This window comes from Tiliqua scincoides, chromosome 7 (assembly GCF_035046505.1).
Source record: "Tiliqua scincoides isolate rTilSci1 chromosome 7, rTilSci1.hap2, whole genome shotgun sequence".
Taxonomy (NCBI): Eukaryota; Metazoa; Chordata; class Lepidosauria; order Squamata; family Scincidae; genus Tiliqua; species Tiliqua scincoides.
This window is the reverse complement of record NC_089827.1, coordinates 23,665,844-23,737,932: the sequence shown is the minus strand read 5'-3', so window position 1 is coordinate 23,737,932 and position 72,089 is coordinate 23,665,844. Positions and strand designations below refer to the sequence as shown.

The window sequence follows — 72,089 nt, the reverse complement described above, 5'->3', positions numbered from 1 at the left end:
TACAGCTAATAATATTAAATAAATACTGGGGTTCTGCCTTCCATGCATATGAATATGCAGAATCTCTCCTTCTGCTACTTTAAAAAATACTTTGTAATTAAGATAATAATGATTTAGTGTATAAATAAGTGGAAAAAAAATTCAGATGATGCAGTGTATTGTTTGCAGATTTTTATATCTGTGACTCTGTCTTCAAAGCTTTATAGAAAGTTTATTGATCCTTAGGGATCTATGTGAACAGGACAACCATTTTTTTTTGTATCCTTGGACTTTCTTCACTTATATTTGACCTGCTCCTGTGTGGCAGGGTCAGGCAATATTGTGCATATGAGCCATACTTGAAAGAATCAAAGTTGATTTGAGTTAAAGTGGCTCTTAATGCTGCCTACTGTATTGTAAGCAAGTTTGGGACTGCCTCCTGGATGGATCAACTTCTTTCTCATGAACCTGTCAGAGTATTTCATTTGTAATTGGAGGCTCTCCTACAGGCCATCTCTACCATCCAAGGTGAGAGGTTAGGAGAGAAATGTCCTTTTTGGACAGACAGCCTTAGTATGGAAAGCCCTCCCAAGCAGAGATGCTGCCAGTATATTCTACCCAAGCAACACAAAATATTAAGCTCCTCTGCTTGAATATTCGCAACCAGTATCAAGATGAACATGAATATACCCACAACTGTTGAACTTCTGCGAGAGAAGTCATTTTTGGGTCTTGGAGGTTCTGTACCATCTGTTTTGTAGCGCAGAGCTGAGGAGTGTAATTGCAGCAGAAAGGGAGAGGGATCAGATCTGGCCAGGTGCAAGTGCCCCCAATCCCAATCCCAACCCCTCCCTCTCCCATTCTGTCCCCACCTAGAAACTTCTCTTTTCCTTTTGCTCCCTTCTCCGCCCCTCCCATCACCTGCCCCTACCCTCGTCTTACCTGGAGCCGGTGGACAACGCCTTTGCAAACCAGTGAGTGCATGTGGCCACAAGCTACTGCACCGGTGACTTTGTTGTGCTCACCAGTGGTGTCAGCGAGGATGACAATGTCATTGACCAGAATCCAGGCACTTCCTAGTGTTCTGTCAGTGGAGCACTTTTAATAGGATTAGGCTACCCATCAAGGCAAGTTGCAGGAAATGTTCATGTAATCATATTTCACTCTCAACTATCATATCACATTCTGGACTTTTTAAAATCTTAAGTCTATGTAGTCGTGCCCATAAATGTTCACTTGAGGTTACATTACAGAGGCACGTATATAGGTGTGTACACCAGTGTTTGCTTCTGATAAAAAGCTAGGGAAGGCAACAATCTGGCATGGGAAACCCCATACCTATACACTGTCTTTCTGACCCACCACCTGCGTGGCTCTTCTGCCAGCTGATGCCCCATCTTCTTCTTGCTCATTCTCCTTGGGGGAGATGGGGATGGCAATTTATCTTCTCCTGCAATGCCGCTGCAGAGGGTTGCAGTGGCAGAGCTAAAGAAGAAGGTCATGACTGCTTGAATCCTGTTCGCCATCAATCTCCTGTTACACACAGAATGGGTCCTCCCCACCTGGTCTGTTTTGCAGATTTGGTGACAGAGGAGAGGAGACGAAGGGAGAAGGAAGTGGTGACTTCTGCAGTGAGAGGGGCACATGTAGAAAACAGAAGGTGAAAAGGGGGGAAGGTGCCATTTAGATACCATTTCAGCTTGGGCTGAATAAGCATTCCATAAACATCTTAAGGTGTTGCAAACTTTGCATACGGTCCATTTGAAAAGTCTGCCCATGTCCTTAGCACCAGCATTTTGCTGCTCTTTACCATCTGTATTGCCCTAATACTGTCAAACATGACCAATTAAACAACCAGTTAATGAAGCAACTGAAGCAAGAACTACGCCGTTTTGAATAATTTCCCCTAATTCTCATTATATTTTCTTGCTGAAGTGGTTTGCCTGTCTGTGGATTTGTGTGTGTGTGTGTGTGTGTGTGTGTGTGTGTGTGTGTGTACGTTTTCATAGAGCTTCCTACAGACTTTTAACAAAACTGAATATTTTGAGGAGGCAAGAACAACTTTTTCTACTAGCTTGCAGATGCCACTGGGAAGTTCACACGCAGGGCTTGGCAAGACAAAAACCTTCGCCTGCTGTTTGCGCTTAGTAGTGGCATAGTTGCAGCAACTGTTACCCTGCACATGCCTGATCTCGTCTTATCTCGGAAGCTAAGCAGGGTCAGGCCTGGTTAGTACTTGGATGGGAGACCGCCTGGGAATACCAGGTGCTGTAGGCTTATACCATAGTCTTTCGAGACTGAAGGTTGCCAGCCAGTTACAGGAAGAGTGGCACAGTAAATACTGCAGGCACCGCAATGCACCATGTAAGTGGCCCTCCCAAAAGCTGTCAGAGCCATACCAGGCAGGGATGGCAATGCCCAGGCACGCTTGCTCTTTGCTGCTGCTAACTGGAAGGGCTCCAATGGAGAGTGGGAGGGGCAGCTTCCGTGGCGCTTTTCAGTGTCTGCAGTACTTACTGTGTAGTCCGTCCGTCCCCATTGCTACGCCATTGGTTCCTAGTATCTAGGGTTGAAAGGTCCACTGCTCCGTGAAATACAGTAGATACTATCTCGCTGCCTTTCCCCCAGTTGTTCTTAATGGATAAGATAGATAGGCTAGCCATATTGATTTTCAATTAATATATAATGAGTAGGGCAGAGTAGATTTCATAAACATTTTTTTAACAAAAGCATGCTTTTCATGAATTTTTTTCATGATCTTTACAAAAGGGAACAAAAAGTGTTCTGTTCAGAATGCATTGCCCTAACAGGCTTTGCTTGCCTTCAGTGACATCATCTTTTTCTTCATTCCCTGGGATCACCCACAGGATACAAGTCTAGGATACATTGCCCTTACTGTAAATCATCTTCAATTGCTCTCAAGGATGCCATTGCTAAATCTAATTGGCTACATACTGTTATCAGGACACTATGATTGGTGGGATCAATCTACCAAGGACAAAGAATTAAGGGTGGGAGCAGTACAGAGAAGAAAAAGCAGACGAGGGAATTAATGGCAGTGAACAGGTTTGAAAAAAGATGAACTCTGTCACAGCCCAGTCCAGTGCAAATTCCCCCATGCTGATGCAGCTGCGCCGGCATGGCTTGCGCTGCAATCCACAGGGAAATTTAACAGGCAGGAGGTCTCCTCGGGGTAAAAGGATATTTGTCCCTTTGCCCTGGGTTAAGCCCCAGCCACCCTATGGGGCAACTGGGGCCTACACCATCAATATTACTGGTGCAAGTCCATGTTGCCATGTGTCAGTGGATCAGAAAGGGGATAGGATATGGTGCATACTCTTTGCACCGATTCCACCCCTCCTGGGCCTTATCCACCCACCCCTGCCATCACACAGTCTAATCCAGCCTTGTGTTCAGAGAGTTCAGACATGCTCCTTAAACGTTTGGATTCACCCTAAGATGAGGCTGCCATGCTACTCAGCGAGTGTGGAGAAAGCCAAACTCCATATGTAAACAGCACCTCTCTACCATTGTGTATTGTTAAACAGAGCTTCCTGTCACAATCTCATGGAATCATTGGACCTGATTTTTTTTTAACCCTTGCTAATTGGGTAAGAGATACGTTTGCAAGTGGGTGCTCCTCTTTTATTTAGAGGGGGAGAGTAACCAGCCCTCCTCACCCCAGCAGTGTCTTTTCTAGTGGCTGTCTGCTGGTGTTTTGCATCTTTTAGATTGTGAGCCCTTTTGGGACAGGGAGCCACTAGTTATTTGGTTTTTCTCTGTAAACCGCTTTGTGAACTTTTCTTGAAAAGCGGTATATAAATACTGTTAATAATAATAATTTTTAATCACTTAAGGCGTTGGTAATTTCTTGCGTGCTAAAGACAGGCAATAAAAACATCACATTTATGAAGAGACATTCTACCACAGATGACGTTGGGTTTCCAAACTTCTGTGGGTTTTTTAAGGCTTCATTCAGTGTTCTGAAAATACTGATTTAGAGGATTCCCTAAGCAGTTGTACAGCAAAATGTCTCCCCATGGATCACTGTGACAGATCTTCAGGTGTGGTTTCCAGCAGCATCTAAAACTGCTACCAGTGTCTTGCAATTTAATGTCCAGAGATGATTACTAGCAAACACCTGCATCAAGTGACTTCTTGAATAAAACCAGTAAATAAAGATTCCTTTAGTGACAAAAAAAAAAATGTTGAAAGGTGCATCTGCCTAAAAATAAATATCACTGTACAAAACAACATCAGCATTGTATATAAAAAGTCCCCTTTACACAGACTTCTGTTCTCTGGTGTTTTCTTGCAAGTGCCACTGTTGCAAAGAGTACATAACTTGGGAGATTTCCTATTATACTGTTTTTGAAGTGTGCCAGTAATTTTAGAATGATATTAGTAATGGTCTGGTGCAGTGATTTTCAACCTTTTTCGTCTCATGGCACACTGACAAGATACTAAAATTGTCAAGGCACACCATCAGTTTTTTGTCAATCCACAAGGCACACCATGCTGTTGGTGGGGGGCTCATATCCCTCAATGGCCCTATTGATAAATGATCCTGCCCCAACTCCCATGGCACACCTGCAGACCATTTGTGGCACACCAGTGTGCCATGGCACAGTGGTTGAAAATGTCCACTCTAGTGTTTTTCTTTTTAAAGTTTAACAGCCAGAAGATAAGCAGTTAGGGGAAGAGCAGTGAAATTGAGGTGTGACGATCGGTAGAGTAGCTGGGGGGGTGGGAACCCGTGCCAGGTGATGCAATGATGCCCTCCACATCATTGTGTTATCCCTGCGCCTGCGCAGACACCACCTCCCCTGTGCATGTGCAGCCCTGGCTCCATTTGGAGCCATACAGGAGCCAGGGTGGGTGGCAGGGCCCATTTTTCAGCATTTCCATGTGCAGACAGGTAGGCACTGTCACCCCCTCCCCAGCAGAGACAGTGGAAAACCCCCACTCCACTGCAGAGGGGGGCAATGGATTCCCTGGCCCTGGTCTAGCTATGCTACTGGTAATGCTGTCATGCAGTCATTCTTCATATGTGTCACCAGGGAGAGAAGAAGAGGAGACATAGGACTGCTATTTTTGGTGGCAATATTTTCATATTAAAGATATTTTCTGACCCGTTTAGGATGATCCCTTGCTGGTTCAATCCTCTTTGTTTCTGCTGAGATTAGGATGTGCTGGCAAAAAGACCCTTCATAACACTTCAAATCAAATCAAGGGCATGTTCAGATATTTATTCAGATCCAGGTCTGCATGTAGGTCTTGTAGATGTGAAATGTCTCTGTTTATTAGCATAATCTTTGTCCACTTGAACACACAAATTGGTTCCACTCATCAAAATGAATGGAGAAACTGTTTTGTTGATGGAGTTCTGTGCATGCATCAGGCCTCTTCTGGCCCCAAAAGATGGATGAATCAAGATGCTTGGTTACTAAATTGTCACTGAGATAATCTCATGGGCAATGCTATTGGAACATTAGTGGTGATAATATGGCTAATCTTACCAGGATGCTTTAACTTGTCACAGTATCAGTGTAGACAGATTCTAAACCATTGAGATATTTGTGCTTAATCTTGCTGCAGCTCACAATTTTCAGTGACCAATCAGCTTCTTCCTGCACTGTATGCCACATTTTCTATTTTTTGAAACATGTCCCAATCTTCTCCAATTTTCTCCAAAGCTCAGCATTTTTAAAGCTGCGTTTTCATAAAGCCAGTACATTATATATTCTCCCATAGTCTTGGGAGCTGGAGAAAAAAAAAATCTTTATAAAATGTAAAAGGTGAAGACAGAATGCCTCCCCAATTGCTGACTGGACAAGAAAGATGAGACAGGTGATCCTTAGACTGCAGTTCTACGTACACTTTCCTGGGAGTAAGCAAATGAAACAGAATGGAGCTTCTGGGACAACAGGCATATGCTTATGATATTAGAGTGTTAATGTACTGATCTGTGTTACAATGGCATATATTTATATTCAGGATTGCAGTTTTATACTTTTAAAAGCCTCTGATCATACAATAAAGCTTTCCATGCAAAGAACTGCGTGATTTTAGTCTCACCCCAAATAAAAGTCAGTTTCCAATATTCTATTCACACTCCTACAAACAGAACCCATGCATGACAGGGTTGTGCAGATTACGTGGGTTTGGTTCTCAGTGGCACCCAGGTATAGAGGATAAAGTAAATGAGATAAATTTGGGGAAGAGTGGCGTACCTGAGGGGGGTCAGCAGGGACAAGTGCACCCAGGCAGCATGCTTTGGGCAGGGGTAGTGGGGGTGGCACCGCAGTGCATCCACTGCCATCCCCCTGCAGCGCACAGTCAGAGTGGATGATGCTCAGAACGGTAGTGCTCACTTTTGCTTTTTTCTCAAAGTGACAGTGGTGGGCAGAGCTCAGAGCAGCCACTCGCTTCTAAAAAAAAAAAAAAACCCAAAAAGCAGCTGCTCAGAGTGGTGGTATCTATTTTCTTTTGTTGTTTTCCTGAAGCAATAGAGGTGGGTGGCACTCAGAACTACCACCTGCTTCTATCGCTTTAAAAAATGCATAAAAAGCAGGCAGTGCCGCTCTAAGCGGTTCACAACCTCCACCCCCACTTGGAAGTAATTGTGGTGACAACACAATATCTGGACAGCAGAGGTGCCAGGGATGGCAGCGACTGAGATCACCAGGGTCAGGGGGAACGGTCAAGTTGAACTGGAACCCCCTATCAGTCCTTTCCTACTGGTTAAATCTGTTGGGCCTTTAGTTAGCACACACATAACAGACACATTTTTATTTATTTTATATGCCCAGCAAAATGATCCAAGTGACTCACATCAGTTAATCACAAGCCCGACCCTCAGGACTGCAAACCGAAAAGATAAAGCACACAAGGGAGTGGAGGGGAAAAGTAAATGACATTTTGAATGACTCACGTCAGGGATGTCACTAGGCCAGGACAAGGGTGGGCGGGCTGCCCCAAGCGTGGGGCTCAAGTACGCCCATTGCCACACCGCCCAAGCCTCCCTTATGCAATCTTCAGACTGCTTCGGGTCCGGCTGCTGCGCACTCTCGCCATGGATTGTGTTTTTACCACTTACCAGTGAGAGTACACAGCGGCTGGCCTGAAGCTGCACAAAGATCACAGAAGCGAGGCGAGCTTTCTCATTTAAATCAAGGCAAGCTCCTAGAAGGTGATGTGATTACAGATTGCATCACCCCCAAACTTCTGGAAGCTCCAGGTAAGCGTCACAGCCCATGGTGTGATCCATGGCAGGGATGCCTCTGGCTTTTGATCCTCTGGTTGGTGACAGAGGCCAGAGTGATCTTCCCTTCCGTTAAGTAATCCAGAAGGCAGGCAGAGCACAGCACCTAGTGAATGTAGTTCACATGCAACTTAAAATCAGTGAAAGCTGTACCTTCATAGAGATTTCTATTGGGATAAAACAGACGTGCCAGAACCACTTACAACTTTTACAATTTTAAAAAATAAAAATAAATCCTGCCTCTCAACATGGTGAGTACTGTACACTCATCTTTTATGTTATTATACTTGATTATACTTTTATATACTATTATAATCTCAAAGACTGGTATTCATCCTAGTCTGTTGCTTGTTATGAAAGCATTTCAGGATAAGTTACACTCATGTTCTCAAGAGGGTGTAGTCTTCTAGGGCTCAATATATTTAGAAATCAAAACACTGAAAAGGAGGAATCCAAGTAGAGAAACATAGACTGCCACTGGGTGGCAAAATGGGGTTTTTGAATTTCGAGTGCTAGAGAAGAGTATTAATTCAGTAAGAAACGGTTTTTAGCATGTTCTTCTAGTAACTATGACTTGTCTTAGGAAAGCATTATCAGGTAGAAGCTTGTTTGTTGCATACCCTCCCATGAACATAGTATATGAATGTTATAGCTGCACAGTTCAGTCATCCATCCATTGGAGAGGAATAATGCAGAGGAATGTTGACTTGTAAGGAGACCTTTTCATTTTTTATTTTAAAAAAACCATTCTGTGATCTGCTTCTTAGTTGTAGGACTGTAAATAACCAAAAGTAACATCTCTGAACAGCTACAGCATTGGGATGCAACAGGACTAGAACTCTAGAGGAATATTAAATTCTCCTTCTACAATCACATTGCTTGATTGGATATTGTGTTGTTGATTGGATATTGCGTTGCTGATTGGATAGTGTGTTGGTCCATGGCCTCTTACAACGTGGATGCAGGACTTACAGATATAAGATGGTTATTTATTTGTTTGTTTGTTTGTACCCTGCCTTTCCACCCCACTAAAGGGCCCTCAAGGCGACTTACAAAATAAAACATTAATACAATAGTGATTAAATCAATACTATCACATGAATGTAAAAACAATTAAAACCATAAAAACAATTAAAACAATAAGGGCGCATTCTAGCCCTTGACATTTGTGCCTTCTCAGGAGGAAGGCAGGCCGGCTCTCAGAGAAACGCCAGACTGTGGAGGCCGACGCAAGCCTCCGTGCTGGCTTCCTCCACGCGGGTTGCGTCGGCCTGGTTGGGCCAATGCAAGGAGCAAAGGTAAGTGGCAGGGAGGTGGGAGGGAGGTGTTCCTGGGGGAGAGCAGAAGGTGGGCAGCCCCAGAGGCAGGTGGGTGGGGAGCAGGAGGTAGGGCAGGGCTCCCAAACTCCATTCCTGGGGAGAATGGAGTGACTTCAAGCCACTCCACTCTCCTTGAACCTGTGCCACCTCAAGAGGTGGTGCAAGTCTGAGGAGACCATAGGGGCCAGCAGCTCTTATCTGGAGGTAAGGGGAAATTTTTTTCCCTTGCCACTGGCTGAGCCGCTTATGGCCCCTATCCTGCGCTGGATACAGCGCCAGCCTCTTGGCTTGCCTGTTCCAGCGCAGGATAGGATTGTGCCCTAAGACACAAAAAGCTCAATTAAATCATGATTAAAATTAAGTTTCATAAAAAGTTGGTACTCTTTAATTCTTTCGCCAGACTCATTGTTAAGGATGATAAAAGGATTTCTCATTTTCTCAATGCAGAGCTAATTTGCCTCAGCTGAGTTTGAAATTGGCTTTGTCATGATGAGTTTTCTTGATGAATGCTTGGAAAACACAGGACTGTTTCCTGAAAGTTCTCTCCTTGATGAAAATGATGCTACATACACACAGTATTGCTCCCTTGGAACTGTAATTCCCAGCACTAGATGTGACTGAAAGCCACTCAGATATCCACCTACTCCTTCCTTCATCCATGCAAACATACCTAGGAACACTAATCTGATTGTGATGAGTATATTCTGAATATTAATATACTGTTTGACAACAAAAGGTTCATTAAGTAATTCACGTCACTAAATAAACAAATGAACTAACAAATGGTTCCCTGTTCCAAAAAGAGATGCAGAAGAAATACCAACAGCCACTAGAAAATGCACTATGCTGGTATGGTTGGCTCTTCCCAACAGGGAAGAGCTCAACAGGGATGGTTGGCTCTTCCCTTCCTAAATATAAGAAGAGGCACATTTAAAAGTGCCTCTATGCCTAATAATTATCATTGGGCAAAAGTTTGACAATTACTTTGCAGTTCCTAAAAATAAAAGGAGCACTGTTTGAAAAAGTGTGTCTTTGCCCAAAGCAGGGTATAATGTTTTAAAATATTATATAGTAGCAAAAGAGTGATTCTTGGTAGAGAATTATATATTTGCAATAGAGATCATTCTAGTAAATACCCGTAGATCAGTAGTTCTCAAACTGGTGTGTCGTGACGCCCCAGCCAGATGGTACATTGCCCCCTTAAGGGGTAGGGAGGGGGGAGGCAGCGACATGATCACCAGGATCACATTGCTTTTGGGATTCAGGGGCTTGCCTGGACTTACTACAGCCTGCTGCAGCATCCCGGGGGTGCCGGGAGCCCCACACCAGCCTCTGCAGACCTCCCCAACATGCAGAGACAGGCCAAATAATTAGCACGACCAACTTCTGGTTTCATGATCACAAACTGGAAGTGGGTTGCGATTGTTATCTGCATTGTCTCCGCATGTTGGGGAGCCCTGCAGAGGCTGGCACAGAGCTCTTTGCACTCCCTGGAGGCTGCTGCAGGTTGTAGTAAGTCCACACAAGTCAAGCCCTTCATTCCCCAAAGTGACACAATCCTGGTTGATCGAGTTGCTGCCTCCTCCCTTCCACCACAAGGACTGGGAGTTTGAGAACTGCTGCTGTAGATGGTTTATGCAACCCCCAGCAAGAAGTTGCCTCATCTCTGATCACCTATTTGCTGTCATTGCACCTCTTTCTCCTTTCACTCCCTGAACTGGAAAAAGGACAGTGGAAGAAGCAAAGGTTGGCACATCAGTGGATAACAGGGGCAGCATCTGGAATATATCAACTCAGGCATCTCTGAATATATCAACTCAGGCATCAGGAGGTCTTGGACTAGCCCTGCTGTACCATTAAGCTATGGAGCATGTGCTTAGTTCACTATCACTACAATAAGTGGACTTAAAAATACATGAACTTTAGCTGAATCTTGTCCAGGTTTATTAATAGACTGGACTTAATTAAGAAGAATATACATATTTAAACCATCCAAAGTAAAACAAAGAAAGCCAAAGCAGATCTTAATTGCTAGGTGGCAAACAGAAAATTAAAATCCAATATACAGAAAATTAGTGTTCATATCCCAGACCTTTCAAATTACACAGACAATTTAACATGAAATCAGGCATGTACTTTCAACTTACACCTAAAGTCATGCTGTGAAATAGGATGGTTCTAAGTAATCATGTGTTTAATATTCAGTTCTATAATTCTGATGCCTGTGCAAGTGGACTTCCCACTTGTTATTCAAAACAACTTCTATGTGAGGCTTGAATCAAGCTGCCATTCTTGTCACCAAGATAAGTGGACCATTTCATATTCTAATAAAATCCCACATTCATATGCTGTACCGCTTTGATTCAAGATGACATCTTTAATGGTCTGAGAAACTGTGCTTGGCCAACCAGATATTTTATTCTTGCTGTTCCTTGGAAAACTTTGGTACATACATTTAAAAAGATGGGGAAGAGAAATAATGTGAAGGGGGGGGGGGAAGAAACAGAACCACAAGCAAAATCCTTTCTCACATAGTGTTGCCCCCCTCCCTCCCACACCCAGAGTCAAATCGATCAGTAAAATTAGCACAATTAGGATATGATTGACAACAATTGTTCAGGTTGGTATTCTATCACACTATTTGTGTGTTTTATCCATTCAGTCATGTCTGACTCTTGGTGACTTTGGGACCAAGCCTATGAAGTTTGTGCCGGCTCACCGCTGGAGCTGGCCCATCGTGAACCCATGCTGGGATAGCACCGATCGGAAGTTGACAATCCTGCCACCAGGTACTCCTTCCAAAGCCTGGCGGCAGAGAGGTGTGTGGGGGGAGGCGGGGAAGAAGTGTTATGGGGTAAGTGGAGGGCGGGGAATGCATGGCAGGGAAGGGAGCGGGGTGGGAGCAAGGCAGGACGAGTGGAGTTTAGCTCCACTGGATCCAGAGCCCCGTGTTGGGACACATGGCCCAACATGGGACTCTGATTCTGCGTCGGCTAAAGAGCCACAGCAGAATCAAGTAACCCCATTGCAAGGCTAATTCCCTTACAAGGGGACAAATGTTCCCTTCCCTTGAGGAGCTGGTGGCAGCTGCCTGGTTGCTCTCAGTATGCTACAATAGCTATTTTGGCGCCATGGCAGCCCCACACACCAGGTAGCTCAGGATTGGGCTGCCCATAGGCGAGAGCTCTCCCTTGTCAAGCACAGCCTCTTTGAATTGTTAGATATTAATCTTTGTATCTGTTTTGATGGTATCAAGCCAGGGCATTCTTCTTCCACTGCCCCTTCTTCCACTAACAATTCCTAACATAATTGACTTCTCTTCTGAATTTGCACACACGATATGTCTAAAGTAAATCAGAAGTAGTCTTGCAATTCTGGCTTCTAATGATGAATCTAATTTCATATGGTCCAGCACTTATCTATTGGTTACTCTGGCTGACCACGGTATGCATAACAATGCATTTTCACTCTGCAGGTGAGGAATACATTGTGAAAAACCAGTTTCTGCTACTGGACCTGGTAAGATTCACTGCAAGGTTGATTGGTTGGCAACCTTCAGTCTGGAAAGACTATGGTATAAGCCTACAGCACCTGGTATTCGCAAGCGGTCTCCCATCCAAGTACTAACCAGGCCTGACCCTGCTTAGCTTCCAAGATCAGACAAGATCGGGCATGTGCAGGTTTGAAGTCCTAACTGTGAACATATCGATATTTCAAATAACCCAGTGTATTTTAAGAGTGTGTTGTTTTGTACATGGCATTGTAGAAAGAGAGATAGCTGCTCCTGAGGAATAATTATAGTTGCAGTCTGAAATACTGGGGGAGAAGGTCTGGCTGTCTCACATCTTTCTTCAAGCTCCTGAAAAATATTCTAGCAGTCAAATGGAATGAATTCCATATCCACAAGTGAGTGGGGCTTCAAACTAACTAGAAAAAATATCCTAAGGGCTTCTACTACTTGCCAAAAAGCATGTGGGGTGGGGTTGCAGGGTGACCAGATGGAATGGAGGGCACAGTGCCTGTACCTTTAACCATTTTATAGAAGAGGGAATTTTGGCAGGTGCCACATTTTAAACTCTTCCACTTTGAGCTGCAGCTTCCAAAATTCTCTCTTCTATACAATGGTTAAAGGTATAGGCCAGAGTTATTCAAACTGGGGTGTCACGACGCCCCAGCCTGACAGCCCTGGCCTCTGCCCCCTTAAGGGGCAGGGCAGGGGGAAGGCAGCAATGTGATTTCCAGGATTGCATCGCTAAGGGGGGCTGAAGGGACTGGGACGTACTCACCAGTCCCTGCAGCAGCAGGAGTGCGGGGAGCCCTGCACGAAAGCCCTGTTCCCAAAGTGAAAGTGGAGCGATTGCACTTCACTTCCACAAAACCGGAGGTGGAAGTGGAGTGCAATCAGTCTGCTTTCACATTTAGAAGGCTAGGGAGCCCTGCAGACGCTTGCGCAGGGCTCTCGGCACTGCTGACAGGCTGCTACAGGAACTGGTGAGTACATCCCAGTCCCTGCAGCGATGTGATCCTGGGGATCGCGTCGCTGCTTTCCCTCCACCCCCACTGCCTCCCCCACCTCCCCTGCAAGGACTTACCACGGTCCTCAAACTCCCTGAGAGTTTGAAAATCATATGTATAGGCACTCTGTCCTCCATTGCATCTGGTCACCCTGGAATGGGGGAGGGGGCTGATCAGGATCATAGTGAGGGAAGGTTTAAAAAGTCCTTATCCCCCACCACAGTTCTAATTCATGGGAGGAATCTCAGTCTCACATCATTCTGGTGGAATTGCTTTGCATTCGCATTAAGCAGTGACTAATTTAACAATCATCTAGGTCGGCAAGTACTGATTGGCCTCCCTGGCTTCCATTATGTTCCATCCCCAGAAATAACTCAGTCACAAATTATCTTCTTGCTGTGTCATGTACAAGGACTGGTACAATTTCATGGGTGATTTCATCTGCCCCTTGAACATCTGTGCAAATGGCCGCAGCTTGAGAGCACGCTCGGCAGACAGTAGTTACAAACATTCAGGTGCCTCATTGTCGAGTTCAGTGGGGCATAAAGAGTTTCATCAGTGAGGGTAAGATTCAGTCTTGGCACCAGGTTGCTGGGAGCTGGTCAAAGGCTTGAACTGGGCCCCCCAATATGGACCATTGGTCCCTAGCACTGCAATTAGTCCTGAGATTTCAGGGATCTGTCACACCCACTGGGCTCTCTGGTGGGAGTGGGCCCTGAGCCAGTGCCCTACTTGGCTGACCCTTGACACTGGTTGCCACTACTGATGGGACCAGGTTGGGCACAGGCTTGAGGGGCCAAACCCAAGTGAACATCAAGGGCCCACTTGGGATGGCTGACTACTTTTCAACCTGTGGTTACAGGGTGCAAAGTGACTCACACCACTGCTGCTTTTATGCGTAGCCCATCAGCCAATGGGAGCATCTCAAAGAAAGAGGAATGTTCCTATTTAACAGTCACTGATGGAGAGGGAAGATGAACTACTGCATATTATCAGAGAAGCCTACAAGAAAGATCATTGGTTGGTGAGAAAGGAAAGGTGTCACTGCTAAAAGTCTGGTTCCTCTTCATTCCCACCTTCCTAGAACAGTCATGAAGAGAACCCACTGTTGAAAGACCTCAGCAGTGGCTCCTCTTCCCCTCCCACCCTCCTATTGTGACTCTCAAACACCTGGAGTTTGTTGTAAAAACCCTTGACTTCTTCCCGTGAAATGAGGAGGCTGGTAAGAAGGAGGTTGAAAGGGAAGGTAAAAAGAGTCCAATCTCTCCAGAGTGCATGGAGGCTGCTTTAAACAACAGTAATAGAGGCCCAGCAGAAGTGTATACTGCAAAGGAAGAAGGGCTCGACTAAGTCCAGGAGAGTGTCCGCATGGCTAACCAGCCAAGTTAGAGCGGCCGTAAAGGGCATGGAAGCTTCCTTCCATAAATGGAAGTCTTGCCCTAATGAGAATAAAAAGGAACATAAACTGTGGCAAAAGAAATGTAAGAAGGTGATACGGGAGGCCAAGAGAGACTATGAGGAATACATGGCCAGCAACATTAAGGGGAATAATTAAAGCTTCTTTAAATATGTTAGAAGCAGGAAACCTGCTAGAGAAGTGGTTGGCCCTCTGGATGGTGAGGGAGGGAAAGGGGAAATAAAAGGAGACTTAGAGGTGGCAGAGAAATTAAATGAGTTCTTTGCATCTGTCTTCATGGCAGAAGACCTCGGGCAGATAGTGGCAGATACCGCTGCCCGAACGGCCCCTCCTGACCGAGGAATTAAGTCAGATGGAGGTTAAAAGAGAAGATGCTTCAGACCTAATTGAAAAATTAAAGATCAATAATCACTGGGCACTGATGGCATCAACCCAAAAGTTATTAAGGAATTGAAGAATGAAGTTGCTGATCTCTTGACTAAAATATGCAACTTGTCCCTCAAGATGGCCACAGTGCCGGATGATTGGAGGATAGCAAATGTCACACCAATTTTTTTAAAAAGGAAGAAGGCTCGACCAGGGAAACTATAGGCCGGTCAGCCTTACATCTATACCAGGTAAGATGGTGGAATGCCTCATCAAAGATAGAATCTCAAAACACATAGACGAACAAGCCTTGCTGAGAGAGAATCAGCATGGCTTCTGTAAGGATAAGTCTTCCCTCACAAACCTTTTAGAATTCTTTGAAAAGGTCAACAGCCGTGTGGATGTGGGAGAACCCATAGACATTATATATCTGGACTTTCAGAAGGTGTTAGACACGGTCCCTTACCAAAGGCTACTGAAAAAACTCCACAGTCAGGGAATTAGAGGGCAGGTCCTCTCATGGATTGGGAACTGGTTGAGGTCTAGGAAACAGAGAATGGGTGTCAATGGGCAATTTTCACAATGGAGAGAGGTGAAAAGCGGTGTGCCCCAAGGATCTGTCCTGGGACCGGTGCTTTTCAACCTTTTCATAAATGACCTTTAGACAGGGTTGACCAGTGAGGTGGCAAAGTTTGCAGAGGACGCCAAACTTTTCAGAGTGGTGAAGACCAGTGATTGTGAGGAGCTCCAGAAGGATCTCTCCAAACTGGCAGAATGGGCAGAAAAATGGCAGATGCGTTTCAATGTCAGTAAGTGTAAAGTCATGCACATTGGGACAAAAAAATCAAAACTTCACATATAGGCTAATGGGTTCTGAGTTGTCTGTGACAGATCAGGAGAGAGATCTTGGGGTGGTGGTGGACAGGTTGATGAAAGTGTCAACCCAATGTGCGGTGGCAGTGAAGAAGGCCAATTCTGTGCTTGGGATTATTAGAAAAGGTATTGAGAACAAAACGGCTAATATTATAATACAGTTGTACAAATCTATGGTAAGGCCACACCTGGAGTATTGTGTCCAGTTCTGGTTGCCACATCTCAAAAAGGACATAGCAGAAATGGAAAAGGTGCAAAAGAAAGCAACTAAGAGATTACTGGGCTGGGGAACCTTCCTTATGAGGAAAAGCTATGGTGTTTGGGCCTCTTCAGCCTAGAAAAGAGGCGCCTGAGGGGGGACATGATTGAGACATACAAAATTATGCATGGGAAGGATAAAGTGGATAGAGAGATGCTCTTTACAATCTCACATAACACCATAAGCAGGGGACATCCACTAAAACTGAGTGTTCGGAGAGTTAGGACAGAAAATAGAAAATATTTATCTCAGCATGTGGTTGGTCTGTGGAACTCCCTGCCACAGGATGTGGTGATGGTGTCTGGCCTGGACGCCTTTAAAAGGGGATTGGACAAGTTTCTGGAGGAAAAATCTATTACAGGTTACAAGCCATGATGTGTATGTGCAACCTCCTGATTTTAGAAATGGGCTATGTCAGAATGCCAGATGCAAGGGAGGGCACCGGGATGAGGTCTCTTGTTATCTGGTGTGCTCCCTGGAGCATTTGGTGGGCCGCTGTGAGATACAGGAAGCTGGACTAGATGCGCCTATGGCCTGATCCAGTGGGGCTGTTCTTATGTTCTGATGGGCTGTAACTTATGCTATGAATCAGGGGTGTCCAAACTTTTTGGCAGGAGAGCCACATCATCTTTCTGACGCTGTATCAGGGACTGGGGAGAAAAAAGAATTAATTTACATTTCAAATTTGAATAAATTTACATAAATGAATATATTAGAGATGGAACTTATATGAACAAACGAACAATAGCTCAAGGCCAATAAAAGACCTTGCACAAAGCAAGGCTGACCTTTCCATCGCTGTCACTGCTGCATCACTGCTGCATTAAATGGCAAGCAGAGGAGGGAGCCCTTATCCCACAGCTCACGCAAGAGGTTGAACAGTTGCCCTCACACTGAGAGCAGTTGTGTCAGGCCAGCGTGGGCCCCAGCAAGTCTCCGGAGGGCCAGAGGCTCATTGGTTTGGGGGCTCCCCGTGGGCCAGATTGGGAGTCCCCATGGGCTGCAAGTGGCCCCCCGGGTCGGGGTTTGGGCACCCCTGCTATGAATGAACCTGTTTAGAGAAGGTTTCAGGAAGACTGAGGCTAATAGCACAATCCTATGCATGTCTACTCGTAAGTCCCACAGCATCTAACGGAACTAAGACCCAAGTCCTAACCAACTTTCCAGCACTCATATAGTTGTGCCAATGGGTCATGTGTTGCATCTTGCAGTTGGATGGTAGTCACAGAGGCCTCCTCAAAGTAAGGGAATGTTTGTTCCCTTACCTTGGAGCTGCATTGCCCTTACCTCAGTGGTTAGGATTGCACCCGAACATTGCAAATCCTATACACACTTCCCTAGGATTAAGGCCTATTGAACTCAGTGGAGCTTATTTCAGCATACACATATCTAGGACTGTGCTGTAAGACCGCAATCCTGTACACACTTTCTTGGGAGAAACACCCAATGGACACAATGGGGCTTACTTCTCAAAAGGCATGTATAGGATCACACTGTAACTCACATGTAAAGTGTGGATAGGATTGCAGTCTAAGAACATTCAAGTTTCCTGGGAACTTATCTATGGTTATTCACCTATTAAAAGAACTGACACAGGAAACCGAAGAGCTAACAGAAAAGGGGAAAATTATTGATCAAAAGGCCAAAAACTCTAGAAAATGACTTTCAGAAGCTAGTGCAGGAAATCTGCCAAATTGCCTTTGACATTTTGCTTTAGACTGCACAGTAACTGCTCACCTCATAGTCCCTATTTAAAGCTCCCAGTTATTAAATTATAATGTACCTTTTCACAAATACATGTATAGATACACGTCTTAATGTGTCCCCTGTAAATAGGGCAAAGAGAGACCCTTTGAAGTGATGGTCGCATCAGAGGCCGGCCAGGTGAGCATTGGCTGAGGGGCCATGCTCATCAGAGCATCCATCCGATGCGGCTAGCCCCTGATGCTTCAGTATTGCTGGCATTTGCATTGCCCAATGCTCCATCAGAGCATGCATGCATGGGGGCACCATAGGGGGCCCAATGTAGAGTTTTGTTCCTAGGTCCCCTTAACGCCTTTCTGCTCGGCCCACAGGTGTACACATTTGGTCCCTGTTGTGTATATGCAACATTGGGCAGAAATGACTTAACCTGGTGCTGGCACTAGTTGCAGTCCTCTCTTGTTTTTCAGGGTCTCTATTCATCCCAGCATAACATCCCTCTCTATGGCACTTGCCTCTGTTCAGAAATCACATTCTTGATTCTTTTGCTGTATAATCCATTTTGAGAGCTTTTTGTAAGCAATCGTATAATTTCAACCTAACATTGCTGTTCCTTCAGTGTGAAAGTATAGGGCATGATTGCTCAAGGTAATCTCATATAGCAGGGGCGGCCAAACTTGTCACATAAGAGCCACATACATAAGAACATAAGAACATAGCTACAAAGTGGGCTATGTACCATTCTCTTTGCAAAAGAAAACAAGTCCTCAGATCCTACTCTGTATCAAATAAAGGAAAATGATCTTAATAGCACAATTCTATGCATGCTAACTCAGAAGTAAGTCACATTAGAGTCAATGGGGCTTACTCCCAGGAAAATGTGGATAGGATTGGGCTGTCACTCATCTGCCACATTATAAAACAGCATTAGTGGCAGCAGGAATTCAATATACTTTGCAGAAAAATGGTCTGACTTGGGCATGTATTTCCTCAGCTTCTGTTTAATAAAGACGAAGGCTACCATCAAATTGGTGTATAACCCAGTGTAACTGCATCCTGACATCCTGAATGCCTTGGACAGATTGATAGACAGGAATGGCACTGGTGATGATGAAATTTTTGGTCAACACAATTTTAATTCAAGACAGTATGGGGGCAGGTCATTTAGTGTTTAGTAATAAATGTCATTTAGGGGTCCCCCCATATAAGTATTATTATTATTATTATTATTATTATTATTATTATTATTATTATTATTATTATTATTATTATCCTTTAATGCAAGCTAATGAGAGCATAAACAATAAACTGCCCTGTGCTTATGAAGAGATTTCTGACAGCTAATAATGCAATTTTAACCTGACCTTGCACAATTGAAATTGATTGTTCTCTGTTTTCATCTATCACTTGCAGCCCATCCCATGTTCTCAGCCTCTTACTTTGCATAATATAAATAACACATCAGTATAATTAATAATCTACCTGCTTCTTCTTCTAGTACTTTCCCCCTCATTGGTCATTAATCCAGCACCATAGAAAGAATCTCACAGTCCATTCCACCCCCTGATATTCATTCCATTCATTCATTCTTATTCATTCCACCCGCTGTTGATGCAGCCATGTCAAAATGGCAACCGCTGACTCCTATTGGTAAGGAGCAATTGCACAAGTCCCTTGTTGTTCCCTTATCCACAGGTAAGCCTCTGCAGTGTAGAGGGGTCTTCTTGGACCTGCCATCGCTAAATAGCTATCACAAGTCCATGTTGACCTGTACTGCAGGATCAGGAATGAGGTTAGGATATCGGTGGCTCTGGCACAACCATTCCAGCCCCCTTTCAGGACCTGATTCACCCTTCCCTGACCCTGTTGAGCCCTCCTGCCACCACCCTCCCACCCTTCCCATTGACTTAGGCCGCAATCCTAACCAACTTTCCAGAACTGACATAAGGGTAATGTAACTCAGAGGTAAGGGAACAAACATTGCCTCACCTTGAGGAGGCCTCCATGACTGTCCCCCAACTGCAGGATGCAGCACATGCCCCACTGGCACAGCTATGCCAGTGCTGGAAAGTTGATTAGGATTGTGCCCTTAGTCATTCAGCAGCAGGAGATGCATCATCACAGGTGGGAAGGCAGGGGTCCTCTGCTGGCAGAGGAAGAGTGAGACAATTTGTTACAATATAGAGAGTAGCCCTAGAAACTGAGCTGCAGAACCCATAGGATTCTCCTTGAAACCTGAAATGACACCACAAGAGGCAAAGACCATAGAGGTCAGTTTGCTGGGGAAAGAAAAACATTGAAAATTGCCTTTGTTTGATGGCTTGAGTGAAATAAACTATGATTTGCCTCAAGTGAGAAAGAAGGAATCGCTGTATATGAGTGGAAGAGAGAAGGAAGAATGGACTATATGAGCCCAAGGCTCAAGCATGTACTACTAAACTCTGGCATAGCATCTGAAACACCCTCTGAGAAACTAGATGAAATATTTTGTATGTGTCCGAGGGAGGGATCTGTAGAACTTGCCTGCAAAATGTTGCTGGACTTATCAAAACATGTGTTTCCTCAGAATTTCTTCAGACATCTGGCTCAAGCAGGAACCTCCAAATTGCCCTGAAAGTTTCCCTAAGGTGGTCTGGTGGTAACTCTGAACAGACCACCTAAAAAGGGTATGTTTTCACTGCGTTGTCACAGTATCTATGACATATCAGTACAACAACATAAATTCTGGCAAACTCCATTTGGAAGAATAATGAAGCTCATGACCTCTAAAAGAATTTTAAATTCTAAAGAATTGTTTAAAACCGTCTCTGCAAAACATGGTTTCTGTGATGCTCAGAAAGTTTTTCTGGGTGAACTTTTTTCATGTTCAGTTTATATTAGGGTTGCCAGATGTTCCTTTATTGGAGCAGCATTTCTAAATAAATGTTCTCTCTTTTTTGTTCTTTTCTCTTTTCAGAACATCACATCTCCAGGGAACATAATGTATGCAAGTAAGGAAATTTGCTTACAATAAAGGAATTCACTTACTAAGCCCCTCACGAAGATAGGAGGGTAACAGCATGTTCAGCAAATAGGCAGCACTGGGTCTAGTAATCACATTATATAGCTATATATTTAATGCTGTACAGCTCAAGTCTGTGCATGTCTACTCAGAAATAAACCCCATTATGTTCCATAGGGCTTACTCCTTGGAAAATATGTATAGGATTGCAGTTTTAGGGCGCAATGCTATCCAATCTTCCATTGCCAGCAGCTGTGCCAATAGGGCATGCACTGCATCCTGTGATGGGGAGGTAGTCACAGAGGCCTCCTTAAGGTATGGGAACATTTGTTCCTTTGTCTCGGGGCTGCACTGGGGCTGCACCGGTGCTGGAAATTTGGATAGGATTGGGCCCTTAGGACGCAATCCTAACTTGCACTGGAACAGGCAGGCCAGTGTGCCTGCACTGTATCCAGTGTAAATTTCAGGCAGACAGCTCAGCCAGGGGCAAGCGGAAATGTTTACCTTACCCTGGGAGAGCCACTGCAGTCCCAATAGGGTTACTCGGATGCATGCCACCTCCGGGAGTGGTGCAAATCTGAGCAGCCCAGGACTGCCTGGGCTGTCTGGGAACAGGGTCAGGATCTGATATAACTGCCAGGTTCTTGCCCCGCCTCCTGCTCTCTGCCTGCACACCTGCAGGAACACCTGTGGCCCACCCTCCCCTGTCCCAAAACGCCTCTCTCCCACCTCCTCCCCACCCTCCACACACTCTCCCAGACCTCTGTGCCAGCCTGAAAAAGCCAGCGCAAACTTGACCCACTGTAGCTAAATCCAGCACAGGGAGGCCAACGCAAGTCCCTTGCACCAATCTTCCTGCAGTTGTGTCATTGTGAAAGTGCTTTATGGCACTTTCACGACAACACTGGGCCAGCGCGAGGGACTTGCGTCGGCCCAAATCAACTTTAGGATTGGGCCCTTAATATATTTTTTATCCCTTTTAAAGGAACTTCAGTACACCAAAATACATAGTTAATAACAGTACTGGTGCCCAGTGTTCCTCATCATGATGAGGATCTCTCTCATGGTGCATTGGTTGTCACTGCAGATAAATGCCGTACTCATGGTCAGTGGGAAGTGGGCTTAAGGGCATGTTGGACAAGGCTGGGATTTTCAGAACACATTCTCTCATGGGTTCAGTGTTCCCATTTTAGTAGCATCCCAATAGGTCTAGAGCAGTCATTTTCACAGGTGTGCTGTGAATGGTCTCCAGGTGTGCCACAGGAATTTGGGAGAGGGTTATTTATTAGTAGGGTCATTGAGGGATATTAGTTCCCCACCAGCAGTGTGGTGTGCCTTGTCAATTTTAAAAAATCTGATGATGTACCTTGACCATTTTAATGCTTTCTCAATGTACCATGAGGTGAAAAAGGTTGAAAATCACTAGTCTAGAGTATGTATTGGTGCTTTTAGTTGTCTTGGTACTCCAAAGATATTAGAAATCTGGACTGGAGAGCCTAATTCTTGACAACAACTGCTTCGTTAGGAGTCTGTATCACAGGTGGCCAAACTTGCTTAATGTAAGAACCACATATGATTACTTGCAGATGTTTGAGAGTCTCAATATTTAAGAAGTATTTAAATGTTTAAATATATTTACTCACCATGAACATTAAACATGTTTCAATCCAGTAGACTCTCTGTTTGTACCCGGTAATAATTATAACACTTGGAAACGTGTTATTTACCTTCTATATTAGTTGTGATGGAAAAAAGGAGCTCAACAGGACACAATTCTGAACAGTGTGCGCCGGCTTACTTCCTGTGCGCACTATTGCAAATGTGCTGTAAGGCACGTTTGCTGGCCCTACCACTGGGTGAGCGCTGGTGGTAGCCCAGCAGTGGTTGGTGCTGGGCTACCACTGGGCAGCTGCTGGAGCTCCACCACTCGGCTGTCGCATGGACCGCCAAGCAGTGAAGAGGTAAGTGGAGGCGTGGGGGGAGGCAGGGATAAGGCATTCTGGGGAGTGGGGAGGTAGGTGGAGGGTGGGCAAGGGAGGAGGTGTTCCGGGGGAGGAAGTGGAGAGTGAAGGAGGCGGGACCAGTAGAGCAAAACTCCACTGGATGCAGAGCCTCCATGTTGGGGTCGGCACCCTACACAGAGACTCTTGATTCACTGCCGACCTTTTGGTTGGTGGTGAAATCGAGTAGCCCCATTGAATCGCATGTTATATGTCAAAGATCCAAACATGGCTCAAGAGCAGCGGTTTAGCCACCCCTGGTCTATATCCATCACCCATTTTGGTTGAGTAAGGCGTACATAACAAGTGTAAGGCATTGTGGGTGTCCTGCCTCCTCTTGCTCATCCCACAGCAGGACATCCATCTGGTACGGGGAAAGACATGGCTTATGGTACTTGCAGTGCTTGTCTCTCTTCCTCTCTGTCTACCGTCTCCAGCCCCTCCCCCATGCCTACCTTTTCCACTTATGTTGGCGCAGGCGGGCCGACACAAGCGGCGGAGGGGAAGCCAGCACAGAGGCTTCTGTCAGCCTCCGCAGGCCGGCGCTTTTCGGAGCGCCGGCCTGGCTTCCCCTCGAGGAAGCGCAAACGTGCTTTACGTGCTTTAAGGGACTTGGGCCGGCCGAACTCAAGGTTTGAATTGCACCCAAAATCTCAGTCATTTATTATCACTTCTTTCCTCTAAAAAGTGTGCTGAATACTGTATAATGTTCATCTTGGCCTTTCAGAAAAAAAGAAATTTCTACCACACTTCCCAACAGCACATCAATGTGCTGTCGCCATTGCAATTGGTTGCTTTCCTCCATCACATCATCTCTGGAAGGTATCTGACAAGCACAATTTCAGTATGCAAGTCCTCATCTAGTCCTAAAAAGTGGGGAGAAGGAAGTTAGAACAGGTGTTATGTGGGATGCTGAACTGCTAGAGGTTGCATTCCGCAGAGTGAGAGCTTGTCTATTGTTCTCATGTTTCACGTGATGGTCCCCAAACTGTCACTGCGGATGACAAAATGTATCTTCTTATTAAGAAAGATCATTAAAATGTGTTTGCGTTGGCAGTTGCACTTCTATTAAGGACTCCAAAGAAACAGAGCAAAAACCAAAGAGTGTGATAGAAAATGTTATGTAGATTATGGATGGAACATACTCAAACCCAACACAGTGTATACCATCATCATATCTATAATTTTACTTGTTCAGATGTGTGAACATATGCTCTGTATGAGCACACACCCCCAGTCCCATGCCTTCCAACTTAGCCCTGCCCTCCTCATGATTTGTGTTTGTCTGCAGTGACATTGATTCCATGGAGGGCAGAGGCAGGGCCAAGTATGTGTGTCATTCAAGGGGTGGGACTAGGACAGACTGCTCTGGAGAGGTTTTCACATATTTTTTGTCCACAGCAGAGGATCTGTACAGGGCTGCTGTGTTTTCTATCACACTTTAGGCCCTGTGGTGTTAGGTTTGTACATACAAAATAAGCAAGTCACTTTATTTGACTGAAGCTTTTTTCTTGTGTCTACTACTGAAAGCATCTTCCTCATGCCCCCAAGAGGCTTGCGCGGTATCTAATGCAAGATAAGGCTGCAAAGTGACTCAGCCAAAGCCACCGCAGCCCCTATTGGTCTCCTCAGAAGGTGGCACAAGTCTGAAGAGAGCAGAGCAGCTTGAAGCCACTTGGGTATGGGGGAGTAAAATGGGGAGAGCTTGGGAGCAAACCTTATCAAGGTAATATGTAGTTTCTTCCTCAGACAAAAGGAAATATTACTTTGCCCAGCAGGTCATTAATCTGTGGACATCCTTGACATGGAATGTCGTGATGGCCCATGGCCCAGATGTCTTTAAAAGGGTATTGGATAAATTGGTAGAGGCAAAGTTCATCATGGGTTCCAGGCCATGATGACTATATGCAACCTCTGCTTTTGGAGGTAGCCAATCCCTGAATACCAGATGGAAGGGAGAGTGGCAACAAGATATGGGTATCTTGTTATTCTGACTGCTGCCTGAGGCAACTGGTAGGCTATTGTGAGAGACAAGAAGCTGGACTAGATGGGGCCCTAGTCTGATCCAGCAGGGTTCTACTTATGTCCTCAGTTTCCCATATTTTGAATAAGTAGCACAGTGGCTTGCAAGTTACAACATAAAGAAATAGCAAAGGCCATAAGAAGAGCCCTGCTGGATCAGGCCAAAAGCCCGCCTAGTTCAGCTTCCTGCATCACACAGTAGCTCACCGAATGCTTCAGAGAGCACACAAGACAACAAGACACAATGTGCGTCCTGGTGCCCTCCCCTGTATCTGGCACTCGGAGGTAGCTTACCTCTAAAACCAATAGCTTGCACATACCTATCATGACTTGAAACCAGTGATGGCCAAAGCAGATGAAGGTCATAAAGAGCTTTGCACATCGAAGTCCTGCAGTGTTTAGTAATAAATGCCACATTTGCTTGATTCCAAGCCGAGATGTTGGCTGTCCCAAGCGTGCTGTTCACATCAACCATAGTTGCCCTCGTGGTTTTATTATTATATGAAAAACTTCAGGCTGTTACTTTGTTCTCATATTCTAGAATGAGTCAAAGAAGTGCAAAGGATGCTTCTTTCTTTAGGGACATTTCTTTCTTCAAAAACAGAAAAAAAAAAAGTAGAACAAAAAATTTCACAGCCAGGAATTTTGTCACATGGTTTGATCAATCTGGTTGAGGTTATATTAGTCACATTCTTGAGTCATGCTGATGCCAGAGAAGGGTTGTAACAGGAGCACAATAATCGGCAGCTTTTCAAACATGATAAAATAATTAGACCACTCTAAAAAATTCTTTCCATATGTTACAACATACCAAGAAATACTCATATAAAATGCCCACACTTTACCACTAAAATATGCTTCTGGTTTGTGCTTATACTAGCATTTCAATCTCTTTCCAAAATGCCCCTTTCAATGGCCCCCTTACAGCCCAATTCTATGCATGCCTACCCAGAAGAGCCCCAGAGAGTTCATTAAGGCTTACTCCTGGTTAAGTGTGTGTATAAGATTGCAGCTTTACAGTCCAATCCTATCTAGCACTAGCACCACCAGAGCATACATTCCACCAGTGCAGGCTTCTGCAAAGCAGTCATAAAGTGCTTTGTGGCAGCACTAGCAGCTGGCATGTTGGCAGGAAGGCTGCAGTCTTCCCACGTGCGCCATCAGATGTCGGGAGGCCCACCAGAGCAGGTAAGCCCAGCGCTGGGGGTGGAATGGGGTGGGGTGAGGGCAGGGAATGTTTGGAACCAGGTGATGGGGTGGGGGGTGGGCAGATCAGACCCAAACGGGTTCAGCAGCGGCAGCGCATGCTGAATCCAAACCCCCTCCTGGGCCTGATCTGCCTGCACGAAGCAATGCGGATTTGTGCCAGTGATATAGGGACAAATGTCCCTTGCTCTGAAGAGACTGCCATCAGCCAAAAATCCCTGACAGGATGCAGCAGAAGCTACTCCCAGCATCACTGCGTCATGATTTAGGTAGGATTGGGTTGTTTATTTTCTTGCCATTCCTATGTCTAGCACACCAGCACTATACACTTTAAGCTGCGAGGGAACCTTCTTGCATATGCCCCTTTTAATTCTTTCTGCACCATCTTGACACCTCCCCAAACCATTTCTGCAGCTGCAAGCAGCCTTTACTGTCTGGCTGATTGTGTAAAATATTTATATTCTTCTGGCTTCAAGACCGCTAACAGATCATCCTTTACATTTGGGAAATATGAAGTAGCAAACAATATTTTTTAATAGGAAAAGGAAGGAAAATATTTCTTTACCCAGCATGTAATCAGTCTGTGGAACTCCTTGCAACAGGATGTGGTGATAGTGTCTCGCCTAGATGCCTTTAAAAGGAAATTGGACAGATTTCTGGAGGAAAAGCTTATCATGGGTTACAAGTCATGATGGGTACGTGCAACCTCCTGGTTTTAGAAGGCTATCTTTGACATATCAGATGCAAGGAAGCGGCAACAGGATGCAGGTCTCTTGTGTGCTCCCTGAGGCATTTGGTGGACCATTGTGAGATACAGGAAGCTGGATTAGATGGGCCTTTGGGTTGATCCAGCAGGGCTCTTTTTATATACTTATTTTAGTTCTTATTACTCTACAAATCTAATGGCTGGAAATTGATATTAGAAGTGTCCTACTGGCAGACCTACTGGTGTACATGTTTTGTATCTGCCATTTTGAAATAAGAAACAAATATTTTCTGACAAGGTTATTTAAGCAACAATCCTCCTTCATAAATTGCCTCTCTTATTTTCTTTAAAAGGGTTATTGATACAAACAGCAGACTCTTAGGGCCCAACCCTAAGTGGTGCACTGCCGGTGCTCCAGGCCCACCACCAGCAGTGGGATCCTTAAAAGTGCCGTACAGCACTTTCCTGCTAGCAGGAGACACCCAGTGCTGGAAGTGCTGTGTTGATGGACTGTCAGGTGATGAGTATCCCTGCTGGGCAGCGAGGAGGCTTTACGGGACAGGGGAGAGTGAGGAGGGAGGGCAGAAGAGGGGGAGGATCAGGCCCTGGAGGGGGGTTGGTATGATGGCAGAGGCTGCCACTGAATCTTATCCCCCCTCCTAAGCTGCAGGGCCCAACATGGGCTTCCTAGATTCTGTGCCAGCTCAGGGCCTCTGGGATTTGACATGGGATCCGATGTTCGCTTACCCTGAAGAGACCTCCAGCAGCTTCCCTGGTCTCACAGGATACAGTGGCAGCCATATTGGCACCACTGTACTGCTGGACACTGGAGAAGGATAGGGCTGGGTTGCCCATCAGCTGAGAAAAATATAACTATGAGTATCACTTCAGTGAGTTGCTGGTTGGTTGGCAACCTTCAGTCTCGAAAGACTATGGTATAAGCCTACAGCACCTGGCATTCCCAAGCGGTCTCCCATCCAAGTACTAACCAGGCCTGACCCTGCTTAGCTTCCAAGATCAGGCATGTGCAGGGTAACAGTTGCTATTGTATCCTTAACTTTGACATCAAAAAAGTGTCAGTCTTTTTTTACTGGTTGTTTTTGTTTGCCAAAGTAATATTCTCCAATATTCTCTTAATATTGCTTAAGTACCTATGTGTATCTGTGGTGCCCTTACCCTTCTGCCGCACCCCATGGAGGGATGTTCACAACATAGAGGGACAGGAATGGTATAGAGATGAAGAGACAGGAAGATCTTGCTAGGAAGGGTTTGTGGTGGGGTTGTCTTTTTACACAGGTGCGGTGAGGTCAGGCAACCATCAGAGTCGGCTAGGTGCATCTGCAATAATGCCATACACTGTTGTGAATCTGTCTGCTCAGTTTCTCCTTCTGAGCTACTTTGACATAGAGAACAGGAGAAGTACCTACTCACTCAAAGCTGGGAGGCCGATTTCAATAGGCCCTAATATTATCCACCTTGGACAGAGCTTCCCCAAACCTGCCCTTTCTTTAGAAACAGTGTATGGGGTTGTTGCTGTTCTCTCTGCTTCAGAAAGGCACCAATGCTTTTGTGACATCAGTAGCTATTATCCAAACCCTCATTTTCATCTCAGACTAATTTGTATATCCAGAGTTATGAACATACTTTTTACTAAAGAAAGAGACAAGGGTCATGCTTGCCTAGCCTGGAATCAAAGGGTAAAGCAATCTGGGCATATAGAGACAAGGAACAACTAACACAGCTAATCTTTTTTTATCCAGCAGATATTCTGGAAATTTGCTGAAGAAAATATAGTTTCAGAGGAAAACTTAATTTCAAGGAAATGTATTAATCTGTGTGCGCATTTGTGTGTGCGTGATATTTGCTATATACACATGCTCAAAGACAAACACAATCCATTATTAAACCTGTTTGAGAATGAAATCTGAGCAAACAGAATCCTGGGCAGCTGTTGTAGACAGACACCAGCCCCAGTGTCTGTAAACAATTCTGCTAATAAGATTTAATGGCTCCAATGAATCTGTCTCAGCTACCTTCATTCTGCCATAAGCTGTGTTTAAAACAAAGCCTGGCAGAGCAAATATGACATCATTCGTAAGTATAATTTGCTACTTTCTCTGACTACTGTCTGATGATAGCTTTTTCAATGGCATTAGTTTCCAATTATTTATTCATGTACAGTACATATTTATTTGACATACTAGCATAGTTTGCAGGTATTGGTTGCTACAGTGGGCTATGTACCATTCTCTTTGCAAAAGAAGACAAGTCCTCAGATCCTACTCTGTATCAAAAAAGGAAAATGATCTTAACAGCACAATTCTATGCATGCTAACTCAGAAGTAAGTCCCATTCTATCCAGTGGGATTTATTTCCAGATAAGTGTGTATAGAATTGCAACTTCGCTTGAACAGCCCCCAAAATGTGAAGTACTGCAATGTTGTATACCATAAAATACCATCTGCTGCCGGAGGCATCAAAGGTTGGTCACTGGAAGACAGGGAATGAATGAACCATCCTTCATCGTGTCCTGAATATGCTCCTCTTACAAAACACATTGCTGCACAAGTCACCAATGAGGCAAAATTTTCCCCGCCACTCTTTTACACACAAGCCAAGAAACATCAGAGTGTCTGAAATTATATTCATTAAAGAAACTCTTTGCTCTAAGTACAAGCAGGTAGTATAGAAATAAACTGAAGAGAGAGAACAGGTGTACTCTTAGTGACATCTATCAAAGCAACCCAGTCACAGCTACTTTACTAATGCTATTAAATCATTTCTAATGGTATTAAGTTGTTCAGTATAGTAGTCATCTAACTCTTTCAAGTAGTCATCTAAGGGTGCAATCTTAACTACTAGTCAGCCCAGCACAAGTCCCTTGCGCCAGCCAGGAGGGTCACAAACGTGCCATAAAGCACGTTTGCGCCTCCTTATGTGTTGGCTGGGTGCAGGGATGAGCGCCAGCCCACGGAGACTGCATCCAGCCTCCACGCCAACACGGTGAGGGAAGGCTGCGCCAGTCGAGCTCAGCCAACACAGGGGTCTGGGGAGGGCGGCGGGGGAGGGCGGCAGGAGGGCATCCAGGGGGCGAGTGGCAGGGACTGGGAGGCAGGGTTGGAACTCAGCAGTTATGCCAGATCCCAACCCCGTTCCCTGAGCAACACAGAGGAGCTCCAAGTCGCTCAGTTCTCCTCTGACTTGCATCACCTCCTGAGGTGGTACAGGTCTGAGGAGATCCCTTGGAGCTGTGGTGGCCTACCTGGGGGTAAGGGGAAGAGTGTACCCTTGCCTCTGGCTGAGTCGCTCCTGGCCCCACTCTTGTGATGGATACAGTGCAGGCCTCCTGGCCTGCCTGTTCCAGCGCAGGATAGGATTGCGCTGCACATCTGTTGCAGTAAATACAGCAAAGCGTCTAATGGCAGTGTAAAGACAAAAGCAAATACTGAAACATAACCTTTCATGAACTAGAGCCCACTTTATCCAATGATCAACTGGCCGATTTCCCCTATATCTGCAAGGGTGGTTGCCCAGCCTGTCTATAGTTGCAGCCCAAAACAACTCCTGCAATAAGATAGCATCATGGTGAGTGCTGTTAGTCATGCATTCACTTATTTATACCTCTGCTAGAGAAAATATGGCAAGGAACAACAGAATCTTGTGGTAACATAAAAACCAATTGATTTACATGTTTGGTGGAACACATACTTTAAAGGCTGCAGTTTGCCCATTGTGGTAGTGAGAATGGGGAGTGCCACCCTGCATTGCCTGAAACAAAAATGGAATGTCTCTCTTTCCATGTTGCGTTGTAGCTTGTGAGCTGGAACAGAACAATGCAAGAAGAGCGAGAGATAGTTACCCAGTAAGTTAGGCAATCAAGTGCCACTCCCTTTCTTCCAGGGCTGTGCTGCTCTAAGACTCACTTTTTCTGTGGCTGTGGACCCACATGTTGGCAACCTTCAGTCTCGAAAGACAGAAGCAAGTTAAATGCATAGAACTTTGTGGGCAGGCATTTTGCACACATACCCCAATTTTATTCCGAAGTATAAACTTGGCAATCTTTGGTTCATCATTCGCCTCTATATCTGACAAACCAGGATAACTTCAGAGCAGCTCTGAAGGCCCCATTGCTCTCTCCCTGCAGGTGAGCCTACAAGGGGCCTCTAAGACCCAGCTGACTCAGTTTTGCTGAGTCAGGCTGCCAGCTGAGGGGTGTGGGGCGGAGCCTGCACCTTGGGGCAACTGTGCTGGAAAGCAGCAGCAGCTCTGAAGGCCCAATTGCTCTCTCCCTGCAGGTGAGCCTACAAGGGGCCTCTGGCTTGCCAGTGGCGCGAGCCAAAGGGCTCTTTGCCTAGCGGATTGAGACCAAGCAGCCTGATTGAAGAACCATGCAGCTAGCAGTCTATTACTTGTGTCTAACGTTGCCCTGTTCTTGGCCTGGTCTGCACCCTTCGGGGAATGTTATGAGTTGGTACCCCTTCCTCCCTTGTCTTATATTCAAGTCCTGATGCAGTAAGAGAGGAGTAGGACTGCCCCTGTGAGAGAGGGGAGCTGGAAGGTAGGTGAGATTGCACCTCTGTGAGAGAGGGGTGGGGAATGATGTGGTGCACTGCTATCGGGACTGGATTGGACAAGAGGTGGTTTTGGGAGTGGGTTGTTGGACCTTGTAGACTAAGGCCTTTCCTCACTCCCCCCTCCAAATCTCTGGCTTTTAACTGTGGGTGTGGACTTTTTTAGTGTCAAATTTTTAATTTGAACAGGTGCATTGTTATAGTGGCTTTTAGGGCGGGCCTCGCCAGTAAGTTATGTGTTTTTCTTCTGAGGAGAGCTATGGGGAGGGGAATAGTGCCACCATCAACAGAGTGACGGGCCATGGAAGATATGGTGGTGGGGAGAGGGCTGGCCGTTCCAGGGGAAGGAGGGTCCATCGTAGACAGATCGTCCCTTTTCAGCCTTCCCTCCAGCTCTCTGACGACTGGGGGCCTTGGCAGTAGTGCCCTGGGTCTGAAACTGCCGCTCTTAAATGCCAGATCAGTCAGCAATAAAACCTGTCTCATCCAGGATTTAATCCTGGGTGAGGGTGCTGATCTGGCTTGTATTATGGAGACCTGGTTGGATGAAGTGGGAGGAGTGAATCTTTCCCAGCTTTGTCCTCCAGGTTTCCGGGTAGTGCAGCAGCCATGACTGCAGGGATGGGGAAGGGGGGTCGTGATAGTCTATCAGGAGTCTATCTCCCTTGCCAGGAGCCCTGTTCAGCAATTCACTGGGTTTGAGTGTCTATATGTCTCGTTGGAAGGGCGGGACAGGATTGGGATTCTGTTGGTATACCGTTCGTCCTGCTGCCCAACAGTCTCCCTGCCTGAGCTGACTGGGTTGATCTCAGACGTTGCATTGGAGGCCCCCCGCCTAATGGTGTTGGGGGACTTCAATGTGCACACCAAGGCCCCAGAGGTAGGCGCAGCTCAGGATTTCATGGCCACCATGGCAACCATGGGCCTGTCACAAAATATCTCTACCCCAACCCATGAGGCTGGACACATGCTAGACCTGGTGTTTTTGTCTGGGCAAAGGGATGGTGATCTGGATGTGGAGGAGATCAACATCACTCTGTTGTCATGGACAGATCACTTCCTGGTAAGGTTTAGACTTGTTGCGGCCTCCTGTCTCTGCAGAGGCGGAGGACCTTATTGTTTGGTTCACGCCCGTAGACTGATGGATCCGAATGGTTTCCTGAGAGCTCTGAGGGATTTTTCTGCTGCTGAGGCCAGTGACTCATCTGAGGCTCTGGTTGATCTCTGGAACACAGAGATGGCCAGGGCTGTGGATGAGATTGCTCCTGAGTGGCACCTCCAAACCAGCAGAGTCAAAGTGGCTCCTTGGTTTACCGAGGAGCTCTGAATGATGAAGCGGCAGGGTAGGCGTCTTGAGCGATGGTGTAGGAAGACTCGTGACAGATCCGACTGGACACAGGCTAAGGCCCACTACTTGGCCTACTCTGTGGCAATAATGGCAGTGAAGCGCTTCTTCTTCTCTGCCACTATCGCGTCCACACACAGCCGGCCAGTGGAACCGTTCCGTGTGGTGCAGAATCTCCTCCATCAGACCCCATCAGTGGACCAGGAGGACCACACGGAGGTCCGCTGTAACACCTTTGCCAGGCACCTTTGCCAGGCACTTTGCGGATAAAATTGCTTGGATTCACCACGACTTGGACTCCATGTTGACAATGTCTAGTGATGTCCCCGTGGCACCTGTCAATCCTGTTTTGTGGGATGCTTTTCAGCTTGTAGAACCTGAAGATGTGGACAGGATCCTTTGGAGTGTGAGGCCATCTGCCTGCCCGCTGGATCCGTGCCCAGCATGGCTGGTTAGATCTGCCTGGGAGGGACTGGCCTCTCTGGCCAAGCGGACAGAGAGGGTAGTAAATTCATCTTTGAGGGAGGGGGTGGTGCCTCTGGTATTAAAACAAGCAGTGGTTTGCCCCCTCCTGAAAAAGCCCTCTCTGGACCCCTCTATGTTGGATAATTATCAGCCAGTCTCAAACCTCCCGTTTCTGGGCAAAGTGATCGAGCGGGTAGTGGCGTCTCAGCTCCAGAGGATCCTGGATGAAGCAGATTATCTGGATCCCTTTTAATCTGGCGTCAGGCCTGGCTTCGGGACGGAGACGGCCTTGGTGGATGACCTATGCCGAGGGATGGACGGAGGGAGTGCATCCTTGCTAGTCCTTTTGGACCTCTCAGTGGCTTTCGACACCATTGACCATGGTGTTCTTCTGGGACGGTTGGCCGAGGTGGGGATCGGCGGCACTGTTTTGCAGTGGTTGTGGTCCTTCTTGGCTGACAGGTCCCAGATGGTGGTATTGGGGGACTCCTGTTCGGCACCCTGGCCCTTGAGGTATGAGGTGCCACAGTGTTCTATATTGTCCCCCATGTTGTTTAACATCTACATGAAACTGCTGGGAGAGGTCATCTGGGGATTTGGAGTTGGGTGCCATCAGTATGCTGATGACACTCAGCTCTATTCTTTTCCACCTGACTCCAGGGTGGCTGTCTCTGTCCTGGAGTGTTGCCTGGAGGCAGTTGGGATCTGAATGAGGGCGAACAAGCTGAGATTAAATCCAAACAAGACAGAGGTCCTCCTGGTGCAGAAATCCATGATGGGGGTGCTGGACTATTGCCCTGCTCTGAATGGAGTTGCACTCCCCCTGAAAGAGCAGGTTCGCAGCTTGGGGATTCTCCTGGACTCGCAGCTCCTCCTGGATGTCCAGGTGTCGACTGTGGCCAGGGGTGCCTTTGCCCAGCTTCAGCTGGTGCGCCAGCTGCGGCCGTACCTGTCTCAGGCGGATCTAGCCACGGTGGTCCATGCCACAGTGACATCAAGATTAGATTATTGTAATGCACTTTACATGGGGCTGCCCCTGAAGATGGTCCGGAAGCTACAGCAAGTGTAGAATGCGGCGGCTCAGGTAGTTGCTGGGGGTTGGCGGTTTGACTCCGTCACGCCGCTACTCCGGCGGCTGCACTGGCTGCCCATTTTTTCCGGGCTGAATTCAAGGTGCTGGTTATGACTTTAAAGTCCTAAATGGCTTGGGACCAGCGTATTTGAGAGACCGCCTCCTTCCGTATAATCCGGTCCGTTCTCTAAGGTCATCAGAAGGGGCCCTGTTGCTTGTGCCGTCATTGAGAGTGGTGAAGGGAATGGCAGCCAGAAACAGGGCCTTTTCAGTGGTGGCACCTGCACTATGGAATTCCCCCCCCCCTTTGAATTGAGAACAGCTTCCTCATTATTAACATTCCAGTGGGGCCTGAAGACTTTTTAAATTCAGGAAAGCCTTTGAGGCACTATACGGCCTGTTTTTATGAATTTATAAATTATGTCTTTTACTTTGTGCTTTCAATCTGCTGCTATGTATTTTATCTATGTATTTTATCTTGCTTTAATTGTTTTTAAGTGTTTTGTATTTTTAATGTTTATCTGTTGCTTTGTATTTTAACCTGATTGTTAGCCGCCTTGGGTGCCCTTCGGGGAGAAAGGCGGAATATAAATCGAATAAAATAAATAAATAAATAAATAAATAAATAACTGATGGTGGGCTGCAGTCCACAAAAGTTTATGCTACTATTAATTTGTTGTGCTTTAAGAGCACAATCGTAACACATGTTGTGATACCCAACAGCAATTAAGCAGCACTGGTGAAGAGGCCTGTGCCACCCTGCCAACACTGCATCCAATTAACAGCTGCTGGCAGAGGTAAGGTAAGGTGCTGGGCAGTGGAGGGGTATGGAGAGGGTGGTGAGGAGGCAGAACAGTGGCAGATCAGAATTCCAAGGTAGTCTTTGTCATTTCAGGCTGCAACTGTTATTTTTGAATTCTATCTCTAGGTTAAAAAATAAAAGTCAATGAAATTAAAAAGCTAGCACATCAAGGAAAAAAGCTCCATCCTAACCCACTGTCTGCTCTGCTCTATTGTATGGGACAATTCAGAAATGTGGTTCTCTTATTTTCAAACTAGTGCTATCTCCATTTCATTCTGCTGCATGTGTAGGCCAGGCTTAGGGACCTCCCAGTGCATCATGGAAAGCTTGTGATTCAAGTCTATTGGTAGTCTGATACTGGAATATAAATGACTGTTGCAAGGTATTGGATGGTACAGTGTGTCCATTATGTTTTGTTTTGGGGTGATTGGGCTTTGCTCAAGGTCTGCTGAATCAGAAAAAAACAGAAGACGGCTGAAGGCAAACTGATTGGGTTGTTCTCTCTGCCCCTTTACCCATAGTTGAGTTGCTTGGCTTAGTCAAGGGGTGCTATTTTCTCAGCAATCACATTTCTACAGTGCATCTATTATCTGCCCTAATGTACTGCACCTGGGTCGCACAGATTGATCTATAGAGGGCTGGTAGATAAATAGTCACGCGCTGTTGAATTACTGGGCTTCGAGTCTCTTTTCCAACTCTCTGATTCATAGAAACAACTGGAAACCCCCAATCAGAGTGGGAGCATTTCAGTGAGCAAAATCCATTACATGGGAAAATATCCCTTAGCGAGCTATTATGGTCAAACAAGTAAATGCTGGCTTTGAGTGCTGAAATTAATGAACTGACACCAAACTGTGTCACCTAGCTGATTATATAGCCAGAGGTAACTGATGGCTATTTTAGGCTTCATTACCTTTGCTCTTGTACAAATTTCCTTACCAATTTTAGGCCTAGAATTTGAATTTCCAACATGGACTTAATTTCCTTGACATTGTGTAATTATAATTCACCCATTTTTCAAAATACGGCACTGACATAAACCCTTTTAAAATTACGGAAGCTTGTCATAATAGATTGTTAGAAGGATAGAATGTGTTTGGCATGAGTGGGTAATCCTTAAGTAGATAATTCAATACCTGGGCAATCTTTGGGCTGGAAAAGATCAGAAATAATCTAGTCACAACCCTAGGGTTGAGGCACGATGCAGTGGTCCTGGAGATTTTTCATAGTAGTTAATTCAACATAATTTATATTGTAGTCAGTCAGATTTAATTCAGCAACTTAACAGAGTTTTGCAAAACTGGTAGAAGGTAAAGTTTTGCATTGTAAAGAAGTGACACAAAAGCCTGTGTCATTTCCACAGGTGAATAGTCAGCAACTGGCAGCTCCCAAACTAAATATGCCCCCCTATGGATTGCTGCCTGGTTTGTCAACCCAGAGGCAAAGAGGAATGGAGAGGGACAGCAGCTGTGGAAGAGAACTTGACACACAGGTCATTTGGGTGGACCTTTGGTAAATCATCTTTCCACTATCAGAGTAGCCCTTCGATACTTTCTGTTTACTATAGTGAACCCTTTTCACGGCTAACAGGAATAGATGGTAGTGTGATTCAACTAGATTCAAATTACATTCAGTTTCAGAGTTTTTAAAGCCAAGTTTGTCATTTTTGCATTTAAAAATTGCCCCGTGATCTTCTTTTCTTCCAGTAAATGAGATTCCTATACGTTGAAAATGAAGCTATTTCTGGCCTTAGGCTTTCCATTTTGATTACTGCCTTTTCCAGAACTGGATGTAGCCACAAGGCAGTGGAGGTTTGAGGTCAGAGTTTCCTTCTCTTAGATGAGCTGCCTTCCTAGGCTGACGAGTCCCATCTACCCGGTGGCTGTTTAGTCGCCTCTTACGACAAGTACAGCCAAACTGAGGGCCTATTCTTAGCCCCCAGCCCCCAGGGTATACAGAGCTTGTGTCCTGAGTACACTTCTGTACTGCAGCGAGTCATGGACTCTTCGCTCACAACAGGAGAGGAAACTGAGCGCTTTCCACATGCGCTGCCTCCGACGCATCCTCGGCATCACCTGGCAGGACAAAGTTCCAAACAACACAGTCCTGGAACGTGCTGGAATCCCTAGCATGTATTCACTGCTGAAACAGAGACGCCTGCGTTGGCTTGGTCATGTCGTGAGAATGGATGATGGCCGGATCCCAAAGGATCTCCTCTATGGAGAACTCGTGCAAGGAAAGCGCCCTACAGGTAGACCACAGCTGCGATACAAGGACATCTGCAAGAAGGATCTGAAGGCCTTAGGGATGGACCTCAACAAGTGGGAAACCCTGGCCTCTGAGCGGCCCGCTTGGAGGCAGGCTGTGCAGCATGGCCTTTCCCAGTTTGAAGAGACACTTTGCCAACAGTCTGAGGCTAAGAGGCAAAGAAGGAAGGCCCATAGTCAGGGAGACAGACCAGGGACAGACTGCACTTGCTCCCGGTGTGGAAGGGATTGTCACTCCCGGATTGGCCTTTTCAGCCACACTAGACGCTGTGCCAGAACCACCTTTCAGAGCGCGATACCATAGTCTTTCGAGACTGAAGGTTGCCAATACTTATACTTTTGATTACTGCTCAGATGGAAGTTGATGAAAAAGTAGGGTTTTGTTTGTAGACTAAGACAATAGCAAATCATACAAGTCTAGGGAGAAAAAAAAATCTTTCAATGCTAAGAAACTCCAGCCAGTCAAAAAACTCTAGCTAAGGAACTCTCTCATTTCACTCATACACTATGGGTGCAATCCTAACCCCTTATGTCAGTGCTTTCCAGCACTGGCTTTAGGGCAGTGCAGCTCTGAGGTAAGGGAACAAATATTCCCTTACTCTGAGGAGACCTCCATGAGTGACACCTAACTGCAGGATGCTGTGCATGCCACATTGGCTGGAAAGTACTGACAGAAGGGGTTAGGATTGCGCCCTATATCTGGGATTGGGGAGCTGCAACCTGGAAAACCTCCTCATGCCCTCTTAGGTCTGCCACTCTGTGCTACAAAACGCATGCTGTTGCTTTCCATGTTCCTTATAATAATAATAATAATAATAATAATAATAATAATAATAATAATAATAATAATAAACAGTATTTATATACCGCTTTTCAACTAAATGTTCACATGCTTGCATGCTCTTGTAAAACCTGGAACTGAGGGTTGACAGCACTGCATGAGGAACATGGTCAGGAGGGAACAGAACCCCTCAGAACCTGCTTCTTGTGTGAGCAAGCAGGAAGCAGCCCCTCAGGCACTTTGCAATCTGCTGCTGCTGGGATCTGCAACAGGTAGCCTCTTGGAGGGACTGACAGCTGGGGGAAGTACTTGGTGAATGACCTTTTATGCAGTTTTTATTGCCCAGTCCTATACATGTGTTCTCAGAAGACAGTCCCATTGAGTTCAGTTGGACTTCCTCCAAAGAAAGTATGCACAGGATGATTGCAGTCTTGGAGGTAGAAGAGCTTTTTCTGGACTTGGCAGCACTACCCAAAAGCCATGTGTCAGTGTTCCCTTTGTTTGGTGTTCCAGGCAGCAGGAATCTGGGAGTCCCACGTGTGCCTCTGAACATCACCTCAAGTACCACTGGTGGTACAAGTACCACTGGCTGAGAATCACTGCTCTAAGTTCCCCCAGAGGAGGCTTAGGGGGAGCCTTGTCTGGCTGCAAGGTTCGTTCAAAGCCCGATCCTATGCATGTCTCCTTAGAAGTGTCCCATCAGAGTCAAGGGGGCTGACTCCCAGGGAAGTGTGGCTAGGACTGCAGTCACAGAGCCCAGTCTCCTCAGAAGCAGCTCCCATCAGAGTCAAGGGGGCTGAGTCCCAGGGAAGTGTGGCTAGGACTGCAGTCACAGAGCCCAGTCTCCTCAGAAGCAAGTCCTATCAGAGTCAAGGGGGCTGACTCCCAGGGAAGTGTGGCTAGGACTGCAGTCACAGAGCCCAGTCTCCTCAGAAGCAGCTCCCATCAGAGTCAAGGGGGCTGACTCCCAGGGAAGTGTGGCTAGGACTGCAGTCACAGAGCCCAGTCTCCTCAGAAGCAGCTCCCATCAGAGTCAAGGGGCTGACTCCCAGGGAAGTGTGGCTAGGACTGCAGTCACAGAGCCCAGTCCCCTCAGAAGCAGCTCCCATCAGAGTCAAGGGGGCTGACTCCCAGGGGTTTGCAGCCTCAGAGCCCCATCCTATGCCCGTCTACTCAGAGGTAAGCGCCACTATGGTCAATGGGGCTTGCAGTCATAGGCTGGGGCTTTGGGGGAGCTGGTCGCAGCCTCCGCCTTGTGCTGCCTGATCACCTCACACGCCCCCGCCTGACTGAGTGACCGTTTGCATTTAAATCCCCCAAGCCTTCCCTTCCCCCCGCCCATTTTATTGATGGGTTCGAATAATGCGCGTGCTGAGGTCACGTGGGCGCCGTTGCTGACGAGGGGCGCGGAGGGTCTGCGCGCGAGGGCTGGAGCGGAGCCCGTCGGTGGGCGTCACACTGCGAACGCGTCCATCCGGGTCTCGCCTCTTTCCGCCTCCCATGCAGCCTTCTCCCCCTCCCCTCACACATGCGCTCCAGATGGCCGCTCCCCCCTTTGAGGGGCCCGAGTGCGAGCTGCAGCGAGACCGTTACGCGCGATAACGGCTCTGCGCGGGCGGGAGCGCGCGCGCCTCGGAGCGAGCGAACTCCGACCGTTTGGGAGGAGAAGGCGTCGGCTGCGGGCGGACGCGCGCACAGGAGGGAGGCGTCGCTGCCTCTCGCTCTGCTGCTGGGGTGTGAAGGGGGAGAGAGGCGGCGGCTCCTTCCTTCGGGCTCGACGACCGGCTGCGCTGCAGCATCGTTTGGGGGAGGGGGAAACTGAGGCACGCAGAGTGAGAGGAGGAGGAGGAAGAAGAAAGAAAGAGTCAAGTGCCTGTGGTTGGGGGTCTTGCACTGGGAGGTTTGCTCTTTGTGGGCGGAGAGCGACTCCAGGCAGTCTCTCTTGGGGGGGGGTCGTCTCTCGCCTGCTCCTTCTACTCATTCATTCCTGGACTGCTAATTACTTGGGAACACCCGTTCCTCCCCCTCTTTTGTTGGGGTGGGGGCTTCCCCCTCTCTTCTTGCTGGGGTGGGGGCTCCCCTCCTTTTTTATTGGGGGTTTCCCCTCCCCTTTTCCGGTGGGGTGGAGGCTCTTCCCCCTTTTTCTTAGTGGGGGCTCCCCCTCCTTCTTTGGTGGGCTGGGGGCTTCCCCTCTCTTTTTTTAGTAGCAACTTCCTCCTCCTCCTTTTTTGGTGGGCTGGGCGCGCCTCTCTTTTGGTGAGGTGGTTGCTCCCCCTCCTCTTTTTTTGTTGGAGTGGGTGCTCCCCTCCTTTTTTGGTGGGGGCTTCCCCCCTCTCCCACCCATCAGAAAAGTGGTGTGAAGATTTTGAGGAAACACAACAGGAGAACCTTCCTCTCTCCATCATAGTGTTGTTGTTGTTTTAAATCACCCCCACCCCACCCCCCAAGATGGGCTGCACCCTGAGCGCCGAGGACAAGGCTGCGGTGGAGCGGAGTAAGATGATCGACCGCAACCTGAGGGAGGATGGGGAGAAAGCGGCCAGAGAAGTCAAGCTGCTCCTCTTGGGTAAGGAGATTCTGGCCTCTGACATGTGTTGAGATGTTCTTTTTCCTTTCTGCTTCTGTCCCCCCATCCCTCCATTCCTTTTCCATTGCAGCTCCCCAGTGGCAAGAAGAGAACCATCCAGCTTTGTGCACTTTAAACATGAAAGAGTGCCGCTTGTGGCAGTGGTGCGTGCCCCTCCTCTGCAGAACTAGGAAGGGTTTTGTGCCACATCCACAAGATCACACCCTGGTGTGCCTATCCAGGATAACCTCCATCCTCTGGTTCTGCCCTGGCAGTCACAAGTGCCAGGTCATCATAAGAAAAGGCTCTCCATCAGGGGCTTGCATTTCTGCTTAACTTTAATAATCTAATTATGATTAAGGTGTTTTTGTGGAAGGCATTTTAAAGAGATTAGTCAGTGTGAACTGTTCTTCTTTATGCAGACAGCTAGCTATAAAGGCATTTTATGTGAGCAAGGCAACATTCTGACGTACCATATGGTACCCCATTACTGCAGTATGTCATGTTGAGGCCCCTATTGTCTACCTGAATGGCCATGTGCACTGGTCTGTTTCTGTTGGTGACTTTTAAAACTGAGGGCCCAACCCTATTCAACTTTCCAGTTAAGCAGCAATGCAGCCCGGAGGTAAGGAAACAAATGTGCTCATACCCTGAAGAGGCCTCTGTGACTGCTCCCCCACTGCAGGATGCAGTGCACACCCCATTGGTATAGCAGCACTGGCCCTGGAAAATTGGATAGGTTTGGGCCCTGAGTAAACAAAAGCACATGTGCCCACGCTGTCCAGCATTATGGTTATGTTTTGCATACCTATTTGACCGTTGAACATTGGACTCAACTCTCAAGGAATATAGTACTATAGAAACGTGCTTAGAATTGGGCTCTAAGTTTCTTAAGATACTAACTGAATGAATGATGTCATGGTAAGAAATGTCATTAGGGTTGTCCTATCTATATTTGAAAAAACAAAAAGGAAATATTTGCTAATGTGTTTGTGTCTTGCAAGTGCAGTACATCTGGGAGCTAGTACACGTTTACTGCACTCTTGAATCATTTTGTAATATCCATCGGTGAATGGAAGGAAACCATTGCACTTCTCCCACTCTGCTGTTCAATGGGAGGATCTCGGGAGCCTCTGGCAGGTGTTCCATTCATGGATGAGTGCAGGAGTAGAAATCTCTCAATCCTCTTGTAGTATTACCACCAGTACTGAGAGAGTTCAGGCGTCAGCCCATCTGAGTGGGCCAGTGGCCAGCCTGGCCACTCACTGATGCCACTCAGTTAAATAGGTTATTTTTTCCCATAAGGGTTTGTATGCCTACAGCTGGCTCCGTCATTCACCTGATGCATTTGACTGTTTATGAAAGCTTACGCCACACAATAAGCTTTTTAGTGCAGTAATACTTTCCTTGTTTTCATGGATACCTGTTGCACTGCATTTTAGGGCTACTTCACATGTGAAGACTTTATGGCAGCGGTTCTCTCTGGGGGTTTGGAAATTTATAAGTGCTTGCGGGGGAGAGGCGAAGGCAGTGATGTGATCGCTACAATGGTACTGGTGGTGGGGAGATTTGGGGTTTTGTTTTCCTACCTATGGCAGCTCTGCCCCTCCGGATGGTTCAGGGAGCCCATGGATCCCTCTGTGGGGTTCTCCAAGTCTCCAAAATGCTGTAAATAGTGAAAAAGATGACATCCAGTTTCCCAACGAAAACCAGAAGTGGCCTTTTTCACTATTTACAACAGTTGGGAGTCTAGGGGAACGCTGCAGAGGGGCCCATGGGCTCCCTGAACCCTCCAGAGGACTGTTGCTGCCATAGGTAAGGAAAAAAATATCCTGTTGTCCCTATCAGCAGCATGATTGTGGTGATAGCATTGCTGCCTTCATCATTGCTCTGTCTCTTAAGGGGGCAGAGACAGGGCTTCCCCGGCTGGGCGGTCACAGTGCCCCAGTATGGGAACCTCTGCTGTGTGGCTGTTGTTTCTGGGATGAGAAAAATGGTGAATTCCATGTGTGACAAGTTATGTGTGATTTTTATTTATTGATTGTTTCCTACTTTTAGACCATTAAGTCTTTATACAGTATGTTCTTGTTATCCGCTAGGGCAGTGTTTGTCAAACTGTGGGTTGGGACCCACTAGGTGGGTTGCAAGCCAATTCCCGGTGTGTCCCCAATCATTTCAATATTTTATTTTTAATATATCAGTCTTGATGCTACCAGGGTATGTGACTGCATTCAGGGAAGTGTTACAGATCTGTACTTTTAACAGGCTGCTTATGTATATGCTTGAACAATGATAGTAAATGGGACTTACTCCTGGGTGGGGGTAAGATTGCAGCCTAGAATTGTTAAAAATGTTCCTGCTTGATGATGTCACTTCCTGTCATGACATCACTTCTGGTGGGTCCTTGACAGATTCTCATTCTAAAAAGTAGGTCCCAGTGCTAAAGGTTTGAGAACCACCACGCTAGGTTTCTTGAAAAAAATGATTAGCAGATACTGAATCATTGAATCTATGAGGAAAATGAGGTTAGGTTCCAGGAGACCCTCTTCACCATACATTTTTGTAGTGTATGGGGCTGGTTGATAGTGAGGGCTCATCAACATCTTATGTTTCCTCTTCTGCTGGATATTCCTCAACTTGTTGAAGGTTGCTGGCCCAAGAAGAAGTCCTCAGAGTTCAGTAGTGGGGAGGGGGTTGCTTTTTTCTCCTCCACCACCTGTCCCTTGCTTGCCCGAATCCCAGAGCAGCCTTCAGATAGATTTTTAGAGATCTCTCATCATCATCAGGGTTGTGAAGGTTCAGCTGGAGCAGTGGCTCCAGCTATGGGAGGCAGTGGAGACAAATGCCCTGGGCAACAGGCTGGGTGGGCGCTACAGCACCGCCATCCAACTCCTCCACGCCACCCTCCCCTCGCACCACTCAGGGTCTTCAACCCAGAGGTGTTCAGAAGCCAAGGGAGGCAGTGTGCTGCCTCCCGGACCCCCTTGAGGCCTTCTAAAGGTTTTGGAGTGCTGAAAAAAGCAGTTCCGGTTTCATGGAGGAAACCTGAAGTGATGTTTTTAGGCCCATAGAAGGTCTTCTGAGAGCCAGGGAGGCTTCCCTGACCCTTAGAAGGCCTTCTAGGGCATTTAAATGTAACTTCCGGTTTCCTCAGCCCTCTGAGTCCTTTAGAAGGCCTTCAGAGGTTCTGGCACGCTGCCTCCCTTGGTCTCTGTAAGGGAAGCAGGCTGCACTGAGCCCCCCACCCCGAGTGCACCTGCACAGTATTAGCGGATAACAAGAACAAAGTTGCAGATAATGAGAGGTGGCAATTTTGCCCTCACAGATAAATTTGCAGATAGCAATTTCACATATAAAGAGAGCTGACTGTATGTGTATATCCCTTTTAGTGATTAGCATACTTGGTGCTTGCTCATTCTCTGAAGTGATATCAAAAATAACTTTCATAGACAAGATTCTTGAATGGATGCATCTTGGAACCAGCTTATTTATTTATATTTATACAGGTATTTATGTACCGCCTTTCTTTGGTCGCCGGTTTTTTTTGGTCGGCAGATTTGGTCATAGGGATTTTTACAATTGAATAGTTCTAGTCTTTCATAGAACTCCTCGTTCCAGCTGGATTCCTTCCTGGTCTGGCCTCTCTCTGGCCCTTTGCCTCCCACGCTCCACTTGACGGCAACTCCTCTCAACTCCTCTCTGCCACCTAGGGTCGGCTCATCAGTATATCAGCGTGTTGTCAGTTTTCGGGTACTTCCAGTTGTTTCAAACTGGCAGCCTTATCTTCAGGCATACAAGGCGGCAGCTCTACCAACTGAGCCAGACCTCCTGCCCAGCTTAACCTGGATGAGACCCACATCCTTTCCAGTCTGGCTTTTGATTTGATTTTGGGACATAAATCGCCTTGTGCCAAGTGATGGAGTGGAGTGTGGGCCTTTCAGTGGCTTTTGATATGGCATCCTTTTGGAGTGCCTGAGGGAATGGGTTTGGAGGCACTATATTTTTTAGGCGGTTTCGCTTATTCCTGGAAGGTAATTCCCAGAAGGTGCTGCTGGAGAACTTCTGCTCTTCTTCTTGGCCTTTGGCATATTGGGCACTGCAAGGATCCCTAAATTGCTTGGGCTCAGGATACTTGAATGACTGCTTTCTTCCAGATGCATCCTCTCCTCCATGCCATGGTCATCACCTGAGGGTCCTGCTTTGGGTGCTTGGACTGTCAGAAGTTTGATGGGCTTCCACCATATGCTTGATGGACATCCACTAGAAGCCAGGTCTTTTTAATAGCAGTGCTGGCTTTGTGGAACTCTTTCCTTTTAAAGATCAGACAAGCATCTGTCTTGACCAAAACATGGCTATTCAAGAAGACCTTCCATATTGGCTGATGCTGTCATGAGAATCTTATGTGTGCCTTGAACTTACCATGCTGAATTTCCTCTTATTGGTTGCTGTTTTGATTAGGTTCTTATTTATTTTAACTGATGTGGTGATCAGTTCTTGGTGGTGGTTGATCTGTTGTAAATCTCCCTGGATCCTTTTGGAGAACCGTAGTATAGAAGTGTTTCTAAATAAATGGGATATCTGTTCAGGAAACTCATCCTAGGGAATGATCCTGGCGTTATTCTATATATGTTTACTCAGAAGTAAGTTCTGCTGACTAAATGGAGCTAACATCCAGTTAAGTGTGTGTAGAATTGGTGCCTGATTGGCATATTTACTTATTACTAAATTTGCTTATTGTGGTAGGGACTTTCTATAAGTATGCATAGGCTTGCAGCCTTAGCTAGGAGTTTCATTGGCCTTGCTTCCAAATGTTCATCAGTCATGGTGGACTGGTACTTGGACTTAATGATCTTCATGTAGGAAAAGGCTGACTCACATAAATAAGTGGAGCCCTTCCTGCCTCAGGTGCTCTTATATCCCTGAAGGCCCTATTGCCTTCAAGTGGCTGCAGCTGTGCAGCACACTCTGCTGGATGCCCAGGCCTTACCCTTAAAGGGGCCGCTGCTGACACCACATCTACCTCCTCACCAGATCTTCCTCGATTCCAATGCAAGTGGGGGGGGGGAACAGATCTCTATACAGACCAGTGCAAAAACAGGGGAAAGGTGTGAGGGAGGGAAGATCTCTATATAGACATCACAGCAAGACCAGTGCAAAACCCCTTGCACACAGAACCAACAGATGGAAGTTGGGGAGGGCAGATCTCCATACATACCAGTGCAAAAACAGGGGGAAAGGTAAGTTAGCCCCAGTAGAGTCAACGGGGCTCACTCCCAGGGATGCGTGGACGGGAGAGAAGCCTGCCAGCGGCTCCTCTCCAGGTCTACTCACGAGTCAGCCCCAGTAGAGTCAACGGGCTCACCCCCAGGGATGCGTGGACAGGAGCTCACCCCCAGGGATGCGTGGACAGGAGAGAAGCCTGCCAGCAGCTCCTCTCCAGGTCTACTCATGAGTCAGCCCCAGTAGAGTCAATGGGCTCACCCCCAGGGATGCGTGGACAGGAGGTCACTCCCAGGGGTGCGTCACTCCCAGGGGTGCGTCACTCCCAGGGGTGCGTCACTCCCAGGACGGGGCTCTCTCCCAGGGATGCGTGGACAGGAGCTCACTCCCAGGGATGCGTCACTCCCAGAGAGCTCACTCCCAGGACGGGGCTCACTCCCAGGGATGCGTGGACGGGAGAGAAGCCTGCGATCGACTCATTTTGCCTCACGATCGACCGGTAGATCGTGATCGACGTATTGAGCACCCCTGGTGTAGAGCAGTGTTTCTCAACATATGTTCACTGCCATACCACTCCATATGGTCTACCTATTCAAAGTAGCACTAGAAGTAATTGGCAATGACATCATTGCAAGTTACTTCTGGGTTGGGAGGCCAGATTTGATATGACAAACATTGTAAGAGGTTCAGGATGGACAGAAGAGCTTTTTCGAGAGCAGATAAGCATGCTTTGGAGCTCTACCTGCTAAGCCGAGCCTCCTATCACTGTTTGTTGTGTCATGTTCTTGGTCTTGCTGCTGGGCAGCAGGTGTCCAGGGGCTCAACGAGTACCACCAGACACCACCTCAAGTACCATTGGTGGTACCCATACCACTGGTTGAGAAACACTGGCTTAGAACAATTGTTTCCCTCCTCCCTCACCACAAGTTAAAAGTTCTTTCCCCAAAGGGGTTGTGATCTAAAGATTTTATTTGGAAGAAATAAGAGGCCAAATTCTCAAAACGACACCATAATATTGGCTTAAAAACAAAAAGGAAAAAATAGCTTTTTCCTAAATTCAGTGGTGATGGTGTATCTCTAGTGCTCTGCTCAAGATATAAATAGATGTTAACACCCAGGTCCTGAAATGTGCTCCACTGTTGGAAAAAGGTACTCCAAGTAGAGGAGGTTGGGTGGGGTCATTGTGGTGTCCTAGATGTAATGTCACGAAGCTCTGTCCAGGAGGCAAAAAGATGCTAACTCCCAGGTCCTAGAATGTTCCTTATCCTTAAAACAAACACACTCAAAAAACCCTGATATTGTTACATCAAGATTAAATAAGTGACTGCTCATGGTTTGGATATAGTATTAATAATACTAATTAGCACGTATGTAGCACAGTAGAATGTTTGTAAGCACTCCATGTATATTGTGTGGTAATTGTTACACTGAAAAGCAGTTAAATATTTTCCTGCAGATAGGATTGGGGTCTGAGGGAGGGTTTGCCTAAGACCATCTGGTGAATTTGTGAAACAGGTGAGATTTGAACGATGGATAGCCTGAAATGATTGCTTATAGAAACAAGCCTTATATGGAGCTATTCTGTTAACACTGCCTTCAATCTGGATATTTTTAAAAATAGAAATAACCAGTTTTTCCAGAATTTTCACCTGTCTGGTCAGTTTCTTAAAACTTCCTGAAACATAATGATGTGCTGATATATGTTAACATACTCAGCACTGAATATGAAGCACTGATGTACAGGTAGCCTTAGGATTAGGTTGTACTATGATAGATATTATCTGGAGTCATATCAGTCTTGGGTTGGGACTAAAACTGCCATGGTTGACATAGTAGATAACCTATCCTGGGAACAACTTTTTTAACACCACACGGTCATGATGCGAGATGCTAGTTGAAAGGTTTCCTGTTTAAAACTTCGTTCTCTTTAAATTCTTATGCAGCTGAACTTGATGCCTGGATGTAGGAAAGGAAAATGCTAGGAACTGGGTAGACTTTTGCTAGGTATGCATACACAGTATGATACTTGCACATCATGGAGGTGTTGTCAAAATGATATGGTTTAGTATTAAATCATGCACCTTACATGATGGTATCCATGTGGAATCTGTTTCAGGACCCCCTGCTAGTAATGAAATTTACAGAAAGGCAGCACTGGCAAACTGGAAGTGCCTTTTAGAAGTATTCAGGAGGCATGGGGAGGCCACACATGATCTCCCCATGCCTCAGAAGACTGTTCAAACGCAATTGGAAGACACTTCTGGTCATACCCTGAAGGTCCTCTGAGACTCTCCAGCCGTGGGTTCGGCATCCACAGATATTCAAATCCAAGGATGCTGAGCCCACAGATAAGGAGGGCCTACTGTAATGAGTCTGACTACTAATCTGCCTAGAGCAGTAATTATCATAGACTGGCAGCAGTTCTCCAAGTTTTGGGGCAGGGGTCTTTCCCAGCCCCACCTAGAGATGACAAGGGCTGAACTTGGGACCTTCTGCATGCAAAGCATTTTCTCTAGTACTCAACTGGCTTTGGTTAAACTCATAAAGCACTAGAATTTTTAACATTTTCATTAAATTTTAATATAAATGTAAGAATTTGGTGTGTTTTAAATCTAATATTGTCTGCTCCAAAGATAATGGAACAGTCTATAGATAAGTCTGTAGTCTATCACAATAAGAGAAAAAAGTGACAAATTTTCGTGTTAGTAAACTAACATGTTAGTAAATCTGAAAATTTGTCACTTTTTTCTCTTATTGTGATAGACATACTAGCAGGAGATCCAGTTAGAATGCCAGTGAATTGTGGGTTTTATCATTGGTATTTTAATAAAGTCATGGGAGAAGGTTCTACAGTCAATGTTCAATAAAACTTTACAGATTCATATACTGGGTGAATCCAATACTGTGTTAAATGTACTTTAGACCTTTGAAATCTATTGGATAATAACCTAAAGAAAAAAATCAAACAACCTTAGATAGAGCACAATCCTAAACCCTTATGTCAGTGCTTTCCAGCGCTGACATAAGGGCAATGCAGCTCTGAGTAACATTCGCTTACTTTGAGGAGGCCTCCATGAGTGACACCCAGTTGCAAGATGCAGCACATGTCCCATTGTCACTGCAGTGCCAGTGCTGGAAAGCACTGACATAAGGTGTCACTTTAATGTACAATAACTTCACAATTCTTTGTATCCAAGATGTATAGCTTACCTATACCCATGGATCAATATATTAAAGTACTCATTAAACATTACAGCAGTAATGTAAGTGAATGTTTTGTGTGATAAATGTTTTGTGTGGTACAACCTAGTGTTTGGACATTTTCTTTGTTATGTATATTTTTCATTATTTTAAAATAAACAGTAAAAACATTAAGCCATTTATACAGTGCGCAAAAACCCACTGATTGCTCACATGAAAAACTTTTGAGCCAATTTCTGTTATCTTAATCTAGAAAAGCAAATGTTGTATATGGTAATCTAAAGAGTAGATAGTTCGTAAATAACTTTTTCAGCATTTATTTGGTCTTTAGGGTTTCCACCTTCAACACCCATTTTGCATTAAATAGACCCTTATGTTTTGCATCCTTCTCAAAAGCACAGTGCCTTAACAGGAAATGTAAACTGGTTTCCAGGTAACAGTATGAGTAGTTCAAATTGTAGTGAACAAGAACACAAGTACAATTAAAGCATTCAAACTTGAAACGTACTTGTTCAGTCGACTGAACAGTGTGTCTTAATCGTTCAGTCAACTGTGTGTATCTTGATTTTACTTAAGGGGCGTTTGGACATTATATTATGTTTAGAGAAAAATCAATAGATGTGACAAATTGTCATGGACACAGAGTGATCAGACTATGAAGATTAGAATTTAATTCAGCTCTGGCTTTTGATTCAACTTCTTCCCTTTTGGCTTTGATTCATCTTTTCACCTTCAGTGTTTCTCTCTGCAAGCAAAACATGTTCAGGGGTCACTTTTAAGCAAAACAGGTTTGTTTCTTGTTTCTGAATCTTGCTGAGATTAAACAAGAATAAACCATGTTTAACAACCAGAAAGAAGAGTGATTAATTGTTGAAGATATTCTGGAGAAGACTAGACTTGTTCAAAGATAGTAGTTGGGACTATATGAAGATCAAAATGGTAAATCTTATAGTTGGAAGGGAACCACAAGGCCATCTAGCCCAACCCCCTTCCTGTAGCAGTAAATCCTGCTAGAGCATCTCTAGCAGGTACTTGTCAAGAATGCTTGAAGATTTCCAGTGAGGGAGAATTCAGAACCTCCCTTGGCAGTCTGTTCTACTGCCAAACCGACTTTGCCAATGAGAATGTCTTTCTTAAATCCAACTAGAATCTCCTCTCTTGCTGTTTGTACCCATTGGATCTAATTCTACTCTCAGGCAGCTGAGAACAAATTTGTTTGTTCTTTCCATTATGACAGCACTTCAGGTATTTGAAGAACACTATCATATCTCCTCTTAGCCTTCCCTACTCTAGGCTAAATACCCAAGTTCCCTCAACCTTTCCTTGTAGGGCTTGTTCTCCACACTTCTGATCATCCTCATTGCTCTTCTGTGAACCCACTCTGGTTTGGCTGCATCTTTCCTAAAGTGAAGCACCCGTAATTGGACACAGCACTCGGGTGAGATCTGACCAATGTGGAGTAAAGCAAAACCACTACTTCTCACAACTTGAAAGTTATGGTTCTACTAATGCAAGCTAAAAGTGTGTTGGCTTTTGCAGCTGTATCGCACTGCTGGCTCATATTCATCTTATGATCCACTGTATCTTCAAAATCCCTCTCGTATGCTGTGCTGCCAGGCCAGGTTTCTCCCTTTCTGTACCTGCATCTTTGGTTATTTTTGCCTGTGTGCAGAACTTGTCTATTCCTGTTGAATTTTATCTTATTCATTTCTGCTCAGTATTCCATTCGGTTAAGATCTTCCTGAATGCTTCTACTGTAGCAGTGTTTCTCAAGGTTTGTCCTTCACACTAGCACTTCACAAGGTCCACCTATTCAAAGTATCACTGGAAGTAACTGGTGATGGCATCATTGCAATTTACTTCTGGTTTCAGAAGCCAGGTGTGATGTGACAAACACCAGTAAAAGCTCAGGGAGGGCTTTTTTGAGTATGGAAAAGCTGCTTTGGAGTTCTGCCCACCCAGCCAAGCTTCCTACTGCTGGTTAGGCAGGTGTTCAATGGTCCAGGATGGGTAAAAAATAGGAACCATTGTATTTACCAATAATTATTCTGAGACAGCAACAGAAAACAAACAAAAGTGTTAGCCATTTTATCTTCTCCAAACAGGAAGGGAAGATGAAGGTACTTATGGGGAGTTGTAGCCTTTGTGAGGAATACAGTACAGGTGTGCTTAAGGAATAACTGCATATGCAATTGTGGTCAAGGCACAACAAAAAGACTCTTAATGAGGCAATCAGTCTCCCACAGCTTGCAGCAGAGTGTCTGTTTACAAAACAAAGAGACAATCAGTCTCCAGTAGCATGCACAGGCAGCAAGTGTCTGGCAGTGTGTCTGTTTACAAACAAAGGCACTAGATGGGGCTGAATGTTCACTTGACAACCTAATCACATAACAACGGGGATTGGAGAACGTATCCCCATTGTTAAGTAATGCACACCTGTATAGTACTTCCATAGCAGCAGCCCTCATAAAGGCTACAATTCCCATAAGCATCTTCATCTCTCTTCCTGTTTGGAAAAGAAATTAAAATGGCTGCTGTTTTTGGTTCACTTTATGTTGCTGCTTCAGAACAATTACTGGTAAGTAAAATGGTTCTGGTTTTTTTAAACTTACCTCCTGCCTCTCAGCCCAGTCCCCCCACCCACCTCACCAGGCAGCTGCTCTCAGAAGGTTTTTTTTGACAATGTTGCCTCATATATATGTCATCCATGGTTCCAGGGTCAATTTTAAGGCTTTTTTAAACTTATACATGAGTATATACAGTAGTTCCCTGTCAATCTTAATCTGCAGACCTGTGTCATTCATGTTTTCGTTACCTCTTTGGGGATGTAGACATTTATCTTCTTCAGCCTATGATCTAGAGTCCATATTTGCATAATCCTACTGAGAGAAGATGGACGCAGAGTTGAGCTATTTCTTTTTGTCACCAGATACCAGCTGACCATTTCTTATCAAGCAGTACTCTCACCATTTTATTTCTCTTCCTTTTACTTTAGTCATACCTAAAAAAGTCCTTTTTGTGGCTCTTGACATCCTTGGTTAGCCACAGCTCATTCTGAGCTTTAGCATTCCTAACCCTCACTCATCAAGTTCAGGCTACCTGTACTTCTGCCTGGTGATCAATCCCATCTTCTGTGTTCTATACATGTCATTTTAAAATCTTCAATTTGCCTCTAAGGTTCTTGTGCAACCATACTAATTTTTTGAATTGTCTCCCCTTTTTCTTATAGGAATTTTTTTTTACTGTGCCAGTTGTAGTTACTTCCTGTACATCTTGAGCCCCTTTTTTCCATTAGTTCATATACCCATGGAATCCTACGTAGTATTTCTCTGAGCTTATTAAAATTGACCTTCTTGAAATCTAAAGTATAGGTTCCACTACATATTCTCTTTGTTTTACTTAAGATTGAGAATTCTCAGCAGTTCCCCTAAAGTTCCTACTATTTTGATCTCATTGACCAGTTCCTCCCTATTGGTTAAGATCAGGTCAAAGTTGGCCCCTCCCCTTGTTCCTTCTTCCTCTTTCTGGAAGATGAAGTTACCCTTCAGCCACAGCAGGAATTTATTGGAGCTCCCATGCTTAGCTGAGTTGGTCTCCCAACGGATATCAGGATAGTTAGAAGTCTCCCATTACAGTGACCTCATGTTTCCTTGTAATGTCTTTAAGTTGTTTCAAGAAAGCATCATCAACATCCTCTGCTTGGCCTAATGGTCTAACATTGATACCCTCAATGTTGTGTGTATTGATTTACCCCATAACATTTACCCATGTGCTCTCCATGGGGCTATCTTGAACAACTTGTTGGATTTCTGAGCTGGTGTATACATTTTTGGAATATGTCACCCCTTTACCATATCTTTTTTCCCTGAACACCTGATAACCTTCCATTAGTCGATTCCATTCATGAGATTTATTCCACCAGGTTCTGGTTATTCCTATCAAGTTAAATTTGCATTCGCTTATTAGACGTTGTTGCTCATCTTGTTTATTTCCCATACTCTGTGCATTTGTATATATGCAACATGAGGCCTGGCGGTTACAATCCAGTGTCCAGCCCCCTTTTAGTTAGGCTTGACCTGTCCAAATGCTTCTTAGTTACAGTGGTGACCTGAGGGTTCCTTTCTAGAGCACCTAACATGTGAATTAAGCTTCGGACTAATGTCTCCAACCTACTCAAACCTTCAGTTTAAAGCTCTCCTGATCTGGTTTGCAATGCTTCCACCAAAAACATTTTCCCCCGTCCTCGTGAGGTGCAGCCTATCTCGAGTCAGCAGCCGTTTATCCAAGAAGCGAAGAAGCCAGATCTCTCCCAATGACACCATTGATGCAGCCAGTCATTCACCTGGAGTATTCTCTTCCTTGAAGTCCTGCTGTCTGATTTTATAATACAGTTATAACTGTTTCTGAATTTGAAGGTTGTACTTCTGGCTAGCGGCCAGGTTGGAATACTGAAAGATTATAAAGACAAATTACTTCTGTGAGATACTCTAATCAAACTATGGTGTAAATGTGAAAGGAAAGGGCTTGTAATTTTAACAGGGACAGATGAGAGAAATGATGTTAGATTCTTGTGATTTCATTGCTTGTATAATTTTGTTTGCGTTAGCTACTCAGTTTTTATATGTGAAAACTTAATGCCTTCTAAACAGCAGATATATATAAACTTCATTTTTCTAAATAAAAAATTCAAAGTATAAGCAGTTGAAACTACCAAAAGTACATAAAAAGTATAATTCAAAAATTATCTCCTGATAATCAAAGCTATGTTGTGCAAGAACATGTGTTAACCTATAATGTATTGCCTTTAGTAATATACAATCAAGTTCAATCTTGCAGTCCTCAGAGATCCTTTCTCACTGCATTGTCTTCTAGTTCTGCATTCTTCCTCTTTGTATGGGGTTTTGGCAAGGCCTGTTTGGTTCCCATGTATGAATTGAAAGAGAACCCTAGAATGTGCCTCTCACTTGCCACTGTCATGAATTGCAAGGAAGGATCAGGAGCAATGGACAAGCTATTCTTTAGGCATTTGATCAATCATTGCTGATGCCATTGCAGTATGGAATAAACATCAGACTTCCAGTTAACAATTTTGGGTGTTTGTGTCTTTCTTAGGAGCTGGGGAATCGGGGAAAAGCACAATTGTCAAACAAATGAAGTAAGTATGATTTTTAAGGGTGATAATATATAAAAAGTACATGGATTATTTTTAGTCGGTCTTTGGTTTAACTAACTTATTTTCTTATTTAGGATTATTCATGAAGCTGGTTATTCTGAAGAAGAATGTAAACAGTACAAAGCTGTTGTCTATAGTAATACAATTCAGTCAATTATAGCTATCATTAGAGCAATGGGAAGGTTGAAGATAGACTTTGAGGACTCTACCAGGGCAGTAAGTATTGATGGAACCCTTTATTTTATTTGCCTTTTAAATGAGGTACATAACTCTGAAATGCTTGTACTGAGGACTTTGTTATTGTTAGTGTTTTAAAATCTTTTCTCCGCCTCCTTGACTAATTCCTGAACATAGCTTTTAGAGAATGACTGGTCTTGATATCCCAATTCCTTGAGTTGATAGAAATATTCATTTATTTAACTTAACACATTTAAAATGAAGAAAAAACAATTGCAGAATTCTTTCTACTAAACCAATCTGCAAAAATCAGATGAAATGGTTGTATGATGCTTCCAAGGCAGTAGTATTTTAGAAATGTGTCCAAATTCTCAGGAAATGCTGGTTTTAAACATTGTACAGAAAAAAAATAGAATGGTTTTTAAACCTTCATAATTCTGTTTAAAGGTTTTTCTTAATTTACAATACAATCCTATGCATGTCTACTTAGAAGTAAGACCTATTGTGATCAATGGGGCGTACTACCAGGAAAATTTGTATAGGATTTCAGCCTTAGTGCATGTGATTTATTTGTCATGTTCCAAATTCACATTAACTTTTTTACTCTTTGTTGCATAGTAAACAGTCCTCCAACCATTGTGATAAAAAAAATAGATTATTTTTAGTAATGGACTAGAATTTCTTGGGCTCTTCAAAACGTTTTCCTCCTTTCTGACAGGATGATGCTCGACAGCTCTTTGTCTTAGCTGGAGCAGCGGAGGAAGGCTTTATGACAGCCGAACTTGCAGGAGTTATCAAGAGGTTGTGGAAAGACAATGGTGTTCAAGCTTGTTTCAACAGATCAAGAGAGTATCAGCTTAATGACTCTGCAGCATAGTAAGCATAGTACAAGAACTAAGCTGTCTGTCTCTGGTGTTCCTTAGGTAGCCCACAATTGTTAGAGTCATCAGACTGTTCAAAAGGCATGTCAGAAGCGAAATCACTTGAAATCCATTGAAAGATGGATCAGAGAGATATAGAGATGGATGCAATCTAACAGTCAGTTGTATATATTCAGTTACAGCAACTGTCCTTAAAATGGGACAGTTTTGCATTACAAAATATTTTTGTTGTAGCACATGCAAGATGTTGTCAGATAGCTGAAATGTAAATAATACAAAGTTATTAAAATAAAATTAAGAATGAATAGTATGTGTAGTCTGTCCACAATGAATAGCTGTTCTTAACCAAATAAAAATAATAATGGCTTTCATTTAAGGTACTTGAATGCAAACTAGTGTTACTCTGAAGTTTTAGAATACTGTATACTAGACTATACTAGAAAATTCCCTAGATCAGTGGCTCTCACACATTTAGCACTGGGACCCACTTTTTAGTATGAGAATCTGTCAGGACCCAGCAGAAGTGATGTCATGACCAGAAGTGACATTGTCAGGCAGCAAAATTTTTAACAATCTTAGGCTGCAATCTTTCCGACACTTACCCAGGAGTAAGTCCAATGTACTATCTTTGATAAAAGAATTTACATAGTAGCATGTAAAGGTACAGGTCTGTAACATTTCCCCAAATGCAGTCACATACCATGGTAGCATCAAGTCTAATATATTAAAAATAAAAGATTGAAATGAATGGGGACCCACCTGAAATTGACTCACGACCCACCTAGTGGGTCCTGACCCACAGTTTGAAAAACACTGCCCTAGATCCTGTTCAGTGGGATTTCTCTATCTCAAGTGCATCCATAGTAACGCAACTTCAAAATGATGTATGTGTATCACAGTATTTTAATGATGTCTTGCTGGTAGTTGTGTGTATATATTCAAATGATTTGAAGTCTAGTGCAGGAGTTGGGGTATGGCCAGGTTGAACACAAGACCAAGGTTCCTCATTTGCTACAGGGCCCACCCCAGCTTAGCCAAAAAAAGAGGCTCTCCACTGCTACTTCAGCTACCTAGAACCACCTTGTAAGCCACCCAATTTGACCCTGGGAAGCTGCTTTCGTAATGCTGAACATTGGATAGGATCAGCACATATTCTTCTCCGTCAGATCATGGCATGATTTTAATTTGGGAGTGGGACATTACGGAAATGAAAATTGTACCATGTGCTGAAAGAGTGCATGTGCAGCATCAAATACCTCCCTCACTCATCATTGCTGCTTCGACACCTGCTGCTTCAACACCCCAAATGCCATCTTTGTGCATAAGCTTGAACATTACCCCTCCACGATGTGGGGGGGGGGGGTGGTATGGCCAGGAACACCCTATCCCGCTTTCCTTTTACTTACCAGGATTGCAGCATGAAGCTTGTCCTGTTGTATGTTGCTTCTGTTTGATATGAACAGAAACAGTCATATCAAACAAAAATGGTGCAGAGCAGGGAGCCTACACACCACACATGTGGTAAGTAAATGAAAGAGAATGGGAGTGGGCTCCAAATCACCTGTCTGCCTACTTAGTACTTTGCAGGCATCAGAACATGGGAAGGTGATCTGAGCACAGCAGTCTTCCCCCCCCCCCCTTATTCCAATGGCAATGGAGGGGGAAGCTCCTTACTACTCAACATGCTCAGTTCTCACACGGAGTTGGAAGGAAATGCAACCCTTTGAACTTGAAATGCAGTTCGAGTGTAGAATAGGGGAGGTATAATAATAATACAAAATTTTTATACTGCCTTTCTCACTGATTCACACAATGAGTGAGAGTCTTACAGACCCAAGGTGGTTCACATAGGCAGGCTACCTGTAAACGTGGTTTTTACAAATTGAGTTTTTATAATGTTCTGTGAGAAACTCATAGAGCTCCTCATTTCCAAACGTCTTCCCTCATGTCATGGTCATCATTTGTTTTGCTGACACAGGTCATCCAAGCTGTCATCTGGAGCAGCCACAGATCTGCCAGGTGGTGTTCATCCTTGGCAGCTGACGTTCACACTCTTCCACGTCACAGCTTATTGCCCTGACTCCTTTGCATTCTCACAGCCCAGGGATCAACAGCGAGTATGGCTTCAGCTGTGTCAGTCTCTCTTCCAAGTCATGGCCAGAGTTATTCCCACTTTGCTTCTTTGGGCAGGCAGCAGGAGTTGGTAGCGAAGTGGTCCCTCCTCGTGCACTTCCTTTAAACCTTATATGTAAGGATAGAGCACAGGGAGTGATCAATGTAGCTTCTGTTCACGGTGAGCTGGATGGATGCAGTGGTGAACTTGAGGCGAAGACCACCCCAAATCACTAATCCTCCATCCTGATTGAAGCTGCATCATGTCAGTACTATTCTGGTTGGGATATCTCCTTGCAGAACTCTAGTTTCAGTCTAGTTCAGTCTAGTTCTATAGAAGTATATTTTTTTTTACTCAAATTTAATAGAGTTCTTTGCCATTGTCCATAAAAATATCTATTCTAGAGAAAATGTCTAGCATAAAGTTGGTTCTTATTGAAGGTAGTTTATTTTATAATTGCTTGTTTGTATTAAATGTGTCACCTTACTGCCAAATCTTCAATTGTATGCAATATTTCTTTAATATTTGCAGCTACTTGAATGACTTGGATCGGATAGCACATACTAGTTACATCCCAACACAGCAAGATGTCCTCAGGACTAGAGTAAAAACTACAGGAATAGTTGAAACTCATTTTACCTTCAAAGATCTCCATTTTAAGTGAGTAACCATAAGAAATGTTAGGTATATTTAGTGTGTATAATTGATATAAAATAGTAAATACAACTTTTATTTTGCAAGCATATATACATTCCACGCTTCCTTTGGAAAATGGAATGCAAAATGGTATAAATGTATACCAAGTATGGAATACTAAGGTCAGTTACCCTACTTTTTTTAGAGAAAAAGTTTTAATGCAAAAGTATTGATCAATATCTGTCTTTTAATACTTGGAGTAGAAATGGTGCACGTGTAATCAAAGGTCCCAACTGCTGAAAACTTAAAAACAAAATCCTTGACTCTTGTGAGCTTCTGTCTTGTTGGACTGGAACTTCTTTATGCTGCTTTTAGTATTGTTTGAATGTGGTGTTTTGCCAACCTCTCTTAAGCCTGCCCACTCCTCCATCACAGCAAAAATGCTCCTCACAACTTCTGTTGGTAGACAGTTCCATGTTTTGGCTTGGAGAATGTAAGAACAATCTGAAGAAAATATGGAATGTGCCTCTTTTCCAGGAAATCAGAATCCTGCCATCTTCAAGCAGCGTCTTGAATATTGGAATTAATTCCATAGCCCAGGGCTTTTCAAGCTGGGGCGTTGCGACGTCCTGCCTGTGGGCCCTGACCTGTTTCCCCTTAAGGGGCAAGGCTAGGCTGGAGGCAGGGAGGAGGCAGTGACACAATCCCCAGGATCGTGGTGCTCAGGGGGGCTGCAGGGGCTTGAGTCCACTTACCTGAGCCGCCTGCAGCCTCCCGGGGTGCTGGGAGCCCTGCACGACCTTCTGCAGGGCTCCCTACAGCTTTGAAAGCAAAAGCGGAGCAATCGCACACCGCCTCTACTAAAGCAGAAGTGGAGTGTGATCGCTCCACTTTCACTTCTGAAGCTGCGGGGAGTTCTGCAGAAGGTCATACAGGGCTCCAGCGCATCCAAGCCCCTGCAGCCCTGCTGAGTGGCACGATCCTGGGGATTGCGCCACTGCCTTCCTGCTGCCTCCCCCCACCCCCGCAAGAACTTAGAGCGGCTCAAACTCTCCCTGAGCGTTTGAAAACCACTGCCATAGTCTATCTGAAAGGTGTACAGTATTTCTATAATTTTTGGGAATAGTGATCATATGCACATTGAGAACAATAGTAGCCTTTTAAGCTGCATTTTGCTTTTGTAAGATGTAGTGTAGATAAGATAAAATATCTAAAAATGATTTTTCCCTCCCTCTCTTCTCCAGTTTAGCAAAACATTATTTCCCCATGTGTTGTGTACATAGAAAAAATCTAGTTTTTTGATGGGAACATTAAATGTTCCGCTTACATGCATTTCTTCTATATGTCTTACATTTCTTTGCATTGCTTCAACCCGTGTGTGGCAGTTCTACTGTTGTAAAAGTAGTGTTCCTTCTGTGTTATTTCCTTTGGATACAGCTTTTGGATTGCTGTTTGGAGAGTGATAGAATTGGCAGTTCTGAGCCATTACTTTGAATCTGGACTCTTTGAAAAGCCCCATCTTTGCAACAAGTTTAATTTTTAGCACATAAATAGTTATGGTGTTATAAGGCAGTTGCTACTTGATCTAGATGTGAAGCAAGTATCAAATCATAAAGTGCTGATAGTTTATCATAGGTTGTATAACTTATTTTATTTGCAAATGGTTGAGCACAACTTCTGATGGTTAAACTATCAGATGTACCATTTAAAAACATGACCCGTGTTGAGCTATAGATAATCTGTACAAGCAAGCATAGAAACGTGTAATTTAGTGTTCTGTTGCTACATTTTTGCAATCCCATAACTCAGTTTGTGGAAGAAAGTTTTAAGTTGTTAAAGTTTTGATAACCTTTGCCTTCAAATATTGCTGATCTAATTAAAGGAAATGTTCATGAATTTGGGAAATAATCGTCTCTTAAAATTAACAATTGTCACTTTCTGTTTTGCAGAATGTTTGATGTAGGGGGTCAAAGATCGGAACGGAAAAAATGGATTCACTGCTTTGAGGGAGTTACAGCCATAATTTTTTGTGTGGCACTTAGTGATTATGACTTAGTCCTTGCTGAAGATGAGGAAATGGCAAGTAACCCCATTTTGAAAGCAAAGTACTGTGTGTAGTAATAGCAACTAACATTTTGAACCCCTGGTCCCCAAACCATTGTTTTTGCCTCTCACTTTCCATAGATATCTGTTACTTGGAAGAGGTAACTCTATCTTTTTATCAAGTAGTTTCAGGAGGCTCACTTTCATTTCATGATTATAAAATAATAACTTGAAAATGTAGTGCCAAATTCAGTTTTCTAAACATAAACTTTCTGGATTATGGTTACTACATGTACCTTTTCATTCTTCAGAGTCTTCTAAACCCTGTTTAGCAGAAACCTGTTTAGTCAGAAACATAGTCATTTGTGTCTAATAACATCAGTTCATAATTCTATTCATACAGAATGTGGCTAAGTTGTGAATTTAGTTTTATGTTGTCTTCCAATAAATTTAGGGCAGAATTATCTACTAAATTGTTTTGCTTCCAGCTAACTTCTTTCCAAGTCAAGGAACAATTGCTCTAATAATGATAAAGACATTATATACTACAGTAAAACTTTATAGTCCAGTTCAATATCACAGCCTTCATGGTTCATGGGCTTTCAGGCTTGCATGGATAGTCTTCACCTTTCCTCTTTCACATGTTCTAGTTCACAACCTCATGTTCTGATTTGTGATTACTGTAGTTTACTATGACATCCAAATTTGGCAAACTGTAGTTAAATCACTACAGTTACCTCAAACTATAGTTACTTCACATAGGGCACAATCCTAACCAGGTCTACTCAGAAGTAAGTTCAATTTTCTTCAATGGGGCTTACTCTCAGGTAAGTGTGGTTAGAATTTCAGCTATAGTTACCTCAATTACCTCAAATCATAATTTGTTTCTAAAATAGAATTGGAAACGGAATTTCAATTCTGTTTGGTTTGTGGTAACCATAGTTCATCTGATTGGGTCACCACAGCAAAATTTAGTTATCATACATCAGGAGATGAGAGACTGTACTGGAGCATGAAGCTCAAAGCCCAGCCAAACTATGGTTTGGTCATGATGTCTGAATGAGACAGTTATATGATTAATAGTGTTTTTAAAACAAGGTTGTGGAGTTAGTACCAACTCCACCCAAAAATTGCTTCTGACTCCACAACTCAGAGTCTGTACCTATTTCATAGCCCTGGTTTTAAAAGGTCATCATAAAACAATTGACGTGCCTTGTGTCCCATATACAGTACAACTTGTTCTGTTTTTTACAAACCGAAATTCTTAAATATTGAAAGTATAAATGAAATGATTTTGTCAGTTTTGCCCCTCTTGAAGAGGACATAGAGACTAACGAGTTTACAGAAGAGAATTAATTCCTTTTGTGCTTTTCTTTCTTTGTTCTTTGCATTTTTGCATTTCCTAGCTCTAAAAGAGTAGAGGAAAGTAGGAGAAAGTAAGCAGGAGAGAGATCTCTTGTAATTCTGTTGCATGCTCCTTGCTAACTTTTGCTTTTCCAAGTCCTGATGTAGCTTTGAAAAGCAGAAGGGGAGATACATCACCATATTCTGGCTCTTCTTCTGCCTCCCATGTTGCCTTTGCACTCTGTGTTTTACAGGGGATACATAAAGACATTATTTTGAATACTTGTATGCTGCTTTTTTCCAACAAAGAAAGCTCACAAAGCAGTTTATAAACAGAAAATAAATGGTTCCCTGTTCCCAAAGTTTTCTCTACCTAAAATGATGAACAGCAGCGTAAAGCCACTGGAAAAGATGCCATGCTGGCAAGTATAGTAGCAGTTTCTTTGCCCTGGTAGGCAAAACAGGACCATCATTTTGAAAGGTGCCTATTTGCCCAGATAGCAGGGTCATCTTTGTGCATTTTTTCTCTCTAGTTGGATTGAGAGAGAAGTGCACAAGAAAGAAATCTTTCTTTGCTTAGCCCTCTAGTGTGCATGCACACACACAGGAGACATGTGCGCACACTAGAATGGGAGCAGGACATAGAATTGCGTTCTAGTATACTCTTCTATCTCTCTTACCTTGCTCCAATTATAATGTAAAAAGAAAGAAGGAAAGGGCCATTTACCAGCACCTAGTGGTTTTCATTTCCTTCATCTTCCATCAGTGGTTTTGTGTTTTTTTTAAGAAAATGAGTACTGGCCAGGAGTCTAGTTATATGCTTTCCTTCTCCAGCTAGCTTTTAAAATTCCTTTCTGATCAGTGTAATGAGTGCAGTAGCAAATGCAAACTAGTGATCCTAGAGTCCCTTCTGATGATGTTGGCAACATCGACACTGCTACAACTTACTGCTTTTCTGTGCTGCTTTTGTAACGTTGAATGATCCAGGCCATGTAGAATAAGCCCACAAATGCCAGATTTACTCAGTTTTCTGAATGATACAGGTGGAGCAACTTTATGTGATAGATAGAACTTCCAAAGCTACTGGAAAGATGTAGGAAGGGCATACATTGAACAACTCACACACCATTAGGTTAAGAGCAGAATAAGCTCTAGTCTGTGTTGCTCTGTATGTAGCTCTGGAAAAAAAAATGAAGTCCTTTGGACTGCCCTCTTACCCCGACCCACAGTTTATAAGTAACCGTGAGAAAGCCAGCCATGTGGTAGCTTACTGATTTTTGTAAGTTTGGAAAGATAGCACATTTACAGCACAATCCTGTTGAGATTTCTATGGTGCAGTGCAGTGGCACTGAAATGGCCTCTGCTGAATCCAGTGCAGGAGTAGACTACTGGTGGTCTCCCTGAGGGGTCATTTGACCCCTTCCCCCGGGGTACACCCCAGCAGCTGCTATAGAGCTGTTTGGGCTTGCACCAGCAAAATCACAGGCGCAAGTCAAATCAGTCCCTTGTTGGGAAACCATTCCCAGAAAGGGGGACAGGATATGGTGGTAGCCACTTTCACCATTCACACTCCCCATCTGGGCCCATTCCACCCCCTTCTTACCTACGTTCTTCCCCTCCGCTGGCCCAAGGGAAGCCTGCCTGCTCTTTTGGGCACAGGCCTTCAACTGGTGCCAAAAGGCCAGTGCAGGTCTTTTCACCAGTATGACAAACCTCCGCGCTGCTACCAACGTGCCTTACAGCATGTTTGCAACAGTGCATGTACTTGATCCAATGGTGCTGGGTTGGTTAGGATTGGGCTGCCCATAACCAAGATCAGCTTCCACTGAAAGTTAATCAGGGTTAGAATATGTACTTTTCACAGAGAGAAAAAAAATTGCTGTGAATTAATATTGAGGTTTGATTAGGAGATTCAATTCATCTATATTTAAGCAGTTTGAACACTAATTACATAGTACAATTTCAAAGTACTTGGGTTGATCATTTGAGCCCATTGTCTGAAATTTAAAATCACTCAAATAGAAATGAATTTTTAACCTACTAGTTTACCTGACCACTTCTGTTCCTTTGGAGAGTTAAATAACTGGAAGAAGGTTTTGGCACTCATGGTTTTAAAAGAAAGTATTTTGGGTTTCCTGGTGTTAGTGTGGAAAGAAAAGAGGGAGAGCTAACACATATATCATTTCTTTCAATTTTAGAATAGGATGCATGAGAGCATGAAATTGTTTGACAGCATCTGCAACAATAAATGGTTTACAGACACATCTATTATCCTCTTCTTAAATAAGAAGGATCTCTTTGAAGAAAAAATCAAAAGGAGTCCTCTCACAATTTGTTACCCAGAATATTCAGGTACTTTGTTCTCATGTTTTTAATGCAAAAAAAAAAAAGATAAAAGAAAATATCTTGAACTGTTTTCTCCATTGTCTGTTATTCCCAGAGATTTCAATCTTGTAGTGATAGTTCTTCAGTAAGATTTTGAGGGGTACTGTAGTCCAGATGTGTTATACCTTTTTCATGTGGAGGGCCGAAGTTAGCATTCATAGTGCCTGCTGAAGGCCGTAAGTGAAATAATTAAGCAGAAAGTGACATCATGAAGCATATGATGGCCAGAAATTAGCACTTTGTTCTCACATAGAAACTCATTACCTGCAAATGACAAGAAAATGCAAGTTTTGTTCATGTTTTCAAAATATGAGAGAACCCATTTATAACGTGGTGGATAAATTGCCTCTGGGGGCTGCATTGAGCCCATGGCTTTATGTTTGACACCCCTTCTGTGTAGACCACCATTTTCAACCGCTGTGCCTTGCCACACTGGTGTGCCGTGAGTGGTCTACAGGTGTGCCACAGGAATTTGGGAGAAGGCCATTTATTAATAGCGCCAATGGGAGATGTGATTCCCCCCCCCCCCGGCAGCATGGTGTACCTTGTCAATGGTGAAAAAACTGATGGTGCGCCTTGACAATTTTAGTGCCTTGTCAGTGTGCCGTGAGTTGAAAAAGGTTGAAAATTGCTGGTGTAGACCATTGGCACTGATATGTAAATCATATAATCTACTCCAACCTTTTACATAAGTCAGTGCATTATGCTAATACTTTGTATAATTTTGTTATTGGCTTAAGTGGTCTATATAGACTGTCTGTGTATTTCAGTGTTTGATCACAGTTTGAATTTGGCTCATTAGTTCCCAAATTTAAGATAATTCTGAACTTTTTTCATAGTAAAAAATGAAGCCAATGATTTTCATACTGTCTTCCATTAACCCTGTAGTTGCTCAAAAATTTATCAAATACTCCTCAATGAGAGGACCACAATTTCAGGCAGTTTTCCTAAAAAAACAAACTTGCCTTATATTCCTGCCCTTCTCTTTCAATGCATAGCTTCAAGGGACAGTGTCTTCCTTGGAAAATTGTACACTTTCAATCCATGCACAGCAATAGTGAGGCTCCAGAGACCTAGCCAATAACCCTGTTTATGTTTACCATAGAACATGATTTAGAGTTCTGTATAATGGGCTTCATTGACAGACACTAGGAGGTTCTTAAGCAGATGAGTGAGTCCAGTGAAAAGTATTATCTGAAGACAGAAAATTTGAAAAACACTGTGTTAAAATAACAAGCAGTGTGATGATGGCAAGCTAAATATGTACTGTATCCTGTGTAGAAGGATATCACATTTTAATAGATTTCATCTTATATTTTTTCAGTTGTTTCCTGCAAATGATCTATTAATCTGACATTAACATGGCTAAGTTCAAAAATAAAAATGCCTATAATTGGGTGTAATTACTGAATTCATATTTATATTCTATACTTAACTACAGAATATAGTTGGAGTTCTGTTCCACTTCTGATAAGAGAAAGCTCTAAATGATTTAAATAACTTCAAATTATTCAAGCATTCTTCATTCATTATTTCCCTGTCTCTTTTTTTTTATCTGCTTCAAATGACAGAGAATCAGTATTTCTCATCTTAGTGCAGTGGTTCTCACACATTTAGTACTGGGACCCACTTTTTAGAATGAGAATCTGTCAGGACGCACCAGAAGTGATGTCATGACTGGAAGTGACATCATCAAGCAGGGAAATTTTTAACAATCCTGGGCTGTAATCCTAACCACACTTACCCAGGAGTAAATCCAATTAACTATCATTGTTAAAAGCATATAGATAGTAGCTTGTTAAAAGTACAGGTGTGTAACATTTCCCCAAATGCAGTCACATACCATGGTAGCATCAAGTCTAATTTATTAAAATTAAAAAATTGAAATGAATGGGGACCCACCTAGTGGGTCCTGACCCACAGTTTGAGAAACACTGTCTTAGAGGGTTTAAGGTAAAAAAGGCAAAGTTTACACTTTAGGAAGATATATATTCCAAAAATGCCATCTGAGACAAGAACGAATGTAATGTAGAAAGTGTCGATGGCAAAAGCTGCAATCCTTTATACAATCTGATTGCATTCCGTAGGACTTACTTGTGAGTAGACATACTTAGAATTGCACTTAATCAACTAGACTAGAGTTTTTTACTTTGTAGTTATAGCTCAAATGTCTCAATATAATTTTTAAATAGAAATTCCTCTTAATCATCTTCCTTTGAACAAATTGACGGAGTAAATTGACAGACAAGCAAAAAATAGCTGGAGATATAAACAATTCAGAAAAAGTAATATTTTAGAATTTTGTCTTCTGTATTTTATCCCCCTTTTAGGCTCAAATACATATGAGGAGGCAGCTGCATATATCCAGTGTCAATTTGAGGATCTGAACAAGAGAAAAGACACAAAGGAAATCTATACTCATTTCACATGTGCTACAGATACTAAGAATGTGCAGTTTGTCTTTGATGCTGTAACTGATGTCATCATAAAGAATAACCTGAAAGATTGTGGCTTATTCTAAATGTTTTTATCACACATCAGGTTTTTTTCTTGTGTGCAGTAACCAAATGAGAGAGAGACAACCTTAACAAAAAAAAGACCATGAATATGTTTATGCAAGTGTTCTTATTTATGTAATCTGATTTTTCTGGTCTTGGGTTAGGTTGATGAATTAGTTCACTTGACTCAAATCTGCTGGTTTATGTCGTAACAGATGCAAAACATAGCCAGACCAGTATAGTAAGTATGTGCTTATTAAAACAGCTTTATTTATGTTTGTTGTATAGATTGAAATGACAGGCAACAATCAAAAACTGTCTGTTTACTTGTGACTGTTTATGTATGTTTATATAAACATTGAACAGAATATTTTAATAATTTGATATGTCCTATAGTTGAATTGCTTTTTATGTAGGACAAAAATTTTTGCATTCCTGATTTTTCATTATTTAAACAGCCTTTAAAAAAATCTTAATTTTCCATAATATGCATGTTGCCTTTTTTCTCTTAGACTTTATCTGCACATCTGTAATTTAGTATAGTAGGCTTTTTATTGTATAAAACATCCTTCACACTTGCTCAGGATTAAATGGGAAATGACACAACCATTTTTCCCAGAGTTCATTTAACTCAAATTTTATCTTAAGAATAATTTTTAGAAACCCTGTTCAGTTGTTTCAAAACTACAGCAGTTGGAATGAACCATTCTCCTATCTTGTATTCTTCTGTGAGAGAAATATGGTTTGATTCAGCATGTGGAAGCACGGCACACTTTATAGGATATGCACTTTCCCATACACATTTTTTTACTTCCTTCTGCTGTTGCATGTCTGCATCTCTGGACTGCAGTTTATTTTTGTTAGCTAGTAAGTTTTTCTGATGAGGAATACTAAAAGGAAAGTGTTTAGAATTAGTCGGGGAGACAAAATAGACACTTCAAAATGTCCTGTTGCTTTACATCTACAGATTTTTTTCCACCTTTTCTCAAGAAGGTTGGCTTCTACCTTCATCTTTAACACATTTCTTTAAATAACACTTTAAATAACACTTAAGCATGGATAATTTTTCACTCAGTTCAGTAGATTCAGTATCAACTACAATTAAAAATTATTTGCAAACCAGTTATACTTTCAGAAGGAATCTATCCCAGAAGTATCTGCTGTATCACATTAACTTAATGTTGAAATTAACCCAGGAGCTAGGATCCAGAGAGACATAGATTCCACACATACACAATGGGCAAAATGTGGCACAACTTTTTCTCTTTTCTAGTGGTAGCATGAAATGATGCTATGGAGGGCCTCTGACCTTTTGGGTAACACTGTGACTATACTGCTGGAAAAGCACCATGTAAGTACTGAACTCAGTACATAGAACTTTGGATCCTGGCCTGTGTAGAATCGATTGATGTTTTCTCAGTAACAGCTTCCATCTTTACTCCTGAAGGAGGCAAATTGCTTCTTCTGCAGTGGTTTGCCTGGTCAGGAATGAGATCTGCTTCATTAAGGAAAACAACAAAACATCTCAAATGAAGTTCTCGCTTTTTTGTGTTGCACTGTCCTCTACAAGTGTTATAAAATAGTACAGTACTTTGAATTGCAACTGTATTGTGCATTATCTTATGGGTAATGTAAGCAAAGAGTTTTTTTAAACATACATATATACAGGAAATAAGGGTTTGTTGTATCTACATTTTTGCATCGATTTATTTTTGTCAACTAAAATAAGAACATACAGTAATTATATTGCAAACATTGTTTTGCATTGGTATACTGGAGGACTCATACAACAACACATGTTAACAGTTTCTTCTCCTTCCCTTTTTGCAAAGCAAGGAGAAATTCCTCAGAAACAACCTGTTTGGTATTATGCATGGCTCAAGCAAAAGTTTAAGGCTCCCATCCTATGCACATTTACTTGGGAGTAAGACCCACTGACATGGTACTTCTAAATAGGTATACATAGTATTACATTGTAAAGAAAGGGAAACTGAACAGGTGTAAATAGACTCGGGGCACAATCCTAACCAGGTTTACTCAGAAGTAAGTCCTATTTTGTTCAATGTGGCTTACTCTCCAGAAAGTGGGGTTAGGATTGTAGCCAAAGTTTAAGTATTATTGGCTCCAGAAATTGTTTGTGTACACTTGAACACTTAAGAGTTGTGTGTCATGTATAACTCTGGCATTTAAGTATTTGGTAGTAATTGTACCTATGTCCTTTACATTTTGTACATTACTGCATTTTTAAAGAAACCAGATAATTAAACTAAGGGGAAGATTTCAATCTATGTTGTGCCTTGCCTTGAAAAATATTTTTTTTCATAAATTCAGCTAATAAGAACCCTTCTGTTACCTTAAGTGAAACTGAAAGAAAATAAAATTGAAGCAAATTCAAACTCTTGTGTGGAAATGCAAACACAGCTTTGTGGCAATTGCTGTTAAGTACCAGAATAACAATTTATGATTGACCATTGTCCTCACACATCACATTTGGGATTTTTAAAGGATATTTTCAATATGTTCTAATGCTAAACATTTAACACCTTTTCTTTCAGTATGAGAACATATTGAAAACAGCGTTTTACTCTGTTGCTTCCAAAGACATTTATTGCCTAAAAATTGAAATAAATCTTGAAATAAAGGAGTAATTAACATAAGGATTATAGAATGCCTGATAGAGCCCAGGCATCTCAACTAAAACAAACAAATTTGCAGTACCAATTTTAGCCAGGCAATTTACTCCTAATGAGGCTTGCAGACCTTTTGGTAATGAGACTTTGAGAGGAGATGACAGGACTATCAACCTTTTCACCTTCATAGTGTGCTGTGTTGACTGACTGCCAACAAGGCTACCGTTCTTGCTTTCAAATGTGAAAGGTAAGGACTTTAGCTCAAAGATTATATATGAAGTCTCCAAGCAATCTCCACCTGACAAGTGTAATGGAAATGCATAAGATCCCTCAAGGAGATGGGGTGTTAATGTGGTGTCAACAGTGGCCCCTTGCCCTGACAGGTTTGGGAAGCATGGGGTTAAAACCTAGGCTTTTAGCAGTAGGGGTGTCATACAGCTGCAGCCAGTAGAGGCAACAAGGTTTTCAAGGATTAAAAGCAGCACTTGAAGAAGGGAGAGTTGGTGGGTGTAGAAGGAAGAAGTTGGAGAGACTTGAGAGAGCAGAAGGAAGGAGCTTGGAGGAAAGAGGATCGACAGACTAAATGGACTGACTGAATGAGCGGACACTACTGGAGACTGTTGTGTGGCTGCCATGCCCAGGAGCTGCTGGGAACCAAGGTGTTGCTGCAGCAGTCAGAGAAGTGAAGGCAGGAGAAACTGCAGGTTGATCAGGTGAGCTGCCCTGGTGGTGGGGTCCAGCAGAGCTTTCTGCAGGATTAGGGCTATTATGATTGAAGAGCTTATTTAAGCTAATAAACTTAAAGTGGGCATAAGTTCTCTAAACCAAGTTTGGAAAGGGAATTTGGCAAAACAACTTCATCACAGGCATCCCCCCATATTTGCAGAGGTTCCTTTCTGGAATGCCCACCACGAATGGAACGAGAACACTCCCACCCTCCAGAGGGGAGGGGAGATTCATGCCCCTTTCCTCCAGTGGGTTTACCAAGCCCAGCAGAGGCTGCATGCATTCACTGGGCTCAGATTGACTGTAGACACTGAAAAAAACACTACTTCCAGTTTTTCATGAAAACTGGAAGTGACTTTTTAATGCCTTATAAGAGGTCTGGGGAAGCAGGCAGAGATTGCTTGGAGACCTCATATCTCATATTTGAGCTAAGTTCCAACCTTTCACATTTGAAGCCTGGAAGGGCTTCCCTGGGCCACCCTATGCTTTATAAGGCAATAAAAATGTCACTTCTCGGTTTTCACGAGAAACTGGAAGTAGCGTTTTTTTTCAATGTTTCCTGTCATTCTGAGATTGCAAGCAGACATGCATGGCCTCTGCTGGCCTCAGAAAACCCTCTGGATGGTGTAAGGGGCCCCATGGCACTGATCCACAGATACGGGATTTGCTACAAATGAAAGCTGGATTTATGGATTGATGCTCTTGATGTATTTTCATAGAAGGCATCTTGTCTTCAGGTATTATCGGCTATAATGAACTGCAACCACAACTGCTTGTAAATTGTCTAGAAAAACGCATAATCAATAGAACTTTTCCAAGTATAGGCTTGCTATTTTTTGCTCAGGCCAATTCATGAGTTTGGCTAAGCACAGAAAATGTTTGAGTATTGTCTTAACCTTCAAATGCAGCAAGGGGATTTGGTAAGGTCCAGGAATCAGAAAGCAGCACTTCCAAGATTCTTGCTGATTTCCTTGTTTTTCTCTCTGTCTAATGTTTTGCAAAGTAAGCAAATGTATTTTCTTAATATGTAGAGGTTGATTTTCTTGATGGGAGAATTTGGGGTTTCTTGGAATAGAATTTTCACTTTTCTGTGTGTATTCACTACCAATCTCACATGTGCAGGAGAACTTGGCTGCCACTACCCTAATAATAATGTTGATATAGCATTAATAGCCTAGATGTTAGCAATGGATGAAGGTGCAACACCATTGCTTAAGCATCCTGCACTTGTAAGGGGGTTACTAGTGAGCTAGTCAGATGGGATATGAGGGTTTTCTCTCACTTTTCAAGAAAGCCCTCTTAGGCCTGCGGATTGCTAGTCTCAGACTTTTCCTCCTCTTCGTCCCAGAATCCCTTTCCATTTAGACGGCAAGCACGTTGATTCTTGCTGTTTCCCCCCCCCCTTCTCCTTTTCAAGAATGGAGCTCTTGGACATACACTAGTGATGACCTTAAAACCCATTTCTGCCCAGCCCACAAGTGTACACATTTGGTCCCTGTTGCATATATGCAACATTGGGCAGAAATGGCTTAACAGACATCTTGTGAACCCTGCTGTCTAAAAAGGAAAAAGATCTTGTGCTAAACCTTGAAGAACCACCAGTCAGTGTAGACTCTTGAACTCCTGAACCCAAATAGACCAAGGCCTGACTCAACTTCATCTCCTAATTTCCTGTTTGTGATCACACTTTGCCCAAATGGTTCTGCTTTCTGATTACCCTAAGATTCATTTTGCAATATCATTAATAAGGAAATAATGACTCTCAGGTAATGGAAACCCTTCATATGAAAACCATTTTTCAGAAGTCATCATTCAAGAAAATAACCATGCATGTAAATGTCAGCTCTGGACCAGCAGTTTGGATAAGTGTTTTAGGCAACCCAAAAATAGCCACAGGTTACTATTGCAATTAAGCCTGCCTTGCAATAATTGAAGGAGATTGTACTTGCTTTCTCACCCACACATCTATGTATGTATCACTATATGTGCTATCTATAGTGAGATATATATATACACACACCAGTCAAGGCTTACATAAATCAGGGAGTGCCTGTACATTTTCAGTAATTGTCACTTCTGCATGGAAACTGACTTCCAAGCCACAATGATAAGGCCCCATGAATTTTATTTGAAACAGCAGCAATACAGGTGTATACCACTTAACAACTGTTTGCTTAACAACAGATTGCATATATGACGGTGGTCAAAGCACAATCACATCTCCCATAGCCTGCAGCAGAGTCTGTTTACACAACAGAGAGGCTCTTAATACAAAAAAGAGGCAATCTATCTCCAGCAGTCTGTGCAGCCAGCAAATGTCTGTTTACACAACAAAGGCACTAGATGGGACTGAATATTCACTTAATAACCTAGTTGCACAACAACAGCGATCGGAGAACATATCCCCATTGTTAAGTGGCACACTTAAGTGTGAGCAGGTAACCAAACTGAGCAGGTAATTTCAAAACAATCTTCAATAAAAATGTACTCCTAAACTAAGGTATCCATTTATAAGGTGCTGTTATTCTGACAGCATTCTTTACACGACATTATTCATAGGACTAT

General features: G+C 43.9%; 1 protein-coding gene and 1 pseudogene across 1 annotated transcript; both read left to right on the top strand.

Annotated features, from left to right (window-relative positions):
* Positions 1–2,136: 2,136 nt before the first annotated feature.
* Positions 2,137–2,256, top strand: LOC136658156 (5S ribosomal RNA; annotated as a pseudogene).
* A 37,222-nt stretch (positions 2,257–39,478) lies between these two features.
* Positions 39,479–68,564, top strand: GNAI1 (G protein subunit alpha i1). The gene is made up of 8 exons (XM_066633075.1): positions 39,479–40,497; positions 54,031–54,073; positions 54,166–54,307; positions 54,987–55,144; positions 57,794–57,922; positions 59,848–59,977; positions 63,484–63,637; positions 66,001–68,564. Exons 1-8 carry the CDS (start codon positions 40,380–40,382, stop codon positions 66,189–66,191), a joined length of 1,065 nt encoding a protein of 354 aa, XP_066489172.1. The 5' UTR covers positions 39,479–40,379; the 3' UTR covers positions 66,192–68,564.
* Positions 68,565–72,089: the final 3,525 nt, after the last annotated feature.

Coding starts and splice junctions, on each gene's coding strand:
- GNAI1 (XM_066633075.1), top strand. CDS start 40,380: ATGGGCTGCACCCTGAGCGCCGAGGACAAGGCTGCGGTGGAGCGGAGT. Junction 55,145..57,793: donor CTTAATGACTCTGCAGCATA/GTAAGCATAGTA, acceptor TAATATTTGCAG/CTACTTGAATGACTTGGATC. Junction 59,978..63,483: donor TTGCTGAAGATGAGGAAATG/GCAAGTAACCCC, acceptor TTTCAATTTTAG/AATAGGATGCATGAGAGCAT.